This window comes from Lithobates pipiens, unplaced genomic scaffold, assembly GCF_037356315.1.
Source record: "Lithobates pipiens isolate NorthernLeopardFrog02 unplaced genomic scaffold, aLitPip1_a1.2 Scaffold_111, whole genome shotgun sequence".
NCBI lineage: Eukaryota > Metazoa > Chordata > Amphibia > Anura > Ranidae > Lithobates > Lithobates pipiens.
This window is the reverse complement of record NW_027507698.1, coordinates 129,667-201,755: the sequence shown is the minus strand read 5'-3', so window position 1 is coordinate 201,755 and position 72,089 is coordinate 129,667. Positions and strand designations below refer to the sequence as shown.

The 72,089-nt window shown below is 47.3% G+C and overlaps 1 protein-coding gene across 1 annotated transcript; it reads left to right on the top strand.

Annotated features, from left to right (window-relative positions):
• Positions 1-42,289: 42,289 nt before the first annotated feature.
• On the top strand, positions 42,290-59,220 carry LOC143961331 (uncharacterized). The gene is made up of 5 exons (XM_077470592.1): positions 42,290-42,560; positions 45,023-45,250; positions 53,674-53,937; positions 57,178-57,441; positions 58,929-59,220. Exons 2-5 carry the CDS (start codon positions 45,037-45,039, stop codon positions 58,952-58,954), a joined length of 768 nt encoding a protein of 255 aa, XP_077326718.1. The 5' UTR covers positions 42,290-42,560; positions 45,023-45,036; the 3' UTR covers positions 58,955-59,220.
• Positions 59,221-72,089: the final 12,869 nt, after the last annotated feature.

Genomic DNA, 72,089 nt, shown 5'->3' with positions numbered 1-72,089 from the left:
AGTATTGCCGGGGATTGCAGAGTATTGGCAGGGTATTGCAGAGTATTGGCAGGTTATTGCAGAGTATTGGCAGGGTATGGCAGAGTATTGCAGAGTATTGGCAGGGTATGGCAGAGTATTGGCAGGGTATGGCAGTGTATTGGCAGGGTATTGGGTATTTCAGAGTATTGGCAGGGTATTGCAGAATATTGGCGGGTAATGCAGAGTATTGGCGGGGATTGCAGAGTATTGGCAGGGTATTGGGTATTGCAGAGTATTGGCAGGTTATTTCAAAGTATTGGCAGGGTATGGCAGAGTATTGCAGAGTATTGGCAGGGTATTGCAGAGTATTGGCAGGGTATGACAGGGTATTTCAGAGTATTGGCAGGGCATGGCAGAGTATTGGCAGGGTATTGGATATTTCAGAGTATTGGCAGGGTATTGCAGAATATTGGCGGGTAATGCAGAGTATTGGCGGGGATTGTAGAGTATTGGCGGGGATTGCAGAGTATTGGCAGGGTATTGCAGAGTATTGGCAGGTTATTGCAGAGTATTGGCAGGGTATGGCAGAGTATTGGCAGGGTATTGCAGAGTATTGGCAGGGTATTGGGTAATGCAGAGTATTGGCAGGGTATGGCAGAGTAATGCAGAGTATTGACAGGGTATGGCAGAATATTGTCAGGGTATTGGGCATTGCAGAGTATTGGCAGGGTATTGCAGAGTATTGGCGGGGATTGCAGAGTATTGGCAGGGTAGAGGGTATTGCAGAGTATTGGCAGGGTATTGGCGGGGTATAGCAGAGTATTGTCAGGGTATTGCAGAGTATTGGCAGGGTATGACAGATTATTGCAGAGTATTGGCAGGGTATGTCAGAGTAATGCAGAGTATTGACAGGGTATGGCAGAATAATGTCAGGGTATTGGGCATTGCAGAGTATTGGCAGTGTATTGCAGAGTATTGTCAGGGTATTGTAGAGTATTGGCTGGGTATTGCAGAGTATTGGCGGGGATTGCAGAGTATTGGCAGGGTATTGGGTATTGCAGAGTTTTGGCAGGGTATGGCAGAGTATTGCAGAGTGTTGGCACGGTATTGCAGAGTATTGGCAGGGTATGACAGGGTATTGCTGAGTATTGGCAGGGTATGGCAGAGTATTGGAAGGTTATTGGGTATTGCAGAGTAATGGCAGGGTATCGCAAAGTATTGGCAGGGTATTGGGTATTGTAGAGTATTGGCAGGGTATTGCAGAGTATTGGCAGGGTATGACAGAGTATTGCAGAGTATTGTAGAGTATTGCAGAGTATTGGCAGAGTATTGCCAGGGTAATGCAGAGGATTGGCTGGGTATTGCTGAGTATCGGCAGGGTATTGCAGAGTATTGTAGAGTATTGCAGAGTATTGGCAGAGTATTGCCAGGGTATTGCTGAGTATTGGCTGGGTATTGCTGAGTATCGGCAGGGTATTGCAGAGTATTGGCGGGTATTGCAGAGTATTTGCAGAGTATTGCAGAGTATTGGCAGGGTATTGCAGTGTATTGGCTGGGTATTACAGAGTATTGGCAGGATATTGGGTATTTTAGAGTATTGGCAGGTATTGCAGAGTATTGGCAGGGTATTGGTTATTGCAGAGTATTGGCAGGGTATTTAAGAGTATTGGCCGGGTATTGGGTAATGCAGAGTATTGGCAGTGTATGGCAGAGTATTGCAGAGTATTGGCAGGGTATGACAGAGTAATGCAGCGTATTGACAGGGTATGGCAGAATATTGTCAGGGTATTGGGCACTGCAGAGTATTGGCAGGGTATTGCAGAGTATTGGCTGGGTATTGCAGAGTATTGGCGGGGATTGCAGAGTATTGGCAGGGTATTGGGTATTGCAGAGTATTGGCAGGTTATTGCAGAGTATTGGCAGGGTATAGCAGAGTATTGGCGGGTAATGCAGAGTATTGGCGGGGATTGTAGAGTACTGGCGGGGATTGCAGCGTATTGGCAGGGTATTGCAGAGTATTGGCAGGTTATTGCAGAGTATTGGCTGGGTATGGCAGAGTATTGCAGAGTATTGGCAGGGTATTGCAGAGTATTGTCAGGGTATGGCAGAGTATTGCAGAGTATTGGCAGGGTATTGCAGAGTATTGTCAGGGTATGGCAGAGTATTGCAGAGTATTGGCAGGGTATGACAGGGTATTGCAGAGTATTGGCAGGGCATGGCAGAGTATTGGCAGGGTATTGGGTATTTCAGAGTATTGGCAGGGTATTGCAGAATATTGGCGGGTAATGCAGAGTATTGGCGGGGATTGCAGAGTATTGGCAGGGTATTGGGTATTGCAGAGTATTGGCAGGTTATTTCAGAGTATTGGCTGGGTATTGCAGAGTATTGCAGAGTATTGGCAGGGTATTGCAGAGTATTGGCAGGGTATGACAGGGTATTGCAGAGTATTGGAAGGGCATGGCAGAGTATTGGCAGGGTTTTGGATATTTCAGAGTATTGGCAGGGTATTGCAGAATATTGGCGGGTAATGCAGAGTATTGGCGGGGATTGTAGAGTATTGGCGGGGATTGCAGAGTATTGCCGGGGATTGCAGAGTATTGGCAGGGTATTGCAGAGTATTGGCAGGTTATTGCAGAGTATTGGCAGGGTATGGCAGAGTATTGCAGAGTATTGGCAGGGTATGGCAGAGTATTGGCAGGGTATGGCAGTGTATTGGCAGGGTATTGGGTATTTCAGAGTATTGGCAGGGTATTGCAGAATATTGGCGGGTAATGCAGAGTATTGGCGGGGATTGCAGAGTATTGGCAGGGTATTGGGTATTGCAGAGTATTGGCAGGTTGTTTCAAAGTATTGGCAGGGTATGGCAGAGTATTGCAGAGTATTGGCAGGGTATTGCAGAGTATTGGCAGGGTATGACAGGGTATTTCAGAGTATTGGCAGGGCATGGCAGAGTATTGGCAGGGTATTGGATATTTCAGAGTATTGGCAGGGTATTGCAGAATATTGGCGGGTAATGCAGAGTATTGGCGGGGATTGTAGAGTATTGGCGGGGATTGCAGAGTATTGGCAGGGTATTGCAGAGTATTGGCAGGTTATTGCAGAGTATTGGCAGGGTATGGCAGAGTATTGGCAGGGTATTGCAGAGTATTGGCAGGGTATTGGGTAATGCAGAGTATTGGCAGGGTATGGCAGAGTAATGCAGAGTATTGACAGGGTATGGCAGAATATTGTCAGGGTATTGGGCATTGCAGAGTATTGGCAGGGTATTGCAGAGTATTGGCGGGGATTGCAGAGTATTGGCAGGGTAGAGGGTATTGCAGAGTATTGGCAGGGTATTGGCGGGGTATAGCAGAGTATTGTCAGGGTATTGCAGAGTATTGGCAGGGTATGACAGATTATTGCAGAGTATTGGCAGGGTATGTCAGAGTAATGCAGAGTATTGACAGGGTATGGCAGAATAATGTCAGGGTATTGGGCATTGCAGAGTATTGGCAGTGTATTGCAGAGTATTGTCAGGGTATTGTAGAGTATTGGCTGGGTATTGCAGAGTATTGGCGGGGATTGCAGAGTATTGGCAGGGTATTGGGTATTGCAGAGTTTTGGCAGGGTATGGCAGAGTATTGCAGAGTGTTGGCACGGTATTGCAGAGTATTGGCAGGGTATGACAGGGTATTGCTGAGTATTGGCAGGGTATGGCAGAGTATTGGCAGGTTATTGGGTATTGCAGAGTAATGGCAGGGTATCGCAAAGTATTGGCAGGGTATTGGGTATTGTAGAGTATTGGCAGGGTATTGCAGAGTATTGGCAGGGTATGACAGAGTATTGCAGAGTATTGTAGAGTATTGCAGAGTATTGGCAGAGTATTGCCAGGGTAATGCAGAGGATTGGCTGGGTATTGCTGAGTATCGGCAGGGTATTGCAGAGTATTGTAGAGTATTGCAGAGTATTGGCAGAGTATTGCCAGGGTATTGCTGAGTATTGGCTGGGTATTGCTGAGTATCGGCAGGGTATTGCAGAGTATTGGCGGGTATTGCAGAGTATTTGCAGAGTATTGCAGAGTATTGGCAGGGTATTGCAGTGTATTGGCTGGGTATTACAGAGTATTGGCAGGATATTGGGTATTTTAGAGTATTGGCAGGTATTGCAGAGTATTGGCAGGGTATTGGTTATTGCAGAGTATTGGCAGGGTATTTCAGAGTATTGGCCGGGTATTGGGTAATGCAGAGTATTGGCAGTGTATGGCAGAGTATTGCAGAGTATTGGCAGGGTATGACAGAGTAATGCAGCGTATTGACAGGGTATGGCAGAATATTGTCAGGGTATTGGGCACTGCAGAGTATTGGCAGGGTATTGCAGAGTATTGGCTGGGTATTGCAGAGTATTGGCGGGATTGCAGAGTATTGGCAGGGTATTGGGTATTCTAGAGTATTGGCAGGGTATTGCAGAATATTGGTGGGTATTGCAGAGTATTGGTGAGTATTGTAGAGTATTGGCAGGGTATTCAGTATTGCAGAGTATTGGCAGGTATTGCAGAGTATTGGCTGGGTATTGCAGAGTATTGGCCGGGATTGCAGAGTATTGGCAGGGTATTGGGTATTGCAGAGTATTGGCAGGGTATTGCAGAGTGTTGGCAGAGTATTGGGTATTGCAGAATATTTACAGAGTATTGGCAGGGTATTGGGTATTGCATAGTATGGGCAGGGTTTTTGGTATTGCGGAGTATTGGCAGGGTATTGCAGAGTATTGGCAGGGTATGGCAGAGTATTGCAGAGTATTGGCAGGGTATTGTTGGGGTATTGCAGAGTATTGGCAGGGTATTGCAGAGTATTGGCAGGGTATGACAGAGTATTGCAGAGTATTGGCGGGGTATGGCAGAGGATTAGCAGGGTATTGGGTATTACAAAGTATTGGCAGGTTATTGCAGAGTATTGGCAGGGTATTGCAGGGTATTGACAGGGTATTGTGTATTGCAGAGTATTGGCATGGTATTGCAGAGTATTGGCAGGGTATTGCAGAGTATTGGCTGGGTATTGCAGTGTATTGGCAGGGTATTGGGTATTGCAGAGTATTGGCAGGATATGACTGAGTATTGGCAGGGTATTGCAGAGTATTGGCAGGGTATTGGGTATTGCAGAGTATTGGCAGAGTACTGCAGAGTATTGGCAGGGTATTGGGTATTGCAGAGTATTGGCAGTGTATTGCAGAGTATTGGCAGGGTATTGGGTATTGCAGAGTATTGGCAGGGTTTTGCAGACTATTGGCAGGGTATTGGTGGGTATTGCAGAGTATTGGCTATGTATTGCAGAGTATTTTCAGGATATTGGGTATTGCAGAGTATTGACGGGTATTGGCGGGTATTGCAAAGTATTGGCAGGGTATTGGGTATTGCAGAGTATTGGCGGGTATTGCAGAGTATTGGCAGGGTATTGCAGAGTATTGGCATGGTATTGGGTATTGCAGAGTATTGGCAGGGTATTGCAGAGTATTGGCAGGGTATTGGGTATTGCAGATTATTGACAGGGCATGGCAGAGTATGGCAGAGTATTGGCAGGGTATGACAGAGTATTGGCAGGGTTTGACAGAGTATTGCAGAGTATTGGCAGGGTATGGCAGAGTATTGGCAGGGTATTGGGTATTGCAAAGTATTGGCGGGTATTGCAGAGAATGGGCAGGGTATTGCAGAGTATTGGATGGGTATTGCAGAGTATTGGCGGGTATTGCAGAGTATTGGCAGGGTATTGGGTATTGAAGAGTATTGACAGGGTATGGCAGAGTATTGGCAGGGTATTGGGTATTGCAGAGTATTGGCAGGGTATTGCAAATTACTGGCAGTGTATTGGGTATTGTAGAGTATTGGCAGGGTATTGCACAGTATTGGCAGGGTATTGGATATTGTAGGGTATTGGCAGGGTATTACAGAGTATTGGAAGGGTATGACAGAGTATTGCAGAGTATTGTAGAGTATTGCAGAATATTGGCAGAGTATTGCCAGTGTATTGCAGAGGATTGGCTGGGTATTGCTGAGTGTTGGCTGGGTATTGCAGAGTATTGGCAGGGTATTGCAGAGTATTGGCGGGTATTGCAGAGTATATGCAGAGTATTGCAGAGTATTGGCAGGGTATTGCAGAGAATTGGCTGGGTATTGCAGAGTATTGGCAGGATATTGGGTATTGCAGAGTATTGGCAGGGTATTTTAGAGTAATGACAGGGTATTGGCAGGGTATTTCAGAGTATTGGCAGGGTATTGGGTAATGCAGAGTATTGGCAGGGTATGGCAGAGTAATGCAGAGTATTGACAGGGTATGGCAGAATATTGTCAGGGTATTGGGCATTGCAGAGTATTGGCAGGGTATTGCAGAGTATTGGCGGGGATTGCAGAGTATTGGCAGGGTAGAGGGTATTGCAGAGTATTGGCAGGGTATTGGCGGGGTATAGCAGAGTATTGTCAGGGTATTGCAGAGTATTGGCAGGGTATGACAGATTATTGCAGAGTATTGGCAGGGTATGTCAGAGTAATGCAGAGTATTGACAGGGTATGGCAGAATAATGTCAGGGTATTGGGCATTGCAGAGTATTGGCAGTGTATTGCAGAGTATTGTCAGGGTATTGTAGAGTATTGGCTGGGTATTGCAGAGTATTGGCGGGGATTGCAGAGTATTGGCAGGATATTGGGTATTGCAGAGTTTTGGCAGGGTATGGCAGAGTATTGCAGAGTGTTGGCACGGTATTGCAGAGTATTGGCAGGGTATGACAGGGTATTGCTGAGTATTGGCAGGGTATGGCAGAGTATTGGCAGGTTATTGGGTATTGCAGAGTAATGGCAGGGTATCGCAAAGTATTGGCAGGGTATTGGGTATTGTAGAGTATTGGCAGGGTATTGCAGAGTATTGGCAGGGTATGACAGAGTATTGCAGAGTATTGTAGAGTATTGCAGAGTATTGGCAGAGTATTGCCAGGGTAATGCAGAGGATTGGCTGGGTATTGCTGAGTATCGGCAGGGTATTGCAGAGTATTGTAGAGTATTGCAGAGTATTGGCAGAGTATTGCCAGGGTATTGCTGAGTATTGGCTGGGTATTGCTGAGTATCGGCAGGGTATTGCAGAGTATTGGCGGGTATTGCAGAGTATTTGCAGAGTATTGCAGAGAATTGGCAGGGTATTGCAGTGTATTGGCTGGGTATTACAGAGTATTGGCAGGATATTGGGTATTTTAGAGTATTGGCAGGTATTGCAGAGTATTGGCAGGGTATTGGTTATTGCAGAGTATTGGCAGGGTATTTCAGAGTATTGGCCGGGTATTGGGTAATGCAGAGTATTGGCAGTGTATGGCAGAGTATTGCAGAGTATTGGCAGGGTATGACAGAGTAATGCAGCGTATTGACAGGGTATGGCAGAATATTGTCAGGGTATTGGGCACTGCAGAGTATTGGCAGGGTATTGCAGAGTATTGGCTGGGTATTGCAGAGTATTGGCGGGGATTGCAGAGTATTGGCAGGGTGTTGGGTATTGCAGAGTATTGGCAGGGTATTTCAGAGTATTGGCCGGGTATTGGGTAATTCAGAGTATTGGCAGGGTATGGCAGAGTATTGCAGAGTATTGGCAGGGTATGGCAGAGTAATGCAGAGTATTGACAGGGTATGGCAGAATATTGTCAGGGTATTGGGCACTGCAGAGTATTGGCAGGGTATTGCAGAGTATTGGCTGGGTATTGCAGAGTATTGGCGGGGATTGCAGAGTATTGGCAGGGTATTGGGTATTGCAGAGTATTGGCAGGTTATTGCAGAGTATTGGCAGGGTATAGCAGAGTATTGGCGGGTAATGCAGAGTATTGGCGGGGATTGTAGAGTACTGGCGGGGATTGCAGAGTATTGGCAGGGTATTGCAGAGTATTGGCAGGTTATTGCAGAGTATTGGCTGGGTATGGCAGAGTATTGCAGAGTATTGGCAGGGTATTGCAGAGTATTGGCGGGTATTGCAGAGTATATGCAGAGTATTGCAGAGTATTGGCAGGGTATTGCAGAGAATTGGCTGGGTATTGCAGAGTATTGGCAGGATATTGGGTATTGCAGAGTATTGGCAGGGTATTTTAGAGTAATGACAGGGTATTGGCAGGGTATTTCAGAGTATTGGCAGGGTATTGGGTAATGCAGAGTATTGGCAGGGTATGGCAGAGTAATGCAGAGTATTGACAGGGTATGGCAGAATATTGTCAGGGTATTGGGCATTGCAGAGTATTGGCAGGGTATTGCAGAGTATTGGCGGGGATTGCAGAGTATTGGCAGGGTAGAGGGTATTGCAGAGTATTGGCAGGGTATTGGCGGGGTATAGCAGAGTATTGTCAGGGTATTGCAGAGTATTGGCAGGGTATGACAGATTATTGCAGAGTATTGGCAGGGTATGTCAGAGTAATGCAGAGTATTGACAGGGTATGGCAGAATAATGTCAGGGTATTGGGCATTGCAGAGTATTGGCAGTGTATTGCAGAGTATTGTCAGGGTATTGTAGAGTATTGGCTGGGTATTGCAGAGTATTGGCGGGGATTGCAGAGTATTGGCAGGATATTGGGTATTGCAGAGTTTTGGCAGGGTATGGCAGAGTATTGCAGAGTGTTGGCACGGTATTGCAGAGTATTGGCAGGGTATGACAGGGTATTGCTGAGTATTGGCAGGGTATGGCAGAGTATTGGCAGGTTATTGGGTATTGCAGAGTAATGGCAGGGTATCGCAAAGTATTGGCAGGGTATTGGGTATTGTAGAGTATTGGCAGGGTATTGCAGAGTATTGGCAGGGTATGACAGAGTATTGCAGAGTATTGTAGAGTATTGCAGAGTATTGGCAGAGTATTGCCAGGGTAATGCAGAGGATTGGCTGGGTATTGCTGAGTATCGGCAGGGTATTGCAGAGTATTGTAGAGTATTGCAGAGTATTGGCAGAGTATTGCCAGGGTATTGCTGAGTATTGGCTGGGTATTGCTGAGTATCGGCAGGGTATTGCAGAGTATTGGCTGGGTATTGCAGAGTATTGGCGGGGATTGCAGAGTATTGGCAGGGTATTGGGTATTCTAGAGTATTGGCAGGGTATTGCAGAATATTGGTGGGTATTGCAGAGTATTGGTGAGTATTGTAGAGTATTGGCAGGGTATTCAGTATTGCAGAGTATTGGCAGGTATTGCAGAGTATTGGCTGGGTATTGCAGAGTATTGGCCGGGATTGCAGAGTATTGGCAGGGTATTGGGTATTGCAGAGTATTGGCAGGGTATTGCAGAGTGTTGGCAGAGTATTGGGTATTGCAGAATATTTACAGAGTATTGGCAGGGTATTGGGTATTGCATAGTATGGGCAGGGTTTTTGGTATTGCGGAGTATTGGCAGGGTATTGCAGAGTATTGGCAGGGTATGGCAGAGTATTGCAGAGTATTGGCAGGGTATTGTTGGGGTATTGCAGAGTATTGGCAGGGTATTGCAGAGTATTGGCAGGGTATGACAGAGTATTGCAGAGTATTGGCGGGGTATGGCAGAGGATTAGCAGGGTATTGGGTATTACAAAGTATTGGCAGGTTATTGCAGAGTATTGGCAGGGTATTGCAGGGTATTGACAGGGTATTGTGTATTGCAGAGTATTGGCATGGTATTGCAGAGTATTGGCAGGGTATTGCAGAGTATTGGCAGGGTATTGCAGTGTATTGGCAGGGTATTGGGTATTGCAGAGTATTGGCAGGATATGACTGAGTATTGGCAGGGTATTGCAGAGTATTGGCAGGGTATTGGGTATTGCAGAGTATTGGCAGAGTACTGCAGAGTATTGGCAGGGTATTGGGTATTGCAGAGTATTGGCAGTGTATTGCAGAGTATTGGCAGGGTATTGGGTATTGCAGAGTATTGGCAGGGTTTTGCAGACTATTGGCAGGGTATTGGTGGGTATTGCAGAGTATTGGCTATGTATTGCAGAGTATTTTCAGGATATTGGGTATTGCAGAGTATTGACGGGTATTGGCGGGTATTGGCGGGTATTGCAAAGTATTGGCAGGGTATTGGGTATTGCAGAGTATTGGCGGGTATTGCAGAGTATTGGCAGGGTATTGCAGAGTATTGGCATGGTATTGGGTATTGCAGAGTATTGGCAGGGTATTGCAGAGTATTGGCAGGGTATTGGGTATTGCAGATTATTGACAGGGCATGGCAGAGTATGGCAGAGTATTGGCAGGGTATGACAGAGTATTGGCAGGGTTTGACAGAGTATTGCAGAGTATTGGCAGGGTATGGCAGAGTATTGGCAGGGTATTGGGTATTGCAAAGTATTGGCGGGTATTGCAGAGAATGGGCAGGGTATTGCAGAGTATTGGATGGGTATTGCAGAGTATTGGCGGGTATTGCAGAGTATTGGCAGGGTATTGGGTATTGAAGAGTATTGACAGGGTATGGCAGAGTATTGGCAGGGTATTGGGTATTGCAGAGTATTGGCAGGGTATTGCAAATTACTGGCAGTGTATTGGGTATTGTAGAGTATTGGCAGGGTATTGCACAGTATTGGCAGGGTATTGGATATTGTAGGGTATTGGCAGGGTATTACAGAGTATTGGAAGGGTATGACAGAGTATTGCAGAGTATTGTAGAGTATTGCAGAATATTGGCAGAGTATTGCCAGTGTATTGCAGAGGATTGGCTGGGTATTGCTGAGTGTTGGCTGGGTATTGCAGAGTATTGGCAGGGTATTGCAGAGTATTGGCGGGTATTGCAGAGTATATGCAGAGTATTGCAGAGTATTGGCAGGGTATTGCAGAGAATTGGCTGGGTATTGCAGAGTATTGGCAGGATATTGGGTATTGCAGAGTATTGGCAGGGTATTTTAGAGTAATGACAGGGTATTGGCAGGGTATTTCAGAGTATTGGCAGGGTATTGGGTAATGCAGAGTATTGGCAGGGTATGGCAGAGTAATGCAGAGTATTGACAGGGTATGGCAGAATATTGTCAGGGTATTGGGCATTGCAGAGTATTGGCAGGGTATTGCAGAGTATTGGCGGGGATTGCAGAGTATTGGCAGGGTAGAGGGTATTGCAGAGTATTGGCAGGGTATTGGCGGGGTATAGCAGAGTATTGTCAGGGTATTGCAGAGTATTGGCAGGGTATGACAGATTATTGCAGAGTATTGGCAGGGTATGTCAGAGTAATGCAGAGTATTGACAGGGTATGGCAGAATAATGTCAGGGTATTGGGCATTGCAGAGTATTGGCAGTGTATTGCAGAGTATTGTCAGGGTATTGTAGAGTATTGGCTGGGTATTGCAGAGTATTGGCGGGGATTGCAGAGTATTGGCAGGATATTGGGTATTGCAGAGTTTTGGCAGGGTATGGCAGAGTATTGCAGAGTGTTGGCACGGTATTGCAGAGTATTGGCAGGGTATGACAGGGTATTGCTGAGTATTGGCAGGGTATGGCAGAGTATTGGCAGGTTATTGGGTATTGCAGAGTAATGGCAGGGTATCGCAAAGTATTGGCAGGGTATTGGGTATTGTAGAGTATTGGCAGGGTATTGCAGAGTATTGGCAGGGTATGACAGAGTATTGCAGAGTATTGTAGAGTATTGCAGAGTATTGGCAGAGTATTGCCAGGGTAATGCAGAGGATTGGCTGGGTATTGCTGAGTATCGGCAGGGTATTGCAGAGTATTGTAGAGTATTGCAGAGTATTGGCAGAGTATTGCCAGGGTATTGCTGAGTATTGGCTGGGTATTGCTGAGTATCGGCAGGGTATTGCAGAGTATTGGCGGGTATTGCAGAGTATTTGCAGAGTATTGCAGAGAATTGGCAGGGTATTGCAGTGTATTGGCTGGGTATTACAGAGTATTGGCAGGATATTGGGTATTTTAGAGTATTGGCAGGTATTGCAGAGTATTGGCAGGGTATTGGTTATTGCAGAGTATTGGCAGGGTATTTCAGAGTATTGGCCGGGTATTGGGTAATGCAGAGTATTGGCAGTGTATGGCAGAGTATTGCAGAGTATTGGCAGGGTATGACAGAGTAATGCAGCGTATTGACAGGGTATGGCAGAATATTGTCAGGGTATTGGGCACTGCAGAGTATTGGCAGGGTATTGCAGAGTATTGGCTGGGTATTGCAGAGTATTGGCGGGGATTGCAGAGTATTGGCAGGGTGTTGGGTATTGCAGAGTATTGGCAGGGTATTTCAGAGTATTGGCCGGGTATTGGGTAATTCAGAGTATTGGCAGGGTATGGCAGAGTATTGCAGAGTATTGGCAGGGTATGGCAGAGTAATGCAGAGTATTGACAGGGTATGGCAGAATATTGTCAGGGTATTGGGCACTGCAGAGTATTGGCAGGGTATTGCAGGGTATTGGCTGGGTATTGCAGAGTATTGGCGGGGATTGCAGAGTATTGGCAGGGTATTGGGTATTGCAGAGTATTGGCAGGTTATTGCAGAGTATTGGCAGGGTATAGCAGAGTATTGGCGGGTAATGCAGAGTATTGGCGGGGATTGTAGAGTACTGGCGGGGATTGCAGAGTATTGGCAGGGTATTGCAGAGTATTGGCAGGTTATTGCAGAGTATTGGCAGGGTATTGCAAATTACTGGCAGTGTATTGGGTATTGTAGAGTATTGGCAGGGTATTGCACAGTATTGGCAGGGTATTGGATATTGTAGGGTATTGGCAGGGTATTACAGAGTATTGGAAGGGTATGACAGAGTATTGCAGAGTATTGTAGAGTATTGCAGAATATTGGCAGAGTATTGCCAGTGTATTGCAGAGGATTGGCTGGGTATTGCTGAGTGTTGGCTGGGTATTGCAGAGTATTGGCAGGGTATTGCAGAGTATTGGCGGGTATTGCAGAGTATATGCAGAGTATTGCAGAGTATTGGCAGGGTATTGCAGAGAATTGGCTGGGTATTGCAGAGTATTGGCAGGATATTGGGTATTGCAGAGTAATGGCAGGGTATTTTAGAGTAATGACAGGGTATTGGCAGGGTATTTCAGAGTATTGGCAGGGTATTGGGTAATGCAGAGTATTGGCAGGGTATGGCAGAGTAATGCAGAGTATTGACAGGGTATGGCAGAATATTGTCAGGGTATTGGGCATTGCAGAGTATTGGCAGGGTATTGCAGAGTATTGGCGGGGATTGCAGAGTATTGGCAGGGTAGAGGGTATTGCAGAGTATTGGCAGGGTATTGGCGGGGTATAGCAGAGTATTGTCAGGGTATTGCAGAGTATTGGCAGGGTATGACAGATTATTGCAGAGTATTGGCAGGGTATGTCAGAGTAATGCAGAGTATTGACAGGGTATGGCAGAATAATGTCAGGGTATTGGGCATTGCAGAGTATTGGCAGTGTATTGCAGAGTATTGTCAGGGTATTGTAGAGTATTGGCTGGGTATTGCAGAGTATTGGCGGGGATTGCAGAGTATTGGCAGGATATTGGGTATTGCAGAGTTTTGGCAGGGTATGGCAGAGTATTGCAGAGTGTTGGCACGGTATTGCAGAGTATTGGCAGGGTATGACAGGGTATTGCTGAGTATTGGCAGGGTATGGCAGAGTATTGGCAGGTTATTGGGTATTGCAGAGTAATGGCAGGGTATCGCAAAGTATTGGCAGGGTATTGGGTATTGTAGAGTATTGGCAGGGTATTGCAGAGTATTGGCAGGGTATGACAGAGTATTGCAGAGTATTGTAGAGTATTGCAGAGTATTGGCAGAGTATTGCCAGGGTAATGCAGAGGATTGGCTGGGTATTGCTGAGTATCGGCAGGGTATTGCAGAGTATTGTAGAGTATTGCAGAGTATTGGCAGAGTATTGCCAGGGTATTGCTGAGTATTGGCTGGGTATTGCTGAGTATCGGCAGGGTATTGCAGAGTATTGGCGGGTATTGCAGAGTATTTGCAGAGTATTGCAGAGAATTGGCAGGGTATTGCAGTGTATTGGCTGGGTATTACAGAGTATTGGCAGGATATTGGGTATTTTAGAGTATTGGCAGGTATTGCAGAGTATTGGCAGGGTATTGGTTATTGCAGAGTATTGGCAGGGTATTTCAGAGTATTGGCCGGGTATTGGGTAATGCAGAGTATTGGCAGTGTATGGCAGAGTATTGCAGAGTATTGGCAGGGTATGACAGAGTAATGCAGCGTATTGACAGGGTATGGCAGAATATTGTCAGGGTATTGGGCACTGCAGAGTATTGGCAGGGTATTGCAGAGTATTGGCTGGGTATTGCAGAGTATTGGCGGGGATTGCAGAGTATTGGCAGGGTGTTGGGTATTGCAGAGTATTGGCAGGGTATTTCAGAGTATTGGCCGGGTATTGGGTAATGCAGAGTATTGGCAGTGTATGGCAGAGTATTGCAGAGTATTGGCAGGGTATGACAGAGTAATGCAGCGTATTGACAGGGTATGGCAGAATATTGTCAGGGTATTGGGCACTGCAGAGTATTGGCAGGGTATTGCAGAGTATTGGCTGGGTATTGCAGAGTATTGGCGGGGATTGCAGAGTATTGGCAGGGTATTGGGTATTGCAGAGTATTGGCAGGTTATTGCAGAGTATTGGCAGGGTATAGCAGAGTATTGGCGGGTAATGCAGAGTATTGGCGGGGATTGTAGAGTACTGGCGGGGATTGCAGAGTATTGGCAGGGTATTGCAGAGTATTGGCAGGTTATTGCAGAGTATTGGCTGGGTATGGCAGAGTATTGCAGAGTATTGGCAGGGTATTGCAGAGTATTGTCAGGGTATGGCAGAGTATTGCAGAGTATTAGCAGGGTATTGCAGAGTATTGGCATTGTATGACAGGGTATTGTAGAGTATTGGCAGGGCATGGCAGAGTATTGGCAGGGTATTGGATATTTCAGAGTATTGGCAGGGTATTGCAGAATATTGGCGGGTAATGCAGAGTATTGGCGGGGATTGTAGAGTATTGGTGGGGATTGCAGAGTATTGGCGGGGTATGACAGGGTATTGCAGAGTATTGGCAGGGCATGGCAGAGTATTGGCAGGGTATTGGGTATTTCAGAGTATTGGCAGGGTATTGCAGAATATTGGCGGGTAATGCAGAGTATTGGCGGGGATTGCAGAGTATTGGCAGGGTATTGGGTATTGCAGAGTATTGGCAGGTTATTTCAGAGTATTGGCTGGGTATGGCAGAGTATTGCAGAGTATTGGCAGGGTATTGCAGAGTATTGGCAGGGTATGACAGGGTATTGCAGAGTATTGGAAGGGCATGGCAGAGTATTGGCAGGGTTTTGGATATTTCAGAGTATTGGCAGGGTATTGCAGAATATTGGCGGGTAATGCAGAGTATTGGCGGGGATTGTAGAGTATTGGCGGGGATTGCAGAGTATTGCCGGGGATTGTAGAGTATTGGCAGGGTATTGCAGAGTATTGGCAGGTTATTGCAGAGTATTGCAGAGTATTGGCAGGGTATGGCAGAGTATTGGCAGGGTATGGCAGTGTATTGGCAGGGTATTGGGTATTTCAGAGTATTGGCAGGGTATTGCAGAATATTGGCGGGTAATGCAGAGTATTGGCGGGGATTGCAGAGTATTGGCAGGGTATTGGGTATTGCAGAGTATTGGCAGGTTATTTCAAAGTATTGGCAGGGTATGGCAGAGTATTGCAGAGTATTGGCAGGGTATTGCAGAGTATTGGCAGGGTATGACAGGGTATTTCAGAGTATTGGCAGGGCATGGCAGAGTATTGGCAGGGTATTGGATATTTCAGAGTATTGGCAGGGTATTGCAGAATATTGGCGGGTAATGCAGAGTATTGGCGGGGATTGTAGAGTATTGGCGGGGATTGCAGAGTATTGGCAGGGTATTGCAGAGTATTGGCAGGTTATTGCAGAGTATTGGCAGGGTATGGCAGAGTATTGGCAGGGTATTGCAGAGTATTGGCAGGGTATGGCAGAGTATTGCAGAGTATTGGCAGGGTATTGCAGAGTATTGGCAGGGTATGACAGGGTATTGCAGAGTATTGGCAGGGCATGGCAGAGTTTTGGCAGGGTATTGGGTATTTCAGAGTATTGGCAGGGTATTGCAGAATATTGGCGGGTAATGCAGAGTATTGGCGGGGATTGCAGAGTATTGGCAGGGTATTGGGTATTGCAGAGTATTGGCAGGTTATTTCAGAGTATTGGCAGGGTATGGCAGAGTATTGCAGAGTATTGGCAGGGTATTGCAGAGTATTGGCAGGGTATGACAGGGTATTGCAGAGTATTGGCAGGGTATTTCAGAGTATTGGCAGGGTATTGCAGAATATTGGCGGGTAATGCAGAGTATTGGCGGGGATTGTAGAGTATTGGCAGGATATTGAGTATTGCAGAGTATTGGCGGGTATTGCAGAGTATTGGCCGGAATTGCAGAGTATTGGCATGGTATTGGGTATTGGAGAGTATTGGCAGAGTATTTCAGAGTATTGGCAGGTTATTGGGTAATGCAGAGTATTGGCAGGGTATGGCAGAGTATTGCAGAGTATTGGCAGGGTATTGGCGGGGTATAGCAGAGAATTGGCAGGGTATTGCAGAGTATTGGCAGGGTATGACAGGGTATTGCAGAGTATTGGCAGGGCATGGCAGAGTATTGGCAGGGTATTGGGTATTTCAGAGTATTGGCAGGGTATTGCAGAATATTGGCGGGTAATGCAGAGTATTGGCGGGGATTGCAGAGTATTGGCAGGGTATTGGGTATTGCAGAGTATTGGCAGGTTATTTCAGAGTATTGGCTGGGTATGGCAGAGTATTGCAGAGTATTGGCAGGGTATTGCAGAGTATTGGCAGGGTATGACAGGGTATTGCAGAGTATTGGAAGGGCATGGCAGAGTATTGGCAGGGTTTTGGATATTTCAGAGTATTGGCAGGGTATTGCAGAATATTGGCGGGTAATGCAGAGTATTGGCGGGGATTGTAGAGTATTGGCGGGGATTGCAGAGTATTGCCGGGGATTGCAGAGTATTGGCAGGGTATTGCAGAGTATTGGCAGGTTATTGCAGAGTATTGGCAGGGTATGGCAGAGTATTGCAGAGTATTGGCAGGGTATGGCAGAGTATTGGCAGGGTATGGCAGTGTATTGGCAGGGTATTGGGTATTTCAGAGTATTGGCAGGGTATTGCAGAATATTGGCGGGTAATGCAGAGTATTGGCGGGGATTGCAGAGTATTGGCAGGGTATTGGGTATTGCAGAGTATTGGCAGGTTATTTCAAAGTATTGGCAGGGTATGGCAGAGTATTGCAGAGTATTGGCAGGGTATTGCAGAGTATTGGCAGGGTATGACAGGGTATTTCAGAGTATTGGCAGGGCATGGCAGAGTATTGGCAGGGTATTGGATATTTCAGAGTATTGGCAGGGTATTGCAGAATATTGGCGGGTAATGCAGAGTATTGGCGGGGATTGTAGAGTATTGGCGGGGATTGCAGAGTATTGGCAGGGTATTGCAGAGTATTGGCAGGTTATTGCAGAGTATTGGCAGGGTATGGCAGAGTATTGGCAGGGTATTGCAGAGTATTGGCAGGGTATGGCAGAGTATTGCAGAGTATTGGCAGGGTATTGCAGAGTATTGGCAGGGTATTGCAGAGTATTGGCAGGGTATGACAGGGTATTGCAGAGTATTGGCAGGGCATGGCAGAGTTTTGGCAGGGTATTGGGTATTTCAGAGTATTGGCAGGGTATTGCAGAATATTGGCGGGTAATGCAGAGTATTGGCGGGGATTGCAGAGTATTGGCAGGGTATTGGGTATTGCAGAGTATTGGCAGGTTATTTCAGAGTATTGGCAGGGTATGGCAGAGTATTGCAGAGTATTGGCAGGGTATTGCAGAGTATTGGCAGGGTATGACAGGGTATTGCAGAGTATTGGCAGGGTATTTCAGAGTATTGGCAGGGTATTGCAGAATATTGGCGGGTAATGCAGAGTATTGGCGGGGATTGTAGAGTATTGGCAGGATATTGAGTATTGCAGAGTATTGGCGGGTATTGCAGAGTATTGGCCGGAATTGCAGAGTATTGGCATGGTATTGGGTATTGGAGAGTATTGGCAGAGTATTTCAGAGTATTGGCAGGTTATTGGGTAATGCAGAGTATTGGCAGGGTATGGCAGAGTATTGCAGAGTATTGGCAGGGTATTGGCGGGGTATAGCAGAGAATTGGCAGGGTATTGCAGAGTATTGGCAGGGTATGGCAGAGTAATGCAGAGTATTGACAGGGTATGGCAGAATATTGTCAGGGTATTGGGCATTGCAGAGTATTGGCAGGGTATTGCAGAGTATTGGCAGGATATTGCAGAGTATTGGCTGGGTATTGCAGAGTATTGGCGGGGATTGCAAAGTATTGGCAGGGTATTGGGTATTGCAGAATATTGGCAGGGTATGACAGGGTATTGCAGAGTATTGGCAGGGTATGGCAGAGTATTGGCAGGGTATTGGGTATTTCAGTGTATTGGCAGGGTATTGCAGAATATTGGTGGGTATTGCAGAGTATTGGTGGGTATTGTAGAGTATTGGCAGGGTATTGAGTATTGCAGAGTATTGGCGGGTATTGCAGAGTATTGGCTGGTTATTGCAGAGTATTGCCCGGGATTGCAGAGTATTGGCAATGTATTGGGTATTGCAGAGTATTGGCAGGGTATTGCAGAGTGTTGGCAGGGTATTGGATATTGCAGAGTATTGGCAGAGTATTGCAGAGTATTGGCGGGGTATTGGGTAATGCAGAGAATTGACAGGGTATGGCAGAATATTGTCAGGGTATTGGGCACTGCAGAGTATTGGCAGGGTATTGCAGAGTATTGGCTGGGTATTGCAGAGTATTGGTGGGGATTGCAGAGTATTGGCAGGGTATTGGGTATTGCAGAGTATTGGCAGGTTATTGCAGAGTATTGGCAGGGTATAGCAGAGTATTGGCGGGTAATGCAGAGTATTGGCGGGGATTGTAGAGTACTGGCGGGGATTGCAGAGTATTGGCAGGGTATTGCAGAGTATTGGCAGGGTATGACAGGGTATTGCAGAGTATTGGCAGGGCATGGCAGAGTATTGGCAGGATATTGCAGAGTATTGGCAGGGTATGACAGGGTATTGCAGAGTATTGGCAGGGTATTTCAGAGTATTGGCAGGGTATTGCAGAATATTGGCGGGTAATGCAGAGCATTGGCGTGGATTGTAGAGTTTTGGCAGGAAATTGAGTATTGCAGAGTATTGGCGGGTATTGCAGAGTATTGGCCGGAATTGCAGTGTATTGGCAGGGTATTGGGTATTTCATAGTATTGGCATGGTATTGGGTATTGCAGAGTATTGGCAGAGTATTTCAGAGTATTGGCAGGGTATTGGGTAATGCAGAGTATTGGCAGGGTATGGCAGAGTATTGCAGAGTATTGGCAGGGTATTGGCGGGGTATAGCAGAGTATTGGCAGGGTATTGCAGAGTATTGGCAGGGTATGGCAGAGTAATGCAGAGTATTGACAGGGTATGGCAGAATATTGTTAGGGTATTGGGAATTGCAGAGTATTGGCAGTGTATTGCAGAGTATTGGCAGGATATTGCAGAGTATTGGCTGGGTATTGCAGAGTATTGGCGGGGATTGCAAAGTATTGGCAGGGTATTGGGTATTGCAGAGTATTTGCAGGGTATGGCAGAGTATTGCAGAGTATTGGCAGGGTATTGCAGAGTATTGGCAGGGTATGACAGGGTATTGCAGAGTATTGGCAGGGTATGGCAGAGTATTGGCAGGGTATTGGGTATTTAAGTGTATTGGCAGGGTATTGCAGAATATTGGTGGGTATTGCAGAGTATTGGTGGGTATTGTAGAGTATTGGCAGGGTATTGAGTATTGCAGAGTATTGGCGGTATTGCAGAGTATTGGCTGGTTATTGCAGAGTATTACCCGGGATTGCAGAGTATTGGCAGGGTATTGGGTATTGCAGAGTATTGGCAGGGTATTGCAATGTGTTGGCAGGGTATTGGGTATTGCAGAGTATTGGCAGAGTATTGCAGAGTGTTGGCAGGGTATTGGGTATTTCAGAGTATCGGCAGGGTACGGCAGAGTATTGCAGAGTATTGGCAGGGTATGGCAGAGTATTGGCAGGGTATGACAGGGTATTGCAGAGTATTGGCAGGGTATGGCAGAGTATTGGCAGGGTATTGGGTATTTAAGTGTATTGGCAGGGTATTGCAGAATATTGGTGGGTATTGCAGAGTATTGGTGGGTATTGTAGAGTATTGGCAGGGTATTGAGTATTGCAGAGTATTGGCGGGTATTGCAGAGTATTGGCTGGTTATTGCAGAGTATTACCCGGGATTGCAGAGTATTGGCAGGGTATTGGGTATTGCAGAGTATTGGCAGGGTATTGCAGAGTGTTGGCAGGGTATTGGGTATTTGCAGAGTATTGGCAGAGTATTGCAGAGTGTTGGCAGGGTATTGGGTATTTCAGAGTATTGGCAGGGTACGGCAGAGTATTGCAGAGTATTGGCAGGGTATGGCAGAGTATTGGCAGGGTATTGGGTATTGCAGAGTATTGGTGGGTATTGCAGAGTATTGGCGGGTATTACAGAGTATTGGCAGGGTATTGGGTATTGCAGAGTATTGGCAGGGATTTAAGGGGTTAAATTTCGGTGAGCAGTGATGTGGGCACTGCAGATGCAGCCCACAGCGCTGCTGACACCGATCTTATCCCCCTTCGCTGTACCAATCGGTACAGAGAGGGAGGAACCGGTGTCATAACATGGCGCCGGTTTGTTTACAAGTAGGGATGAGCCGAACACCCCCCAGTTCGGTTCGCTTCAGAACTTTCAAACGGACCCCAAATTCGTATGGACTTTAGAACCCCATTGAAGACTATGGGACTCGAACGGTCAAAATAAAAAAATTCTAATTTTAATGGCTAATTTGCAAGTTTCTGTCCTAAAAAGGGTTTGGGCACCCGGCTCCTGCCCCAGGGGACAATGTTTTTAAAAATGCCAGTTTTGGCGGGAGCACTGATTTTAATGACGATTAAAGTGAAAAAAAAGTGAAATATTCCTTTAAATATGGTGCCTGGGGGGTGTCTGTAGTATGCCTGTGAAGTGCCACGTGTTTCCCGTGTTTAGAACAGTCCCTGCACAAAATGACATTAAACGGAAATAACATCATTTAAAACTGCTTGCGGTTTTAATGTTATATCTGGTTCCTGCAATATGGATGAAAATCATTGAGAAAAATGGCATGGGTAGCCCTCCCTGCCCATTACCAGCCCCTTTGGGTCTTGTACGGATATTAAGGGGAACCCCGTACCCATATTAAAAAAGGAAAGGTGTGGGGCCCCCAGGCCCTATATACTCAGAACAGCAGTATACAGGCGGTGCAAACAAGACAGGGACTGTGTAGGTTTGTTGTGTTAAGTTGAATCTGTTTGTATTCTTCAACTGGTACATTTTTAAAGTGTAGCTCCAGTCAAAAAAACTATTTTTAAGCTTTTTGGAAAACATAGGGAAGGGTTATCACCCCTGTATAATTTATTTTGCCGTCCATCTTTTTTAATCTCACTTCCTGTTGTCTCCTTCCATTTGCAAGTAGGAGATGTTTGTAAGTTGGATGTTTGAAAGTAGGGGCCTGCCCTATATGCTCTGCAGAAATGGCGGAACAAGGTGTTGGTTTTGCCACAACATTGTAAGCCCTCAAAGTGACTCTTGGTGGGCGCTGGAGCGCCCTGCTGTGAACGATTATATCAAGAATTGTAATTACATGCCATTGTTGAACAGTGGTAGAAAAATTGGGCCTTTGGTGGTAGTAGTGCTGGTGCTGGTGGCACAACACTATAAGTCCTCACAGTTACTCTGGGTGGGCACAGGAATGGGCCCTGCTGTGAAATATTATAGCAAGAATTGTAATTACATGTCCCAGTTAAACAGGGGCAGAAAAATTGGGCCTTAGGCACTGGTGCCATCACACTGCAACCTCTGCCATATACTCTAGTTTTATTGCAGGAATTAGCCCTGCTGCAAAGCATTGCATCAAAAATTGTAATTAAACGCCCCTGTTAAACAGGGGCATAAAAATTGGGCTGGTGGCATCACCCAGAACCAAAAATGTTCTTACAACATATCAGCGGAGGAGGAAGAGGATAGACAATCAACATAACAGGACAGTCACTCAGCATCAGCATAGGCAGTCTTGAAGGGATGTGATATTTAAAAAAAAAATTGGTTACATCAGCTTCAGGTGCTTGGTAGCTGTGGGTGATCCAAGACTGATTCATCTTGATGAAGGTCAGATGATCAACTGAGTCGGTGGACAGGCACACCCTGTGATCGGTAACAAAGCCACCAGCAGCACTGAAGGTACGTTCCGAAAGAACAGGCCAGTAGCTCAATTGCATACTGTGCAAGCTCTGGCCAGTGATCCATCCTCAAGATCCAGTAAGCCAGAGGATTTTCGGTGGGAAAGGTGTCCAAGTCTCACCTTGACCCTAGGTATTCCTGCGCCATGTAAATTAGACGCTGGCGATGGGTGCTGGAACCGATCATACCTTGGGGCTGCGGACTAAAAACTTGTCTGACCGCATCGGTCAGATGGCCACCTTCTCCACTGCTCCTTCTGACCGATGCCTCAGCAACACGTTGTCCAGGACCAGGAGTTTGTAACCTCCCAGTCTCTGGGAACGCGTTGCACAGAGCTTTCTGCAAGGCCTCCCGGAGATGTCTCATCCTTTGCTCCCTCTGTGATGGCAAGATAAGGTCGGCAACCTTACCCTTGTACCGTGGATCAAGGAGAGTGGCCAGCCAGTAATGGTCCCTCTCCCACATCCGAAGAATACGAGGATCCTTCCGCAGGCTTTGCAGGATCAGGGAGGCCATGCAGCATAGGCATGAGGCATTCGGTCCGGAGTCCTCTGGGTCACTAAGGACAACATGATCCGCAGCTACCTCCTCCCAGCCACGTAAAAGTCCATGGGTTTCTTGGGACTGTAAATCATCCCTACAAGACTGCTGCTGCTGCTGATGCTGAGTGCTGGCTTCCACCTCCATGCTGACACAATCATCCTCCTCCTCTTCCTGTGTGATGGGTGGGAAAGCAGGAACACTGTCTGGATAAAGGGGGCCTTGAGAGGCAAGGAAGTCCTCCTCTTCCTGCCTCTGTTCTGCCTCAAGTGCCCTGTCCATTATTTCACACAGTGTATGCTCCAAGAGGTGGACAAGAGGTACAGTGTCACTGATGCATGCACTGTCACTGCTCACCATCTTTGTGGCCTCCTCAAACGGTGACAGGACAGTGCATGCATCCCTGATCATGCCCCACTGGTGAGGTGAGAAAAAACCAAGCTCCCCTGACCCTGTCCTGGTGCCGTAGTCGCACAGGTACTCATTGATGGCCCTCTGCTGCGTGTGCAGCCGCTGCAGCATGGCCAACGTTGAGTTTCACCTGGTGGGCATGTCACATATAAGGCGGTTCTTGGGCAGGTTCAACTCCTTTTGGAGCTCAGCCAGCCGAGCACAGGCATTAAATGATCAGCGAAAATGCACACAGAGTTTCCTGGCCTGCTTCAGGACATCCTGTAAGCCCGAGTACCTGTCCAAGAACCGCTGCACCACCAGGTTAAGGAAGTGAGCCACACAGGGCACATGGGTCAGTTGTCCCTGTCGGAGGGCGGAGAAGAGGTTGGTGCCATTGTCGCAAACCACCATTCCTGGCTTAAGCTGGTGTGGTGTCAACCACCTCTCGGCCTGTCCCTGCAGAGCTGACAAAATATCTGCCCCAGTGTGGCTCCTGTCCCCCAAACAAACCAGCGCAAGCACGCCATGGCATTGTTTTGCCTGCGTATTTGCGTAGCCCCTGGAACGCCTACGGAGCACCACTGGTTCTGAGGACAGAGCACTGGAAGAGGCCATGGAGGAAGAAGAGGAGGGGGTGGAGGAGAGAGGTGTGTTACAACCAGTAATAGCATTTTGGAGGCATGGTGGCGGAACAACCTCCAACACTACTGCACCTTGTCCTGCATCCTTCCCAGCTGCCAGAAGAGTGACCCAATGGGCCGTGAAAGACAGGTAACGTCCCTGTCCATGCCTGCTGGACCATGAGTCAGTGTTAATATGCACCTTACTGCAGCAAAGCAAGGACATTGCCTTCCACATGCCGGTAGAGAGCCGGAATCGCCTACTGTGAGAAAAAGTGGCGTTTGGGGACCTGCCACTGAGGAACTTCACATTGTACAAACTCACGGAAGGGGGCCGAGTCTACCAACTGAAAAGGCAGCAGTAGAAGTGCTAGCAATTTAGCCAAGCTAGCATTCAACCGCTGGGCATGTGGATGGCTGAGAGTGAACTTCTTTCTACGGTCCAGCAGCTGGGGCAGGGAAATTTGCCTGCTATAATCGGACGTGGGTGTACTGCTAGCAGAGAGCCCGGAAGCATTTGGCTGTGACACACCTTCACACCTTTAATTCTACACCTTCATTCCTCTCAGAGCAGGTTTCAGAGAGGACTGAAGGTCTAGTGGGGTTGGAGATCTCAGCTGATGAGGAGCAAGGAGAGGTCCGCTTTGTTCTTTGGTGTGGGTCTTTGAGGTACGCTTGCCAAGGAGCTGCATGGCAGGTCAACATATGTCTGGTTAAGCATGTGGTGCTCAAGCGGCTGATGTTTTGGCCATGCAAGATACGCTTGAGACATATGTTGCAAATAGCAGTGGTGCGATCTGATGCACTCGTCTCAAAAAAGGCCCACACCAAAGAACTTTTAGAATAACGCACAGAGGCAGCGCCCTGCACAGGCGGAGCTCTGCGGTGTGATTCAGTTGGTGTGCTGCCCCTAAGCTGGCCCCCGGAGGGCATCCTGCCTCGTTGGACATGTGCCTCCTCCTCCTCTCTCCTACCAGGCACCCATGTGGAGTCAGTGCCCTCATCATCCCCTCTCTCTTCATCGCTGGAGCAAACCTGGCAGTATGCTGCAGCTTGTGGAACATGACTGTCAGATTGCTGTCCTTCTTCAGCATCCCCTCTCTCTGTGCTCACGCTACTGCCTTCCTTTAGCTGAGTATCATCATCAGAGCCTACAAAACACTGAGCATTCTCCTGGAGCATGTACCCAACACTGTGCTCAAAGAGTTCAGGAGACTCCTCAGGAGGACGTGGTGGGTCTAGGGAAGGAGTCATTGATGATGACATTGAGACGAGGGAAGACGATGCGTTGGCAGCTACTTTGCTAGTACCCTGAGCCTGGGTGAGAGAGGATGAGGAGGATGAAGAGGGCTTGGTCATCCACTCTACACGTCCAGCTGCCAAAAAGAAGGACAAGCGTGTCCCATGGCCACGTGCTGATGATGACGATGCACCGCGTCCACGACCAGCACTGTTGTCTCTAGACACAGAGCCTGCTTGCCCTCTTTTATTGGCTCGTGCCTGTCTGCCTCTCCTTGTTGGCCTTCCAGACATGGTAATGGCCTGAAGGAAGATGGGAAAACCAGCAATTGGGTAGTGTATATTGTGCTGGAGGCACACACAACACCCACTAACTCCTGCAGATGGCATATAGGTGGATATAATGGTGTATTGTGTGGTCAGGGCACGCAGACAACAGGCACAATCTCCTACAACTGACTGCAAGCTCTATTACAGAAGAGCAATATAGCTAGCTATATAGGTGGATATAATGGTGTATACTGCGGTCAGGGCATGCAGACAACACCCACAAACTTCTGCAGATTGCTAAAAGCTCAATTACAGAAGAGCAAGAACGCTAAATTGGCTGATAACGAACGGTGTATACTGTGTTGAAGGTACACAGAGAACACCCACTAACTCCTACAGATGCCAACACACTACACAAGGCCGTCGCGCTGGCGGCTTTTTATAGTATGGGGCGTGTACTACACAGCCTGAGCTATGATTGGCCATAGGCATCCTGCCTGTGGCCAATCATGGCTCTCCTCACTGCTGGCGCTGCGATTGGCCAAGCATGCGGGGTCACAGTGCATGCTTGGCCAATCATGAGCCAGCAATGCACTGCGATGGCGCAGTGCATTGTGGGCCGTGAGTGCCACACGAATCTGGCGCAAACGGCCCATAATGTTCAGTATTCGCTGAACATGCGAACAGCCGATGTTTGAGACGAACGTATGTTTGACTCGAACACGAAGCTCATCCCTAATTACAAGTGATTGCTCCGTCATTTGACAGAGTGATCATGCGGTAAAGGGCCGCGATGAGCGGTCATTTACCGTGATCCGTGATGCACAAGTCCCGGCGGTCACGGATGCTCTCGAGTGCGCGCCCCAGGGGGGCGTGCAAGAGCGGAATTCTAGGAGGATGTTAATTAACGGCCTCTCAGAGTTAAACAACTGTCCTGTAGCCGTTAATCGGCTATGGACTGGTTGTTAAGTGGTTAAAAAATAGTTCCGTAATGTAAATCCATCTCACGCTGCCCGACAGACTGAAAAAAAGGGCAACAGCTCCGCCTCCATGGGATTCTCCTGCTGGGTGACACAAAAGATTGAAAGCAGGTTCTCAATTTTTTCGGTTGGAAAAAGTTCCAATCGGAAATTCCGATAGTCTTTAGCAATTCTGACAGCAAACTTCCTACGCATGCTTGGAAATAATTTGACGCACGCTCGGAAGCATTGAACTTAATTTTCTCGGCTCGTCGTAGTGTTGGACGTCACCGTGTTCTTGACGGTGGAAAGTTCAGTGAACTTTTGTGTGATGTGTGTATGCAAGCCAAGCTGGAGCGGAATTCCGTGGGAAAAACCATCCGAGATTTTTCAGACGGAAAATGCGCTCCTATGTACGGGGCATTAGGGGCTGGTGGTGTTTGTGGGGTGATTGGTCCATGGGGCCCAAAGTTCCTGTAGTTTAGGTCCTGAAAGATGTGCTTTTGTATACACATGTTCCAGGTGGAAGTGCTGATTGGGCATGGAGGGTAGTTGTTGACTGGAAGGAGGGAAGTTGCCGTTCCAGTTAAGTGCTATCAAGAGCCTCGCTGCAATGAAAATATGTGTGAGGATGAAATGGTAGGGACAGGGCCTCGTGTCCCAATAACCCTTGTTGAGGGGTAAGTGTTTGCGGGTTCCAGTCATTTTCCCAATGAGGGATTCTACCTTATTCCAATAAGGGATGATTATTGGACAAGCATAGCAGATGTGGGGGGTAGATCCGTCTCTCTACATCCTCTCCAGCAGGCGGTATTACTGGGAGGAAGAGAATCGGGAAGGTTTGCAGTGTCTGATACTAGTGGTGTCTGATACTAGTGGTGTCCGATACTAGTGGTGTCCGATACTAGTGGTGTCCGATACTAGTGGTGTCCGATACTAGTGGTGTCCGATACTAGTGGTGTCCGATACTAGTGGTGTCTGATACTAGTGGTGTCTGATACTAGTGGTGTCCGATACTAGTGGTGTCCGATACTAGTGGTGTCCGATACTAGTGGTGTCCGATACTAGTGGTGTCTGATACTAGTGGTGTCCGATACTAGTGGTGTCCGATACTAGTGGTGTCCGATACTAGTGGTGTCCGATACTAGTGGTGTCTGATACTAGTGGTGTCTGATACTAGTGGTGTCCGATACTAGTGGTGTCCGATACTAGTGGTGTCCGATACTAGTGGTGTCCGATACTAGTGGTGTCTGATACTAGTGGTGTCCGATACTAGTGGTGTCTGATACTAGTGGTGTATGATACTAGCGGTGTCTGATACTAGCAGTGTCTGATACTAGTGGTGTCTGATACTAGTGGTGTATGATACTAGCGGTGTCTGATACTAGTGGTGTCTGATACTAGTGGTGTCTGATATTAGTGGTGTCTGATACTAGTGGTGTATGATACTAGTGGTGTCTGCTACTAGTGGTGTCTGATACTAGTGGTGTCTGATACTAGTGGTGTATGATACTAGCGGTGTCTGCTACTAGTGGTGTCTGATACTAGTCATGTATGATACTAGTGGTGTATGATACTAGTGGTGTATGATACTAGTGGTGTCTGATATTAGTGGTGTCTGATACTAGTGGTGTCTGATACTAGTGGTGTCTGATACTAGTGGTGTCTGATACTAGTGGTGTCTGATACTAGTGGTGTATGATACTAGTGGTGTATGATACTAGTGGTGTCTGATATTAGTGGTGTCTGATACTAGTGGTGTATGATACTAGTGGTGTCTGATACTAGTGGTGTATGATACTAGTGGTGTCTGATACTAGTGGTGTATGATACTAGTGGTGTCTGCTACTAGTGGTGTCTGATACTAGTGGTGTATGATACTAGTGGTGTATGATACTAGTGGTGTATGATATTAGTGGTGTCTGATAATAGTGGTGTCTGATACTAGTGGTGTCTGATACTAGTGGTGTATGATACTAGTGGTGTCTGATACTAGTGGTGTATGATACTAGTGGTGTATGATATTAGTGGTGTCTGATAATAGTGGTGTCTGATACTAGTGGTGTCTGATACTAGTGGTGTATGATACTAGTGGTGTCTGATACTAGTGGTGTCTGATACTAGTGGTGTCTGATACTAGCTGTGTCTGATACTAGTGGTGTATGATATTAGTGGTGTCTGATACTAGTGGTGTATGATACTAGTGGTGTCTGCTACTAGTGGTGTCTGATACTAGGGGTGTATGATACTAGTGGTGTATGATACTAGTGGTGTATGATATTAGTGGTGTCTGATAATAGTGGTGTCTGATACTAGTGGTGTCTGATACTAGTGGTGTATGATACTAGTGGTGTCTGATACTAGTGGTGTCTGATACTAGTGGTGTATGATACTAGTGGTGTATGATACTAGTGGTGTCTGATACTAGTGGTGTATGATACTAGTGGTGTATGATATTAGTGGTGTCTGATACTAGTGGTGTATGATACTAGTGGTGTATGAAACTAGTGGTGTATGATACTAGTGGTGTCTGATACTAGAGTAGCGCCATGTTGAAACATCTGCTGAGAAGTTGAGTATTTTCCCCCTTTGGTCATTGAGGGAAGTTTAGTTGGTTTTGTGCAGCTTGTAAATGTGTGAATCCCTTTATCTTGGTGCGAATATTAAACAAGGTGATTGTTTGTAGGGCGCGGCGTATCCAGAGGAATTTGTAGAAGTAGAGAAATAAAAAAGCTGCGCTAAACCATAATTATATCACAAGGTTAAAAAGTTAAAGCCTGCCGTGCATATGCTTCACAATTAGTGTGATAATATCATACAGGCCTATTTCACCCTATCCCATGGGTAATATAGGAAATTCAAAAATGAATCTCCCCCTCTCTCCCTCCCTCTCTCTGCCCCTCCCCCTCTCCCCCTCTCTCCCTTCCCCCTCTCTCTGCCCCTCCCCCTCTCCCTTCCCCCTCCCCCCCTCTCTCTTTGCTGGGATCCCCCACTCTCCTTCCTCTGTGAATGTGGAATGATTCAGTGACACCCCCTCCCCATTCTCCCAAGGCACAGAGGTAAATCCTAGAGGGGTTGTCACCTTGCTGGGCCCCAGATGTTGTATTGGCTGCCTATGTCTGATGGGTGAGGAGGGCGCCCTGGAAGTGGTGCTGATCACCTGTGTGCTCCATCCACACAAAGCCTAGAGCCGCCTCTGCCCTGTACCACCCCAACCTGCCCTGTACCAACCCAAACCTACCCTGTACCACCCCAAACCTGCCCTGTACCACTCCAAACCTGCCCTGTACCACCCCAACCTGCCCTGTACCACCCCAAACCTGCCCTGTACCACCCCAACCTGCCCTGTACCACCCCCAACCTGCCCTGTACCATGCCAAACTGCCCAGTACCACCCAATTTGCCCTGTACCACCCTCAACCTGCCCTGTACCACCCCAAACTGCCCTGTACCACCCTCAACCTGCCCTGTACCACCCCAAACTGCCATGTAGCATCCCAAACCTGCCTTGTACCATCCCAATTGGCCTTGTACCACCCCAAACCTGCCCTGTACCACTCAAACTGCCCTGTACCACCCCCAAGCTGCCCTGTGCCACCCCAGCCTGCCCTGTACCACCCTCAATCTGCCCTGTACCACCCCAAACTGCCCTGTAGCACCACAAACCTGCCCTGTACCACCCCAAGCCTGCCCTTTACTACCCCCATCTTACCCTGTACCACCCCAAACTGCCCTGTACTACCCCAACCTGCCCTGTACCACCCCAGACCTGCCCTGTACCCCCAACTTGCCCTGTACCACTCCAAACCTGACCTGTACCACCCCCAATCTGCCCTGTATCACCCCAACCTGCTCTGTACCACGCCAAACTGCCTTGTACCACCCCAACATGTCCTGTGCCACCCTCAACCTGCCCTGTACCACCCCAAACCTGCCCTGTACCACCCCAAACTGCCCTGTACCACCCCTAACCTGCCCTGTACCACCCCAAACTGCTCTGTACCACCCTCAACCTGCCCTGTACCACCCCAAACTGCCCTGTACCACCCTCAACCTGCCCTGTACCACCCCAAACTGCCATGTAGCACCCCAAACCTGCCCTGTACCATCCCAACTGACCTTGTACCACCCCAAACCTGCCCTGTACCACTCAAACTGCCCTGTACCACCCCCAAGCTGCCCTGTTCCACCCCAGCCTGCCCTGTACCACCCTCAACCTGCCCTGTACCGCCCCAAACTGCCCTGTAGCACCCCAAACCTGCCCTGCACCACCCCAATATGCTTTGTACCACCCCAAGCAAGCCCTGTACCACCCCCAATCTGCCCTGTATCACCCCAACCTGCTCTGTACCACCCCAAACTGCCTTGTACCACCCCAATATGTCCTGTACCACCCTCAACCTGCCCTGTACCACCCCAAACCTGCCCTGTACCACCCCAAACTGCCCTGTACCACCCCTAACCTGCCCTGTACCACCCCAAACTGCTCTGTACCACCCTCAACCTGCCCTGTACCACCCCAAACTGCCCTGCACCACCCTCAACCTGCCCTGTACCACCCCAAACTGCCATGTAGCACCCCAAACCTGCCCTGTACCATCCCAACTGACCTTGTACCACCCCAAACCTGCCCTGTACCACTCAAACTGCCCTGTACCACCCCCAAGCTGCCCTGTGCCACCCCAGCCTGCCCTGTACCACCCTCAACCTGCCCTGTACCACCCCAAACTGCCCTGTACCACCCCAAACCTGCCCTGTACCACCCCAATCTGCCTTGTACCACCCCAAGCCTGCCCTGTACTACCCCCAACTTGCCCTGTACCACCCTAACCTGCCCTGTACCACCCCAACCCTACACTGTACCACAACAAACTGCCCTGTACTACCCCAACCTGCTCTGTACCACCCCAAACCTGCCATGTACCCCCAAACCTGCCCTGTACCATCCCAACTGACCTTGTACCACCCCAAACCTGCCCTGTACCACTCAAACTGCCCTGTACCACCCCCAAGCTGCCCTGTGCCACCCCAGCCTGCCCTGTACCACCCTCAACCTGCCCTGTACCACCACAAACTGCCCTGTACCACCCCAAACCTGCCCTGTACCACTCCAATCTGCCTTGTACCACCCCAAGCCTGCCCTGTACTACCCCCAACTTGCCCTGTACCACCCTAACCTGCCCTGTACCACCCCAACCCTACACTGTACCACAACAAACTGCCCTGTACTACCCCAACCTGCTCTGTACCACCCCAAACCTGCCATGTACCCCCAAACTTGCCCTGTACCACCCCAAACCTGCCCTGTACCACCCCCAATCTGCCCTGTATCACTCCAACCTGCTCTGTACCACCCCAACCTGCTCTGTACCACCCCAACCTGTCCTGTACCACCCTCAACCTGCCCTGTACCACCCCAAACCTGCCCTGTACCACCCTCAACCTGCCCTGTACCACCCCAAACCTGCCCTGTACCACCCCAATCTGCTCTGTACCACCCCAACCTGCCCTGTACCATCCTCAACCTGCCCTGCACCACCCCAAACCTTCCCTGTACCACCCCAACCTGCCCTGTACCACCCCAACCTGCGCTATACAACCCCAAACCTGCCCTGTACCATCCAATCTGCCTTGTACCAAGCCAAACCTGCCCTGTACCACCCCCAAACTGTCCTGTACCAGCCCAACCTGCCAATATACCAATCCAACCTACCCCATACCACCCCAACTTGCCACTATACTACTCTATACTACCCTAACCTGTCACTATACCACCCTATTCTATCATTTACAGGGGCTGGTTTGGCTTGGTACAAGGCAGATTGTGCCATGACTGTGCACTGCCTGCAGGGTGCTGGCAGCCTACGCAGGAGGGATGACACCATGTTTTACCGCATCAGGTGACACGAACCCTAGTGACGCTACTGGTGATGAGATCTCTGACCATACTTGGGTGCCTGAGAGAAGAGAGGAGGAAACTGAGGAGGAGAACGCACAACTCTAACAATACAGGATGTCTTCCAGGGGTCAGGTTATGGGCAGCCTCCCTATTGTATCACACCACCAAGCTCCACAGATGCAGGGCACGATTGACTTCCCGCTGACTTGCAAAAGTTCCTTGGTGTGGGCTTTTTTCAACACATGTGCAGCAGATCGCACCATTGCTGTTTGCAAACTTTGTCTGAAGCAGATCAAGTGTGGCCAGAACAGCAGCCGCTTGGGCACCACATGCTTGACCAGACTTATGTCAACCTGCCATGCAGTTCATTGGCAGCAGTACCTGAAAGACCCACATCATAGAAAAAGGTAGACTTCTCCTTGATCCTCATATGGGATCTCAGCCACCCTACTATACCTCCAGCCCACTCAACAACCTGCACCAAGAGGAATGAAGGTATAGCAATAGGTTCCACAAATACTTGCAGCCAATCTGCTAGCAGTACACCACCAGTAGGGATAAGCTTCTTGTTCAAGTCGAACATTGCCTGTTCGCCTGTTCAGCGAACAGTGAACAATTTGTGGTGTTCGCGGCAAATTCGAAAAGCCGTGTAACACCCTGTACAAGTCTATGGGAGAAATCTAAAGTGCTAATTTTAAAGGCTGATATGCAGTTGCGTTGCTAGGTGGGTGCAGGGGGTACGGGCCGCACCTGGGTGACACCCGCCAGAGGAGTGACACCCGTGGGTAGTGCCACCGCTAATACAGCCCGCTGCCCTTTCCAATGCCGTGGCTGTGTCCCTCAGTGGAGCGGAACAAAACCACCTCCTCCTCCTCTCTGTTTACATCCACAGAGGAGGAGGAGCTGAGCTCGAGTGACACACAATGCCGTGTGTGTATGATTGTCTGCTGTTCTGAGGTATGTAAGGGGGTGTCTGCATTGGGGGGATCTGCACTGGGGGGGTGTCTGTACTGGGAGGTCTGCACTGGTGGTGTCTGCATGGGGGTCTGCACGGGCAGGGGTGTCTGTACTGGGGGGTGTCTGTACTTCTGGGGGTCTGTACTGGGGGGGGGGTGTTTACTGCTGGGGAGTCTGCACTGAGGGGGGTCTGTAACTGAGGGGGGTCTGCAATGAGGGGGGTGTCTGTACTGTTGGGGGGTCTACACTGGGGGGTCTGCACTGGGGGGTATGCACTGAGAGGGGTCTGTAACTGAGGAGGGTCTGCACTGAGGGGGTGTCTGTACTGTTGGGGGGTCTACACTGGGGGTCTGCACTGGGAGGATGTCTGTACTGTTGGATCTGCACTGGGGAGTCTACACTGAGGCGAGGGTGTCTGCACTGAGGGGGGGCTGCACCAAGAGGGGTGTCTGTACTTTTTGGGGGTCTGCACTGAGGGGGGGTGTCTGTAATGCTAGAGGGGTCTGCACTGAGGTGGGGGTGTCTGTACTGATGGAGGGGTCTGCACTGAAGGGGTGTCTGTACTGAGGGGGAGGTTTATACTAAGGGGGGGGGGTCTGTATTGATGGAGGGTGGTCTGTATTGAGGGAGGGGGATCTATACTGCGAGAGGAGGGTCTGTAGTTAGTGGAGGGGGTCTGCACTGAGGGGGGAACTATAGTTGGTGGGGGGGACACCATTTTTTTCCCCACCGGGTGACACCAACCCTAGTGGTGCCACTGCCCGGGTCCTGCCCCAGGGGACATGTATCAATGCAAAAAAAAGTTTTAAAAACTGCCGTTTTTTCGGGAGCAGTGATTTTAATAATGCTTAAAGTGAAACAATAAAAGTGTAATATTCCTTTAAATGTCATACCTGGGGGGTGTCTATAGTTTGCCTGTGAAGAGGCCCATGTTTTCCATGCTTAGAACTGTCCCTGCACAAAGTGTCATTTCTGCAGGAAAAAAAAGTCATTTAAAATCACTCGCGGTTATAATGAATTGTTGGCTCCCATAATACAGAGAACAGTCATTGAAAGTCATTGATTAAAAAAAGCGTGGGGTTCCACATCAAATTTAAAAAAAAATGACGTGGGGTTCCTCTAAATATCCATACCAGACCCTTTATCTGAGCATGCAACCTGACAGGCCGCAGGAAAAGAGGGGGGAACAAGAGACCCCTCCTGAACCGTACCAGGCCACATGCCCTCAACATTGGGAGGATGCTTTGGGGGTCTGTGACCCCTAAAAGCACCATGTCCCCATGTTGATGAGGACAAGGGCTTCATCCCCACAACCCTGGCCGGTGGTTGTGGGGGTCTGAGAGCGGGGGGCTTATCAGAATCTGGAAGCCCCCTTTAATACACACCCCCAGGAACAAAATTTAAAGGAATATTATACTCTTATTGTTTCACTTTAATCATTATTAAAATCACTTCTCCCGAAAAAACAGCCGTTTTTAAAACTTTTTTTACATTGATCCATGTCCCCTGGGGCAGGACCCGGGTCCCCAAACACTTTTTAGGACAGTAACTTGCATATTAGCCTTAAAATGAGCACTTTATATTTTGAACGTTCGAGTTCCATAGACTTTAATAGGGTTCTAAAGTTCACAGGAAGTTTAGGTCTGTTCGCAGGTTCTGGTGCGAAGCGAATCGGGGGGGTGTTCGGATCATCCTTATTGAGCACAGTGATGAACAGAGGTTCTGCAGTTTGCTGAGTAGGGCTTCATAGTTTAGTTGATGTTGCTGGAAGGGATGTTTTTTTGTGTTCCTAAGTAGGAAAAGGTGGAGGATGGGGCCCGGGGAAAAGGTGACGCGTGTGAGAGACAGTTTTTGTGGGTTGGTCTAATCCTGTTCCAATCATGGAGGCCTTGGTGCAGTTGACTTTATAAAGAGATATATGCAGGGCTGCTGGAAGGGTTTTTGACACCCTAGGCAAAACCTAATTTTGCCGCCCTTTGGCTCCACCCCTGACTCCACCCCCTTTGTCCTGCCCATGTATATCCTACCTTTTTAATGAAGCGCCCGTCAAATGCAGCCCCACCAGTGCCCATCAAATGCTTCCATTCATTTGGGAATCAGGACAGACACAGTCCTCTGCCGCCGCTGTGCCTCTGACACATGGCTGCCTGCTGATGCTTGCTGAAGAGAGTAGGAACACCAGTGTCTGGGCGCCCTAGGCAGTAGTGCACCCTAGGCAGCTGCCTAGTTTGCCTAGTGGTAGCACCGGCCCTGGATATATGACAGAATAGCATTAGGAGGTCATATAGTGCTGTGAGGATTTGGAGGGGATTTGTCATGGCTACAATAATATCGTCTGCATACAGTCCAGACTTTAGCTGTGGGGGAGGAGTATAATGCTAGGAGGGCTGGATATATATTCCCAGAGAATCCACATTTTTGGAGTACTGTTCTGAGGTAGGACCAATGTACTCTGTCAAACACCTTCTCTGTGTCCAGTGATAGGAGCAGAGAAGGTGTTTTATGGTGTTCTGCCCACTGTATGAGATTTATGATTCTTCTGGTGCCATTAGAGGCTTGCTGGCATGGAGAAAAGCCTACCTGATCTCTGTGTACTAGCTTGGGAATAAACGAGAATATGGGTGTGGCTAGAATTTTTGGATACATTTTGAGATCCAAATTCAGGAGGGGAATGGGCCATAGTTGGCAGGGTCATCATGAGGTTTAGCAGGCTTTGGTATGGTGAGGATAAGGGCCTCAAATCCTTAGGGATGGCACCAGTGCACATTATGAGATTAAAAGAGTTGGTTAGATGGGGTGCCAGGAGGTGTGCCTATGTTATAATATTCATTATAATATCCATCTGCTCCGGGGCCTTGTGGAGCGGCAGGGAGTGGATTGCTTTTAAGACTTCAGCCTCAGAGAACAGCTAGTTGGTCTGAGGTGAGGGGGGTAAATGTAAGGAATTGTGATATTTGCACGGGGTCAGGGTCAGGATCTGTGGGGGAGACTCTAAGGTTCTATAAGGAGGATCCATAGGAGTGACTAAAGCAGATCGCTATGTCTTTAGGGTTGTCAACTTTAGGGCCAGACTGCTGATTGGAAGCCAAACAGTGGAGACCTTGAGTGGAGAGTGAACAAGTCTTGCTTTTTGACTCATCCACCCCCTCCCTCACCTCCTGATATCCCCCCCCCCATGACAGTGTGCATCCACAAGGCTGGGCCATTTATTTATAGATTTCTTAGAAAAATATTTGCATATTTTTTTACCTGCAAAAAAATGGGCATTTTATTATTTTTTTTCCAAAAGTTGAACTTAACCTTTAATAATCCTTCCCATATATACATAAACCTAAAAATAATTAACAAATTATTCTATATATATATTGTATATATTCGTAAAATTACATACTCTCAGATATGTACATACATATATATATATATATATATATATATATATATATATATATATATATATATATACACATACTGTAAAGAAACACTAAGATACTCTATATATATATATATATATATATATATATATATATATATACTAATGTAGCGCACTACTCCCTTGGGAGCTGCAAAGTTGTTTGTTTTCCCACTGGCCATCCCAGACATTCGGGGCTACCCTTACCTCTGACACTTCGGGTTCCATGCTTACATGACCAGGGTAGTTAAGATGTACACTTCCCTTTTTCATGACTGCCGCCATTCAGTATACTCCAACCTTACCCCGCTTTAATCTTACTTCTAAACAACGAGACCACACTTTTGTTGGAATATAACTGGCCACAGCAGCCTTTTATTCTCAAATATAAAAAATATATAACGATTTAACCATAACAAACTCAAAAATATCAGTTATTTCCCCCGGTGGTCTTTGACGGCACTTCCCCAAATAACTCTGTTCTACCTGTGGGCCTTCTACCGTATTAGTATAAAATCAGCCCGGAGACAACTCATTACTAGTGATGGACGAACTTCCGACGGGACGTTTCGCGAATGCGGCCGATAGTTTGCGAACCGGAACGTTCGCGGCGGGCCCCATTGACTTCAATGGGAGGCGAACTTTGCAAACCTACAGGTCAAATTTGCAGCCACAAAATAATTAATAGCTGTGCAAACATAGTCCCACCACATGGTCAATGACATAACACATGTATGAGGTGAATCTGGGATCGACAACTACAAGCATTCTTTTTTTATATGGGAAATTGTTGTGACAATTCAGGACTGTGGAGCGCATGAAGGCAATGGAGGAGAGGGAAGGTCAGGGACCAGGGTAGGCAAAGAAGAGGGTGTAGGAGATGATCACCAGCAGCGTGACATACAGCAATGACACCTGCACCGTGATAGAGTCATCTGACACCAGCACCGTGATATACAGCACTGACAGCAGCACCGTGATAGAGAGCACTGACATCAGCAGCGTGACATAAAGCACTCACACCAGCACCGTGATATACAGCACTGACAGCAGCACCATAATAGAGAGCACTGACATCAGCACCGTGACATAAAGCACTCACACCAGCACCGTGATATACAGCACTGACAGCAGCACCATGACAGTGAGCACTGACATCAGCACCGTGATATACAGCACTGACACCTGCACCGTAAGCAGCCCCAAGAGGAAGTCAGCATAGCACAGGGATGGTGGGAGCCCCTCATAATGAGCATAGCACAGGGATGGTGGGAGCCCCTCATAATATGCTCAGCAGAGGTACAGCCCCAGGGGGAAGAAAGCACAGCACAGGGATGGTGGGAGCCCCTCATAATAAGCAGCCCCAGGAGTAAGTCAGCACAGCACAGGGATGGTGGGAGCCCCTCATAATGAGCATAGCACAGGGATGGTGGGAGCACCTTAAAATATGCACAGCAGAGGAACAGCCCCAGGAGGAAGTCAGCACAGCACAGGGATGGTGGGAGCCCCTCATAATGAGCATAGCACAGGGATGGTGGGAGCACCTCAAAATATGCACAGCAGAGGTACAGCCCCAGGAGGAAGTCAGCACAGCACAGGGATGGTGGGAGCCCCTCATAATATGCACAGCAGAGGTACAGCCCCAGGAGGATGTCAGCACAGCACAGGGATGGTGGGAGCCCCTCATAATAAGCAGCCCCAGGAGGATGTCAGCATAGCACAGGGATGGTGTGAGCCCCTCATAATAAGCAGCCCCAGGAGGATGTCAGCATAGCACAGGGATGGTGTGAGCCCCTCATAATAAGCAGCCCCAGTAGAAATATGACCCACCCCTGTATACTACCCCTGCGGAAGGGCCTGCCTCTTCCTCTGCCTGTCATTTTTTAAATGACCCTGTGACAAAACTGTCAGTCCCTATACCGATGAAGGACTGCTGCAGTATAGGGCAGTGGTCAGCAGTAGTGCACCTCAACCCTATGTATTGTGGACCGATACCAGTCCTTATAGAATAGCAGACTGTACCTCACTCAACTCTATGTACTGTAACACCCTAGACCAAGTTACCAGTCCTTATAAGGACTTTTGTGGACCAAGTAGGTTGTGTGTGAGTGATTAGCAGACTGTACGTCAGTCCCTATACCAATGAAGGACTGCTGCAGTATAGGGCAGCGGTCAGCAGTAGTGCACCTCAACCCTATCTATTGTGGACCGATAGCGGTCCTTACAGAACAGCAGACTGTACCGCACTCAACCCTATGTACTATAGCACCCTAGACAGACCAAGTTACCAGTCCTGATAAAGCGCTTTGTGGAACAAGTGAGTTGTGAATAATGAGCAGACTGCAGCAGAAGGGCAGCAGTCAAGTATAATATTCTTTCTATATTTGGAAGAAATAATATTATACGTGTACAAGCCTATTACCATACCACTGATACCAGTCCTGAAAAGAACCTTTGTGGAACTAATAGTAACAGCTACTGTTTAAACTGACCCTCACTGCCTGACACACTGCTTCCTGCCTGTCCCTATATAAACTGGCAAAACAGAGGCTGCTGGAACAATAACTGGTTACTGGAATAGCACTTTTGTGGACCTGATAGTAACAGCTAATGATGATGATGACTAATCTGGCTGTCCCTACAGCAGCACACAGCGTCCTGTCCCTTTCTCTAAACTGACAAAAGACACTCAGGCTGCTGCAACAATCAGTAGCACAGCAAACCTATATACACCTAACACCTATACCAGTCCTGAAAAGAACTTTTGTGTACAAAATAGCTAGCGATTTGGGTCACTGCCATCTCTCCCTGCTCCACACAGCAACCTCTCCCTATAGTGACAGAAGAAAGAATGTAAAATGGCCGCCGGATCGGGTGTATTTATAAGTTAGGGGGAATGTCCAAGTGTCCATGTGCTGTAATGTCTCAATTGGCTGTCCTGTACCCCATGATGGATGTGTCATCAGGTCAAAGTTCTTTTACACAGTAAAAACACGGAAGTCCGCCGGGCGAACGGCGCCAATAGTCCGCCGAACGGGCGGACCGCGAACAGCCGAAATTCGCAGCGAAACGACCGCCAGGCGAACTGTTCGGCCATCACTAGCGGTGGAGGAGTGGTAAACACACCGCTCCTTCACCGCTCCAAAGAAGCTGCTGGCAGGACTTTTCTCTGACATCCTGCCAGCGCACCGCTCCAGTGTGAAAGCCCTCGGGGGATCACACTACAGACAATGGTGCAGCTTTTTTTTGGGCGGATTGCAGGCGCTATTTCTAACGCTATAGTGCCTGCAAAACACCCTGGTGTGAAAGGGGTCTACAGGTCAGAAGTTCCAAAGTACCTGAGCTATACTTCATCCTTATACCCTTTATTCCCAACTGAGAGACTGGGTTTTGTTCAACTGTTTTATGCAAATAAAAACCCTAAAAAGGAAGTCAAGTGTCGGTCTCTGTAGTTGCTGGGCCATCAACCTCGGCAACCACTAGACAAGAATGACAAGTTACGAGCTGGAGGAGGTAATCGGTAAGCCTTCAGGGGTCAGTGCTACATATACATACACACACACACACACACATTGAGATACATACATGCACTCAGATACACACAAACAGGCATACATACATTAGACAACATACTATGAAATGAATACTTCCATATGTATTCTGGTAATGGGCAGCTTTTCTCCTCCCCTCTCTGTCCTGCTGTCCCCGCCTCACACTCCCTGCAGCTCCTCCCTCTGCCCACCCACACACTCACAGCTCCTTCCTCTGCCCGCCCACACACTCACAGCTCCTCCCTCTGCCCACCCACACACTCACAGCTCCTCTCTTTGCCCACCCACACACTCACAGCTCCTTCCTCTGCCCACCCACACACTCACAGCTCCTCTCTTTGCCCACCCACACACTCACAGCTCCTTCCTCTGCCCACCCACACACACACAACTCCTTTCTCTGCCCACCCACACACTCACAGCTCCTCCCTCTGCCCGCCCACACACTCACAGCTCCTTCCTCTACCAGCCCACACACTCACAGCTCCTCCCTCTGCCCCCCACACACTCACAGCTCCTCCCCCTGTCCACCCACACACTCACAGCTCCTCCCTCTGCCCACCCACACACTCACAGCTCCTCCCCCTGTCCACCCACACACTCACAGCTCCTCCCCCTGTCCACCCACACACTCACAGCTCCTTCCTCTGCCCGCCCACACTCACAGCTCTCTCCACTAGATCAGTCTGTGAACAGTGAACAGTCTGGGCAGGGCCCCAGTAGCCGGGACTAGAAGCAGAGCATCGGGAAATGTGGTCAGGAGGTTCTGTATCCCTCCACAGAGAGAAAAAAGTCCCTTGTAATTAGGACTGTTTCCATCTAGACAGTTACATATATGTGAAGATATGTGACATTCTAATACATGTTATGGATCCTAAATTATGATTAAGATTTTATGGGGGTGTTATAAGTATTTTTGAGGATGCCCTGGTGGCTGCTGTCTGGGTGACAGGTAGTCAGAAACCCGGGCAAAGGATGTAAAAACCGGAATGTCTGGGTGAATCCCAGACAGGTGGCAACCCTAGCTGGGGCGACATTTGGTAAGGGATACCTCATGATTCCAGTCCTGATCAGGTGAGAATAAAAAGGAGAATGCTGTGAGGCGGGTCTGTCTTTGATTTATAGTTAACCAGACCTATCAGGTTGTGGGGGCGAAGTCACAACCCATATGTATGTTGTCATGATGCACCAGGAAAGTACATTTTATATACAGCTCTATAGATCAGACCAAAATGAGGAGGAAAGAGGGACAGAGGGACATTGCTCCAAATCCGGGTTAATCCCCCGAATTGCGGGACAGTTGGGATCGACGAGAAAAGAGAAAAAAAATCCTCCAATCCCATCTACACAATCCTATACCTACAGAGGATCCAGAGGAAGGCCAAATAAAGGACGCTTCAATTTACTCCAGCAGGGGAAATGGGGGGAGGAATGATTGTCTATTCATTGATGATTTATTGGTAGAATAATGGAGAGTATAGGGGTGTCAGAGGAAATTCCTCAATGATCTGAGATGGGAAGAAAACAGAGGAATCCCAGGAAGACCCGGAGGACTCTGATAGATGGAATCTGAATATTTCTGGGATCCTCATAGAGGGATATATGTTATATGAGGGGGAGGGGAGTACACTGTGATCTGACTGGGATTTGTATTCTGTCTGTACAGGAAAAGTCCCGGAGGAAATATTCACCCGGCCGGGATCTGACCTTCTCCTCCCCATCAGACGTCATCTCACCCTCAACCCTACAGATAGACGGGGATGTGACTGGATTATCTGGTACTATGAGAAATCTCCTGGAGACTGGGAGGAAATAGCTCAACACTGGAATTGTGATCCGTCTGATCTCAGATATTTCCCCAATACAAGGATATCAGAGAATGGAAGTCTGATCATATCCAATGTGACTCCGGAGAATGATGGGAGATACAATGTGGATATATACAACTCTGCAGGACTCCCCATACAGGAAGATGATTACACCGTCCATGTAGAAGGTAAATCCAGATGAGATTGTACAGCGCTGTGTATGGGGGTCACATGACTGAAGAAAATGGGTGTCATGTTAGTGGGGGATTTAGTGTTGGGGGAGGGGTGCACACAGACACAATCTATCTCCTCCAGTCTCCAGGAAGATGTCTGCACACCTGATTATAGGTAAGGATGGGGGAGGGGCATGCTGTGTATATATTGGACTGATCAATGGAAATGATTGTCTCTCTCAGTTCCAGTATCGGTTCCGCTCCTCCATGTCTCATGTCTCCGGAATGGCAGCGCTGAGATCTCCTGCAGGGTGGAGGAGGGGACTAAGCCGAATATCCGTCTATCTGTGATTGGAGGATCCCAGGAGAGATATTCCACATTCGCCAATAACATTACAGCCATTGTGGGGTCCCCGGGGCCCTGGAACATCACCTGTACTGTGGAGAATGGGGTCAGCCGGTCGGAGGAGAGCAGAGCCGGGGTCACCTGTCCAGGTGAGGAGAGATCGGGGGATGGGCACAGAGCAGGTGGGAGGGGCCGGAAGCAGATAAACACAGAGCTCTGCCTACTGACTGAATAGAGAATATGAAATATATACAGTAATTATAGATTGATCTTACATGTTTTATTTTTAGTCCTGACCATAATAAAAATACATTATAACATTATTTACAATCATAGCGGCACATCAAATTCCTCTCCCTACAGTCCAAAGTTTTACATTTTTGTATGAATTTCCATTCCCATTCCAGTCTTTTGGAATGATTAGGGATCAGCTTCAGGTTCGGGTCAAACATGAGACTCCCCCAAATCCAGTCTATGGGATGTTCAGTGAAGGACAGGAGAACAAAGTGGGCAGATTTCTCCACTTCTCCCCCCAATCCTCCGCCCGGCATTTAGCGGTGATATCACTAATGTCAGTAAATGACAGATCCCTGCCGGCTTCATTCTGTGTGTAACAATCCACCGAGGACTCCGAGTGACATCACTGACATGATGAGGTCATCACCCCTACATGGTCTATGACATCACTGACACAAGGAGGTCATGACTCCTACATGGTCTATGACATCACTGACACAATGAGGTCATCACCCCTACATGGTCTATGACATCACTGACACAATGAGGTCATCACCCCTACATGGTCTATGACATCACTGACACAAGGAGGTCATGACCCCTACATGGTCTATGACATCACTGACACAATGAGGTCATGACCCCTACATGGTCTATGACATCACTGACACAATGAGGTCATGACCCCTACATGGTCTATGACATCACTGACACAATGAGGTCATCACCCCTATGTGGTCTATGACATCACTGACACAATGAGGTCATGATCGCTATATGGTCCATGACATCACCCAGGTTCCCTGATGCCGTTGTTTACATTTAGCACCACACTAGAATAATAAATGGGAAGGAGACAAAGCAGTCTCTATTGTTCTCACGGTTTTACAGGTACCCCATCCCTTCATGTATGACACTGAAATATAATGAATTCCTAACAAAATGCAAACTAATGGCACTTTCAAGGCACCACACCACAGATTACAATTCACATTTTTTTTTACTACAAACATATTAAAAAATTTTAAAGACAAAAAATATCCTTGACACATAAATATAAATGATATAGACACGTGCACTGCTGAAAAATTATTATTATTATTTTTTTTTTTTAACGGGTCATTTTGTTATGAACGCAGTTCATAAATTGGAAAATTCATAAATTTGAAAATCTGAAAATAAGAAAGAAAATCCAAAAATTTGAAAGAATAACTAACTAATAATAACTAACTATTAAATTCTAGGTATTGGAATTTCCTTTCACATTTAGCAGTGAACATAACGAATACGAATTTATCGGATTATCCGAAATAACGAATGACGTATCTAAATAAATGGAACAGAACAAATTAATAATAAATAATAACAATAATAATAAAAAATTCTAATTATTAGTATTATTAATCCATTACATTCCATTCGTTTAGATATGACATTCATTATTTTGAATAATTTTGTATTCGTTACGTTCACTAACAGCCACATTTGATAGGAAATTCCAATACCTATAATTTATTAGTTAGTAATAGTTAAGTTATTATTAGTTATTATTTCATATTTTCTAATTTTCAAATTTACGAATATTTGTAAAAATTTGTGTAGCACTGACCCCCAAAGGAGCTGCTGGTTTTATTGGGCTTACCGTTACCTTCTTGACCTCATGTGTGTCTAGGGGTTTCCCGAGGTAGATGGCCCAAAGAATAGTAGAAACTGACACTGGATCCTCTTTTTCAGGATATTTATTTGAAAAGACAAGTAACAGCTTCTCAATGAAGGGTAGAGGGTTAGGAAGGGAGTTCAGGTACTTTTTGAAATTGCAAAGAATAGGAAGTCTTTCACAATAGAAATCCAGAGAATTGTTTCACAACTGGATTGTCACAGCCACCGGATAGATCTCCTCTCACCAGGCCTAGCAGCCAATAGTGTTTAAGTAAAGCAAAAGTATCTGCCACAGACTTGAATGTAACTGAGGGACGTAGGTAAATTTAGAGAACTATCATACGGTACCAGTATCTTGCAGCCGGTCCGGCAATACCGTATGAGTGTAGATCCACTTAGTGTCCTTCAACTGAGCCTCCAGGCTCCTTCTGAGAAGCCAGCCTTATGCATGGCCTTCTCCCAAAGAGTCCTCCCCTGGGTGCTTCTCCAGTTGCTGGGCCTCTCCACAGATGAGACGGCACCGGACCACCTTTGAATACTCACCAGGTCAGTGATTCTTGTAGTCAGAGGACCAGTATGACACCCAGGTAACTGGTACTTTAAGAAGGAGAGGGTCACCTTGGCAGCCTCCATATTCCTATAGGACCATTGTGATAAGTCTCACTTTCCATGTCATTACTCTGACCAATCATATCCTGGAATTCTGTTCCTCCAGTCCCCCTCTCTGACATGGCTGTGACCTCCTCCTGTCTCCCGGATGGGAGCGCAGAGGCCGAATGTTCGGTGAAAGGATCAGATCCACGTTATTCCTGGAGTTTGGATGGAAGATCCGTCTCCTCACACCGCCGGGTAACTCTTCCTCCTCCAGTCTCCGAAACCCTCCACTGTGATGTCACCAATCAGATCAATAATCTAAGAAGATCCATCAACATCTCCTGTCCAGGTGAGTGGGAGACCGAGACCTCTCTGGAGTTTATATATCATCCTAACACTGACACAATACCGGCTCATTCACACCAGCAGACCAGATTATAACACCGCCAATGGTGTGTGATGGGAACAAAACCGGGCATTGCTCTGATTACAACACATTGTACTCTTTCATTTTCTTGTTACTTGACTGGTGTAGTGCTGAGATGTTCGGTGCCCAGCTATATAACCAAAACAAAACCACCCCATTAAAATAATAATTTAACCTATTAAATTTACTTAAACACATGACACCTTCTGGATTAAATGACAAACAAAGACCCCTTTATTAAATCCCAACCAGAACTGTATCAAAAATAACTTTTATTAACTTATATATATATACAAATGTAGCGCTGGTATTTTTAATAGCAGTGCTATTATTTTTGTAAATTTAAGTTTGTCTGAAGCTGCAGTTTGCAAAAAATAAACAGATAGGGATATCAAAAACACTTAGTGGTAAAAGTGGATATCCTGGGGTAAATCTTGATAAAGGGTGCCAGCGTCCATAATGAATGTATACAAGACGTAAAGATATAGGGGACTTATGGACTTTACAGGCACCAGTAGAAAACAAAATAATTCATTAATAAATTTTATTTATACAAATGACATACAAAAATGCATTAAAAACCAGGAATAGAAAAGTACATTTGTCAATGTGACCACTTTCAGCAAAAGATGTAATAAGTGAATATCATATAATACAACCACTTGGCTCAATACCCATCAGTATTATATTACAGACTGTTGGTGATATGCTGTTGTGGGTCACATGCCCGACATGTTTCGTGTCGGATCGGCGCTTCTTCTGGGGCTCAGTAGATTTGATTCGTAAAAGCAGAGAAAAACATAACATGAATTAAAAAGAACACACAAAAATATATGGGTTGTAAACTGGTAATGTCAATTTGAGTATTGCCAGGGAGAAAGCTCGAGCGTGCACCATATAGATAGTCAGACATGAGCCCAGTGGGGACACACAACCATATAGTGTCAAGATATAGATGAAGATCAAATTACCCTTTAAATTGAAGGATCGCGGCCAATTATATAGAATGTACAGATCTCGAAGCAGATTAATGAATATAACCGCCAACAGCTGGAAAAAATATATACTGTAAGTATGGAAAGGATTTTATATATATAAATATATGTCAACCTATGTAGTCTATTTCCTTTTTAGAATAATAAGCCAGTATCAATACTATCAAATACGGTAGGGAGGTTCACCAGAATATAGTTTTCCATTGCAATAGATAGGGTAAAAGGTAAAATGAAGCGCATAAGAGGGATAATATATATCAAAATCTATATATGCACAGCTCCACGGAGAAACACAAAGGAAAGGCAGACAAATATGTCCATGTTAGAGAATCCAAGCTGAATTAGCCCAGCTATATAACCATAACAAAACCACAACATTAAAATAATAACTTAAAGAGGAAGTTATCCCTGATGGGTTTACTTCCTCTTTGTCTCCCTGCAAAGGTAAAGCATAATGTGCTACTATGCATGCCGCTAACGGCGATAGTGCGCCTGCACATCACTGTCTACTGCGCATGCGCCGTAGATAGCTGTCACTGTCTTTTAGTAAATATCTCCTAAACCGTATAGGTTTAGGAGATATTTCTTGGACCTACAGGTAAGCCTTAATCTAGGCTCACCTGTAGGTAAAAGTGGTTTGTAAGGGTTTACAACCACTTTATCTTACTAAATCTAATTAAACACATGACACCTTCTGGATTAAATGGCCAACAAAGACCCCTTTATTAAATCCCAACCAGAACTGTATCAAAAATAACTTTTATTAATATATATATATATATATATATATATATATATATATATATATATATATCAAATATTTCAAACAACATACCTCCTTCTTGAACCTTCAGCTTGATGACCGATAGTCCAATTACCAATTAGGGAAAGGTACCCATCCCGAGATAGGTCCCAACCCATACCACACCAGAAACGTAATTTATTTAGTTACTCCCGAAATTCGTTTTTATTTATTTCGTTTTTCGTTCAAAAATTGCATTCGTCCGAAAATCCACATGAATTACGGTCAAATCTGTCTTTGAAGGCTTATGGTGTCTGTCGAATGTATAAAGAAGATTGGACGGAGCTAGTATATAGCATACTTTAGAACCCCTGTTAAAGTCTATGGGACTCCAACATTAAAAATCTAAAGTGCTAATTTTAAAGACTAATTTGCAAGTTAATGTCCTAAAAAGTGTTTGGGGACCTGGGTCCTGCCCCAGGGGACATGTATCAATGCAAAAAAAAGTTTTAAAAACGGCCGTTTTTTCAGGAGCAGTGATTTTAATAATGATTAAAGTGAAACAATAAAAGTGTAATATTCCTTTAAATTTCGTAGTGGGGGGTTGTCTATAGTATGCCTGTGAAGGGGCGCATGTTTCTGGTGCTTAGAACTGTCCCTGCACAAAGTGTCATTTATGCAGGAAAAAAAGTCCTTTAAAATCACTCGCAGCTATTATGAATTGTCGGCTCCGTAATACAGAGAACACTCATTGAAGGTCATTGATAAAAAAAATAAATAAATAAATAAATAAAAAAAGCGTGGGGGTCCCCCAAATTCAATTACCAGGCCCTTCAGGTCTGGTATGGATATTAAGGGGAACCCCGCGTCAAATTAAAAAAAAAAATTGACGTGGGGGTCCCCCTAAAAATCCTTACCAGACCCTTTATCCGAGCACGCAACCTGGCAGGCTGCAGGAAAAGAGGGGGGATGAGAGAGCGGCCCCCCCTCCCTCCTGAACCGTACCAGGCCACATGCCCTCAACATTGGGAGGATGCTTTGGGGGTCTGTGACCCCTCAAAGCACCTTGTTCCTATGTTGATGAGGACAAGGGCCTCATCCCCACAACCGTGGCCGGTGGTTGTGGAGGTCTGCGGGCGGGGGGCTTATCTGAATCTGGAAGCCCCCTTTAACAAGGGGACCCCCAGATCCCACCCCCCCCGTTTGAAATGGTAAGGGGGTACAAAAGTACCTCTACCATTTCACAAAGAAAGTGTAAAAAATAGTTAAATAAAACAAACACACTTTTGAAAAATTCCTTTATTAAAAATAAAAAAAATAAAAAAAAGATTCCAGCGGCGGTAATCCACTCTTGCTATCCAGTGACGGACGGTCATCTCTCCAGCAATGGCTCATCTCATCCAGCGCAGCGAATACATCCTTCTTCTGTCTCCGCAGAGGAGACACTGCAGGGATTGCGGCGGCCTGACATTTCTTATATACGGAGGGCGGGGCCACCCGTCACCTGACCCCGCCCCCCTCTGACGCAAGGGGAAACCCGGGGTTCCCTGTGACGTATGGGTGACCCCACCCCCCTCTGATGTAACGGAAACCTGCCTGTGTTACATCAGAGGGGTGCGGGGTCACCCATACGTCACAGGGAACCCTGGGTTTCCCATTGCGTCAGAGGGGGGCGGGGTCAGGTGACAGGTGGCCCCGCCCTCCGTATATAAGAAACGTCAGGCCGCCGGAATCCTTGCAGTGTCTCCTCTGCGGAGACGGAAGAAGGATGTATTCGCTGCGCTGGATGAGATGAGCCATCGCTGGAGAGATGACCGTCCGTCTCTGGATAGCAAGAGTGGATTACCGCCGCTGGAATATTTCTTTTATTTTTTTTATTTTTAATAAAGGAATTTTTCAAAAGTGTGTTTGTTTTATTTAACTATTTTTTACACTTTCTTTGTGAAATGGTAGGGGTACTTTTGTACCCCCTTACCATTTCAAACGGGGGGGGGGGGCGGGATCTGGGGGTCCCCTTGTTAAAGGGGGCTTCCAGATTCTGATAAGCCCCCCGCCCGCAGACCTCCACAACCACCGGCCATGGTTGTGGGGATGAGGCCCTTGTCCTCATCAACATGGTGCTTTGAGGGGTCACAGACCCCCAAAGCATCCTCCCAATGTTGAGGGCATGTGGCCTGGTACGGTTCAGGAGGGAGGGGGGCCGCTCTCTCGTCCCCCCCTCTTTTCCTGCGGCCTGCCAGGTTGCGTGCTCGGATAAAGGGTCTGGTATGGATTTTTAGGGGGAACCCCACGTCAAAATTTTTCTTAAATTTGAGGCAGGGTTCCCCTTAATATCCATACCAGACCTGAAGGGCCTGGTAATTGAATTTGGGGGACCCCCACGCTTTATTTATTTATTTATTTATTTTTTAATCAATGACTTTCAATGAGTGTTCTCTGTATTACGGAGCCGACAATTCATAATAGCTGCGAGTGATTGTAAAGGACTTTTTTTTCCTGCATAAATGACACTTTGTGCAGGGACAGTTCTAAGCACCAGAAACATGCGCCCCTTCACAGGCATACTATAGACACCCCCCCCCCCCTACGAAATTTAAAGGAATATTACACTTTTATTGTTTCACTTTAATCATTATTAAAATCACTGCTCCCAAAAAAACGGCCGTTTTTAAAACTTTTTTTGCATTGATCCATGTCCCCTGGGGCAGGACCCGGGTCCCCAAACACTTTTTAGGACATTAACTTGCAGAATCTTTTCTCTCTGTCGAATATTTTCTCTATATAATCTTGGACTAATAGAGGTAAGGTTAGGCACATTCGACCACAGGTTCTATAGACAGATTGTTATTGTCAGAGTCATGTTGAATCTCCTATTCTATATCGAACTGTTGTAACAATGAAAACGAAAATAAAGCATTTATTTATGTCGGATCTTTCGTTTTTCGGATTTTGTGCTTTCGTTATCGTTTGTCAAAACGAAAACGAAAATTGCTGAAATTCGGACGAAAACGAATGCATATGTCTAATATCTACCACCACCATTCTGACCTTCAGGAACCAGAGACCCCTGCCACAGATGCCCACCAGTGATCCCTTACACATGGGTGACCCGCCACAGTCGCAAAGCTTGCTGGAGACCTTCCTGGAGCCCCAGGAACCACATATCTATTCCCACCTCTGACAGGTGAACCCCATCTCCCCTCAAATAAATGCCATTGTTCCCCTCTAATTCCAGATGCCAGGCCACCATCCCTCCGTTCCTGACCACAAACTTCGCCACAGCCTTGTTGACCTTTATCCTTGTTTTATTGATGCGGCCCACTGACAGGGCCCCCCGCCATGTTGCCTTCCTGATGATATCCGACCAAACTATGGCCGTATCAGGAAAGGCCAATCAGAGTCGAAGGATATACAACTTGACGTCACTAATCTGCTCCCTTGAAGTCCGAAGGCAAAGGTCGTTGCCCCCCAACATGTAATAATAACACATCCGGTGGCCTGTCCAAGTGAGCGTACCATTGTATTTCCAGGATAACTATGGACCATAGCATACCCGGAATGACAATCCACCTCACCCTGGCCTCTTCCCTGGAGAAACCCAACTGACGGCCCTCTGGTCTGACCAATGCACTCCTTTCCCCCCAATGTACATAGGAATGGCCCAGGATCCACATCAGACAGGTAGGGGCTGAAAAGAAAGAAAAACACAGAAACATAGACCCAGAGGACAATCACCATCACACACCCGTCATGCAAGTACCCAGAAAAGAAAGCCCTTGGCACACAAAACATACACATGACAAACACCATATAGGACTTGTGACGGATCCGATCCCACACTCCGATTGAGTGCTTCCGTCAGTACATCCCGCTTCCTCCAATCTGACTATCAGAGAGATATATTATCATAGCTGCACTGTATACAAGTCTAGCTGAAAATAGCTTGTAGAATCTTGAATGCCTTTATTGGACAGAACCCAGTGCCTTTTATACACATTTTACACAAGGGGTAGATAACAAGGTAGGGCTGCTCATGGATACTCCCCCCTCCCCTATAGCAACAACTTAAAAAACAATTACACAATTAACATGTTAATTAAGACAGCACTTAAGACAGCCTAGGTGACCAGATAGTCCGTATCCGGAGGTCAGTGTGATTAGCTCTTTTAAGGATTGTGTATTGTTCAAAATTAACATTCAAGAGAACAGTCTCACAAAAATGTAACAAAAGAAAGATTAATATATCAATACCAAAAAAACAGGGGGAATTTGGACAGAAAAGGGTCCTTGCAGCCAGTGTCCGCGACAGGACTCTCCCTACCCTTTCTCCCCCTACAGGAAATGGGGTGGACATACATACAAACTGAAATGATGAGACTCCCATCGCCCAATCCGCTGTAGTATTTTATCACTCAAACCCCAGCATGATGCCTCCGTTGCTGCCCCAATTCTGAAAGAATGGGACGCATAGTCACCAACTGATAACCCCCCATTTCCAAGCACTTCTTGAAGATCACCACAAACTGATATTGTGACAACGGCAAACCAGTTTCATGAATCAACAAAGGACCACTACCAGGAGGCCGTAAAACCGACCACTCCCGTATAACCTTGACTGGGCATACTGCCAGGCCAGGCACACTCCCCAAAATTACCTTGATCCCTTTTCCCAACTGATCCATCTTGGACTTGCGTACCAGCATACATTGCATACATGCAGTTGAGGGGTGGGCAATGCCTCCAACACCTATGATTTGTTGTCAGCTTTGATAGCTTTCAGGCAGGATAGCTTGAGTGGTTTTGGACTTGCATCACCCCTACCTAGGGAGGAACCCTGAACACTGGCAACCAACCCTTCACCACTGACCACACCATAGAATAAGTCCTAATATAAAATACAGTTTTTATGCAGAGGGACAGAGATAAAAAACCTAGAGACCCAACATTCAGTAGAAGAGGTCATACAAGTACATAATGTGAGGAGGACACCAGAATGAGCTGCTTCATAATCTCACAATTTATAATTGTGAGACCTTATATTTTCCCCCCAATAAATCTACCAGGACATTAGTAGATGAAGATGTAGATAAAGCCCAATTCCAGCTAAGACTTTTTATAAACTATTATAACAGAGATAAGAAGAGTTAGAACTTCTGGCAGTTTTTTATTGCTGTCTTACTCCATATTGGGAGGATTTCTATTCACTTCCTGTGTGGTCACCATGATAGGAAATGAGGGGAAATCTCCCCAATGGATAATAAGGAGGACACCAACAAAGGAGAATTTTATTATGAAGATATATTTTTACAGTATTGCCAAAACCAATATTGTTCAAGGTAAAGACAAACAAACTACAAGTATAATATACTCTCATATAAAGTTCCGTGGTGGGGACAGGGAGCCAGTGGTAGAAACTATAAGGGTTGCTGCAGTCGCACTTGTGACTTGGCCCTGGTGTTCTGCCGCTGTGGGGGGTCCAAGACCCAGAATCTCTAACTGCACCCCTGGCTGTCTGTTTAACATGCGGAGGGAGCGAAGAGCAGGAGGAATAGCTGATGTAGTTAAATAATTAGTTCTGGTTTAACAGTTTCTGGTATGCCCTTAAATGTGATATTATTCCTCTGGAGCGATCCTCTAAATCAGCCACTATCACTTGGAAGAAACGGATTTCTTCAGTGTGATGGTCATAGGCATCCGCCATTTTGTTATAAACTGAGCTATGTTCTGTCACCACTCTTTCCAGGTCGGTCGTGCATTCCTCTACCCGATCATTTCTTTTTCTAAGGTAGATATAGAGGAGCGCAGTTCATTATGAAAGTCTCTTTGCAGAGAAAGCAGAATGAACTTTAGTGTGTGCTCAGATGCTGGCTGGTCACTGGCAGGGAGGGCTGCTAGGCAGTCTGAGGGATTTCCTCAGGGTTTGTGCATATCTGGACATCCCAGTGCTGCTTCTTAAGCAGTGGTTCCTTAGCAGGGGGCAGTGCAGCCAGCTTAACTCTATCTGAAGGTGATTGCTGGGGAGAGGTTGGCTCTGATGTGAGATTTTCCATGGGTTCTGAATTGTCTGCAGGTCCCTGCATGATGCCTGTGTCCTATGAGGGATCACAAGGCGCCGCACCGTCGCCATCTTTGGATGATTGCATGGCCGGCTGTGGGAAATATTCGGTGAGGTGGCGCAGCTTGTGGAGGCTGAGGCATTTCCTCTTGGACATACCATCCAGTCGCTGAGGATGAGGGCTCCCCTCCGGTGCATCAGGGAGAGGGAGCTGCTGCTGGTAAGTCCTGGGAGCAGCTGTTTGTCCCAGAGCTCAGCAGAGCTGGGTGGTTAAGCAGCCATCTTGCTCCATGGCTGGCCACGCCCCCCAGGAAGGAGTAGATTTTTATTGGCTGCTGGTCCCCTCCTGTAGAGATCAATTAAAGTCTAGGAACCCCAATTACACAATTGGCCCCTTTAGTATCTTGCAATAAAAGTTTCTGCAGCAAAGATATTTCAGGAATTCTGTGACTTTTTATGACTGTAATGGATTGGGGTGGACGGGGTATTACAGGGGAAATCATATTTCATTATAGTACAATGTTACAGATCTCCCCATCTCTGTGTCTCTCAGTTCCGGTATCAGATCCAGTTCTGGATGTGAGGTGTCTCCAGAATGGCAGCGCTGAGATCTCCTGCTGGGTGGAGAACGGGACTGACCCCTCCATCTACCTGACTGTGAGTGGAGGATTGGAGGTATATAATGTCACCAGCTCAGAGCGGACAGTCCGTGTCACTGTGCCTCCTGTGTCACCACCCCATTCCTGGAATATCAGATGTTCAGCAAAGAACAACATAAGTGAGAGATCCACCAATCAGACACAAGACGCTTGTCCAGGTGAGTGACGTGTGACCTTTCCCTTCCCTTTAGAAAGGCCCGGAGTGAAAAGAAAGAATGCACTAGACGTAGGGCCTGCATGATAGGGGTTAAAAGGGACTTGTTAGGACCTAGTTAAGGGCACAGGATAGGTCAGTAGTTGTAGGGGGCAGGCTTTGAGCGGGGAGGAGTTATATTTTTACAGGAAAGGGAGGGCTTTGGTTAGCAAAAGAAAGTGAAGGAGCAACTTCCCACCCTCCCGCCCTGTATAAGGTGTTTTGGAACCGATTATGGACTCTGGGGGTCTTTCTAAGTAAGATGGGTTGATGGCGGGGTGCAAGGTCCTTTTTAGGTTATCTGGGCACCAAAAGGTATGGTGTAGGGACCCGTCTGAGGCACGGCTTCCAGGTGGTGGATGTGTACCTGCTAGTTGTCTCTGAGTTGGTTTTTGCGGCTGGAGGCCGGTGAAGTGACTGGTGGGTACTGTCCTGGTTTTTTATGCCTATTAGGACCTTGCATCCTTTGCTCTTTAAATAGTCTGGTCTGATTTGTTATGTAATTAATGTTAATTATTGTTTATTTATATTTGTTAATAAAAAGGCTGCTATGGTCAATTTACTCCAATTGGTGTAGTGTTGTCATTAAGGGAAAAGGTGTTTTTTTTTTTTTTGTTTTGTTTTTTTAGTATAGCAGTAACAAGACATATTTAATACCATAGTCATGGATTTGAGTCATAGTTCCTGGGAAAATGGCCCAATACATTGATTGCTATTTATAAATATACACAGTACATATATACCAGGGATATTCAATTAGCGGACCTCCAGCTGTTGCAAAACTACAAGTCCCATGAGGCATAGTAAGACTCTGACAGCCACAAGCATGACACCCAGAGGCAGAGGCATGATGGGAGTTGTAGTTTTGCAACAGCTGGAGGTCCGCTAATTGCATATCCCTGATATATACTAATACCTCCCAACTTTTTGAGATGGGAATATTACCCAGCAAAAGTATGTGGCCTTAGGATACACCCCCTGTCACACCCCCTTAAAGTAGAAGTCTACAAAAAAAATTATTAGTTAAACCCACAAGTGTTTTTTTTTACCACTACTATTCCTTTATATTGGCTTTTAGAATTTACAAATGCAGCAATTTAGAATTTGGATGAAAGGTTTATCTCTGGGAAACACTTTTTTAAATAATACATTTTATATACAATGATACAGATTAGACCAAAATGAGGGACAAATGAGGGGGACAGAGGGACACTCCCTCCAAATCAGGGACACTGATATTGGCTGACAGCCAATAATGGGCAGTGGAGGTATCCCCCTGCCCCACAGCATGCCCATTGCATACATGCAGTTGTGGGGTGGGCAATGCCTCCAACACCTATGATTTGTTGTCAGCTTTGATAGCTTTCAGGCAGGATAGCTTGGATGGTTTTGGACTTGTGTCACCCCTACCTAGGAGGGAACCCTGGACACTGGCAACCAACCCTTCACCACTGACCACACCACAGAACAAGTCCTAATACAAAATACAGTTTTTATGCAAAGGGACAAAGATAAAAAACCTAAACAGAGACCCAACATTCAGTAGAAGAGGTCATACAAGTACATAATGTGAGGAGGACACCAGAATGAGCTGCTTCATAATCTCACAATTTATAATTGTGAGACCTTCTAATTTTCCCCCAATAAATCTACCAGGACATTTGTAGATGAAGCCCAATTCTATCTAAGACTTTTTATAAACTATTATAACAGAGATAAGAAGAGTTAGAACTTATGGCAGTTTTTTAGCTGTCTTGTTCCATATTGGGAGGATTTCTATTCACTTCTTGTGTGGTCACCATGATAGGAAATGAGTGGAAATCTCCCCAATGGGTAATAAGGAGGACACCAGCAAAGGAGAATTTTATTATGAAGATATATTTTTACAGTATTGCGAAAACCAAATATTGATCAAGGTAAAGACAAACAAACTATAAGTATACTATACTCTCCTATCAAGTTCCATGGTGGGGACAGGGAGCCAGTGGTAGAAACGATAAGGGTCGCTGCAGTCACACTTGTGACTGGGCCCTGACGTTCTGATGCTGTGGAGGGGGTCCAAGACCCGGCATCTCTCCCTGCACCCCTGGCTGTCTGTTTAACATGTGGGGGAGCGAAGAGCAGGAGGAATAGCTGATGTAGGCAAGTAATTCGTTCTGGAGGTTTAACAGTTTCTGGTATGCTCTTAAATGTAATATTATTCCTCGTGGAGCGATCCTCTAAATCAGCCACTATCACTTGGAGGAATCAGATTTCTTCAGTGTGATGGTCATAGGCATCCGCCATTTTGTTATAAACTGAGCTATGTTCTGTCACCACTTTTTCCAGGTCGGTCGTGCATTCCTCTACTCGATCATTTATTTTTTGTAAGGTAGATATAGAGGAGCGTAGTTCATTATGAAAGTCTCTTTGCAGAGAAAGCAGAATGAGCTTTAGTGTGTGCTCAGACGCTGGCTGGTCACTGGCAGGGAGGGCTGCTAGGCAGTCTGAGGGATTTCCTCAGGGTTTGTGCGTGTCTGGACATCCCAGTGCTGCTTCTTAATCAGAGGTTCCTTAGCAGGGGAAAGTGCTGGGACAGTGCAGCCTGCTCACCTCTATCTGAAGGTGATTGCTGGGGAGAGGTAGGCTCTGATGTGAGATTTTCCATGGGCTATGAGTTGTCTGCAGGTCCCTGCATGACGCCTGTGTCCTATGAGGGATCACAAGGTGCCACACCGGCGCCATCTTTGGATGATTGCATGGCCGGCTGTGGGAAATAGTCAGTGAGGTGGCGCAGCTTGTGGAGGCTGAGGTATTTCTTCTTGGACATACCATCCAGTCTCTGAGGATGAGGGCTCCCCTCCGGTGCATCAGAGAGAGGGAGCTGCTGCTGGTAAGTCCTGGGAGCAGCTGTTTGTCCCGGGGCTGAGCAGAGCTGGGTGGTTAAGCAGCCATCTTGCTCCATGGCTGGCCACGTCCCCCAGGAAGGAGTAGATTTTTATTGGCTGCTGGTCTCCTCCTTTAGAGATCAACCAAAGCCTAGGAATCCCAATTACACAATTGGCCCCTTTAGGATCTTGCAATAAAAGTTTCTGCAGCAAAGATATTTCAGGAATTCTGTGACTTTTTATGACTGTAATGGATTGGGGTGGACGGGGTATTACAGGGGAAATCCTATTTCATTATAGTACAATGTTACAGATCTCCCCATCTCTGTGTCTCTTAGTTCCGGTATCAGATCCAGTCCTGGATGTGAGGTGTCTCCAGAATGGCAGCGCTGAGATCTCCTGCTGGGTGGAGAACGGGACTGACCCCTCCATCTACCTGACTGTGAGTGGAGGATTGGAGGTATATAATGTCACCAGCTCAGAGCGGACAGTCCGTGTCACTGTGCCTCCTGTGTCACCACCCGATTTCTGGAATATCAGATGTTCAGCAAAGAACAACATAAGTGAGAGATCCACCAATCAGACACAAGACGCTTGTCCAGGTGAGTGATGTGTGTCATTTCCCTTCCCTTTAGAAAGGCCCGGAGTGAAAAGAAAGAATGCACTAGACGTAGGGCCTGCATGACAGGGGTTAAAAGGGGCTTGTTAGGACCTAGTTAAGGGCACATGATAGGCCAGTAGTTGTAGGGGGCAGGCTTTGAGCGGGGAGGAGAATAAGTTATATTTTTACAGGAAGGGGAGGGCTTTGATTAGCAAAAGAAAGTGAAGGAGCAACTTCCCAACTTCCCGCATCCTTAATCATGTGGTTTATATTTTTACATTCTTAGCTGTGCTTCATATAAAGTCCCAACTTTTCTTTTAGATATTGTATATACATTAGGGATGGAGGCAGATGAGCGTATCCATTCATTGCCTCATACAAAGTCCCAAATCCCTCTTTCCCCCCTTTTCTGATGACATGATTCAGGGATGGAAGCACATTAGCTAAGGTAGCATACAGTCTATTAATTGTATTAACTATATTGAGGTTTCACTATTGCAGGGAGACTTTTGCTGGACATTTTGGATTTTTTGCTATTAGTTTTGTGTTTTGTTTTGTGGACTCCTGGGTTCTGCCTCCTCAGGAGCTGCGATGTTTGGTATGGCCCCTCCCTCTGCCTCCCCCCCTTGGTTGAGGTGGTGGGCGGTGCCACCCACACATCAACGCCACGCCCCTGGCGTCACATGATGCTGGGCATCCACGTGCGGCATTGTCACGGCACCGCGCGCTGTTGTGCTTGTTTGTCTATCAGGTTTTGACATGAGGGAGGACTTTGAGCGCCAACTGTTGAGTGACACTGTGCGCCCGGGTAGTGGCTCCGCCTTCCGTCCCTCTGTTTCATAACGCAGCGTGGCGTTGGCGGCACACTGCGGTTATCCTTAGCCATTGGGACTGCATGCTGGTGGAGCACACACCTCGCTTTGATTTTGAGATACACACACACACACCGCCTCCCATGATCTCCTTTCGAGATCTAAGGTAAATATACATTCTTATTTTTTCATTAATTTTTTATTTCTCCTCACATTCGTTTGGGCTGTCACACTATAGCCCTCACTTGGCTTGGGCAGGTTCTGCCCAAGAACGGCCCGTTTTTTGCACTTAAACATAATCACACTTTTACATTTCATTTTTATTGATTTTTTTTACTTTTTATTATTTCTTACAGTACATCTTATGGTACTTGTACACATAGAGCATCATTTATTCTCTTATCTTATTACCAACTGTGAATCACAACGTCACTATCACTCCACATGCTGCATCCCCGGGCCTTGATGTGGCCGTGTTTATGTTGCCTCAGCTCCCGTGGGAGGTATGACTTCCCCATGGCGTCCGCAACCTCTAATACTATTACCTTATTACTAGCCTGTATTCTCTGGTAAGAGTGGTATACGTTATGTATACACTTGTACTTTTACTTTTGTTTTCCTCGGTGTCCAGTGATTGTTCACCCTGTTAACCCTTTATATTATTTTATTATTATAGATGATTATGTATGCGACTGCTCCTGATGAATGGGACTCCCCCACGAAACGCGTAGAGCCCTAGCCTTATGCTACATCTATTAATCACGTAATCTTGAGATGCCGCAATAAGTGATATCAATGTATTTTTTGCTAATGTTTATCAATTGATTATTATTGCTATGGTTGTGTTTATGAATCAGCATAATCGCCTTACCGTGCTACCAGGATTTTACTATTTATAGACTGGTTTTGAATTATGTTATTAACCTAATCATGCTGTTCATGAACTAGTATAAACTAATATAATTGTACTATCATGTATCAAAATTATTTTACTTATAGATTGGTTATCAATTGTTATTATCATGTATAACAAATTATTAAAAAATTATGAATTTTATTATTTTATTTATTATTGATTTTTTTTTTATTTATTGTATATGCATTTTGGCATCCTTAATCATGTGGTTTCTATTTTTACATTCTTAGCTGAGCTTCATATAAAGTCCCAACGTTTCTTTTAGATATTGTATTAGCAAAAGTATGTGGCCATAGGACACACCCCCTGTCACACCCCCTTAAAGGAGAATTATACAAAAAAAATGATTAGTTAAACCCACAAGTGCTTTTTTTTTACCACAACTATTCCTTTATATTGGCTTTTGGAATTTACAAATGCAGCAATTCAGAATTTGGATGAAAGGTTTAGCTCTGGGAAACATGTTTTTAAATAATACATTTTATATACCATTATACAGATTAGACCAAAATGAGGGACAAATAAGGGGGACAGAGGGACACTCCCTCCAAATCAGGGACAGTTGGGAGCTATGTATACTTCATTCATTTCTGCTTTTGTTTTTTCTACTTTTCTAATCTTCCCATAATGTGATTTCCTGGACCTCCCCATGTCAACCTATTATGGGTCAGCACTGCCCCCTCTGACCCCCACCTTTTTCCTATCCCATAAAGGGCGGCTGTCTGCCCACACCAGTGTTCTTTTTTCGTCCTCACTCCGTACACCTTTTAAAGTTTATTTATTTATTTTGTATTTATTTTTTCACCATCCATCCTGTTCGGGTTCAGCCTCTCCCGTATCAGAAGACCCCCCCCCCAGAGAGGCAGTAAATCTCCTGAGGAGTGTGGGTTCCCTTGGTGCTGGGATAAAAAGGTGCAGTATAAATGACTGTGTATAACTGGCAAAGGTCACTGGCAGTATAAATGACTGTATATACCTTCGTTAGGCAGGTGTTGGCACTCTCTCCTTCCATGTTTTGTGTGTTCAGGCAGTGATTTGGCTCGCTGGGTCTTGTAATTCACCACCTCAACATGTATTCCTTTCAGGAAGCTCAGTTGAGCAGGTGAGGTCAGAGGTGGCTTCCTCTTGGATTACTTAGCAAACACCAGAATGCTCACTTCTGATTAGGGATGAGCTTGATGTTCGCACGTTCGGCGAATACCAAATGTTATGGGCCATTCACACCAAATTCATGTGGCGCTCACAGCCCACAGTGCACTGCGTCATCGCAGCGCATTGCTGGCTCATGATTGGCCAAGCATGCACTGTGACCCGCAATGCTTGGCCAATCACAGCGGTGGCAGCGAGTAGAGCCATGATTGGCCACAGGCAGGATGCCTGTGGCCAATCATAGCTCAGGCTGTGTAGTACACGCCCCACACTATATAAGGCCGCCAGCGCGGTGGCCTTGTGTAGTGTGTTGGCATCTGTAGGAGTTAGTGGGTGTTCTCTAAGTACATTCAACACAGTATACACCGTTCGTTATTGGCCGATTTAGCGTTCTTGCTCTTCTATAATTGAGCTTTTAGCAATCTGCAGGAGTTTTTGGGTGTTGTCTGCGTGCCCTGACCTCAGTATACACCATTATATCCACCTATATAGCTAGCTATATTGCTCTTCTGTAATAGAGCTTTCAGTCAGCTGTAGGAGATTGTGGGTTTTGTCTGCGTGCCCTGACCGCAGTATACATCATTCTCCACCTATATAGCTCTTCTCTAATTGAGCCATCTGCCATCTGCAGGAGTTAGTGGGTGTTGTGTGTCTCCAGCACAATATACACTACCCAATTGCTGGTTTTCCCATCTCCCTTCAGGCCATTACCATGTCTGGAAGGCTAACAAGGAGAGGCAGACAGGCACGAGCCGATAAAAGGGGGCAATCAGGCTCTGTGTCTAGAGACAACAGTGCTGTTCGTGGACGCGGTGCATCGTCATCATCAGCACGTGGCCATGGGACAAGCTTGTCCTTATTTTCGGCAGCTGGACGTGTTGAGCCGCATTATGCCGAAGACTTGGTAGAGTGGATGACCAGGCCCCCTTCATCCTCCTCATCCTTTCTCACCCAGGCTCAGTGTACTAGCAAAGCAGCTGCCAACGCATTGTCTTCCCTCCTCTCAATGTCATCATCAGTGACTCCTTCCCTAGACCCACCACATCCTCCTGAGGAGTCTCCTGGACTCTTTGAGCACAGTGTTGGGTACATGCTCCAGGAGGATGCCCAGTGTTTTGTAGGCTCTGATGATGATACTCAGCTAGAGGAAGGCAGTAGCGTTAGCACAGAGAGAGGGGATGCTCCAGAAGGACAGCAATCTGGCAGTCATGTTCCACAAACTGCAGCATACAGCCAGGTTTGCTCCAGCGATGAAGAGGGAAGGGGATGATGAGGGCACTGACTCCACATGGGTGCCTGGTAGGAGGGAGGAGGAGGAGGCACATGTCCAACGAGGCAGGATTCCCTCCGGGGGCCAGCTTAGGGGGCAGCACACCGACTGAATCACACTGCATAGCTCCGCCTATGCAGGACGCTGCCTCTGCGTGTTATTCTAAAAATTCTTTGGTGTGGGCCTTTTTTGAGACGAGTGCATCAGATTGCACCGCTGCTATTTGCAACATATGTCTCAAGCGTTTCTCGCGTGGCCAAAACATCAGCCGCTTGGGCACCACATGCTTGACCAGACATATGTTGACCTGCCATGCAGCTCGTTGGCAAGCGTACCTCAAGGACCCACACCAAAGAACAAAGCAGACCTCTCCTTGCTCCTCATCAGCTGGGATCTCCAACCCCACTAGACCTTCAGTCCTCTCTGAAACCTGCTCTGAGAGGAATGAAGCTGTAGAATTAGGTGTGTCACAGCCAAGTGCTTCCGGGAACTCTGCTAGCGGTACACCCATGTCCGATTATAGCAGGCAAATGTCCCTGCCCCAGCTGCTGGACCGTCAAAAGAAGTTCACTCCCCGCCATCCACATGCCCAGCAGTTGAATGCTAGCTTGGCTAAATTGCTAGCACTTCAACTGCTGCCTTTTTCAGTTGGTAGACTCGGCCCCCTTCTGTGAGTTTGTACAATGTGCGGTTCCTCAGTGGCAGGTCCCCAAACGCCACTTTTTCTCACGGAAGGCTATTTCGGCTCTCTACCGGCATGTGGAAGGCAATGTCCTTGCCTCGCTGGACAGGGCGGTCAGCGGTAAGGTGCATATCACCGCTGACTCTTGGTCCAGCAGGCATGGACAAGGACGCTACCTGTCTTTCACGGCCCATTGGGTCACTCTTCTGGCAGCTGGGAAGGATGCAGGACAAGGTGCAGTAGTGTTGGAGGTTGTTCCGCCACCACGCCTCCAAAATGCTACTATTGGTTGTGACACACCTCTCTCCTCCACCCCCTCCTCTTCTTCTTCCTCCATGGCCTCTTCCAGTGCTCTGTCCTCAGAATCAGCGGTGCTCCGTAGGCGTTCCAGGGGCTATGCAAGTACGCAGGCAAAATGATGCCATGCCGTGCTTGTGCTGGTTTGTTTGGGGGACAGGAGCCACACTGGGGCGGATGTTTTGTCAGCTCTGCAGGGGCAGGCCGAGAGGTGCTTGACGCCACGCCAGCTTAAGCCAGGAATGGTGGTTTGCGACAATGGCACCAACCTCCTCTCCGCCCTCCGACAGGGACAACTGACCCATGTGCCCTGTGTAGCTCACATCCTTAACCTGGTGGTGCAGCGGTTCTTGGGCAGGTACCCGGGCTTACAGGATGTCCTGAAGCAGGCCAGGAAAGTCTGTGTGCATTTCCGCCGATCATTTAATGCCTGTGCTTGGCTGGCTGAGCTCCAAAAGGAGTTGAACCTGCCCAAGAACCGCCTTATATGTGACATGCCCACCAGATGGAACTCAACATTGGCCATGCTGCAGCGGCTGCACACGCAGCAGAGGGCCATCAATGAGTACCTGTGCGACTACAGCACCAGGACAGGGTCAGGGGAGCTCGGTTTTTTCTCACCACGCCAGTGGGGCATGATCAGGGATGCATGCACTGTCCTGTCACCGTTTGAGGAGGCCACAAGGATGGTGAGCAGTGACAGTGCATGCATCAGCGACACTGTACCTCTTGTCCACCTCTTGGAGCATACGCTGCGTGGAATAATGGACAGGGCACTTGAGGCAGAACAGAGGCAGGAAGAGGAGGACTTCCTTGCCTCTCAAGGCCCCCTTTATCCAGACAGTGTTCCTGCTGTGCCACCCATCACAGAGGAAGAGAATGAGGAGGAGGACGAGGAGGAGGAGGATGATTGTGCCAGCATGGAGGTAGAGGCTGGCACTCAGCATCAGCAGCAGCAGCAGCAGCAGCAGCAGCATCAGTCTTGTAGGGATGATTTACAGTCCCAAGAAACACGTGGACATGTACATGGCTGGGAGTAGGTAGCTGCGGATCATGTTGTCCTTAGTGACCCAGAGGACTCCGGACCGAATGCCTCAGCTAACCTACGCTGCATGGCCTCCCTGATCCTGCAAAGCCTGCGGAAGGATCCTCGTATTCTTCGGATCAAGGAGAGGGACCATTACTGGCGGGCCACTCTCCTTGATCCACGGTACAAGGGTAAGGTTGCCGACCTGATCTTGCCATCGCAGAGGGAGCAGAGGATGAGACATCTCTGGGAGGCCTTGCAGAAAGGTCTGTGCAACGCGTTCCCAGAGACTGGGAGGTTACAAACTCCTGGTCCTGGACAACGTGTTGCTGAGGCATCGGTCAGAAGGAGCAGTGGAGAAGGTGGCAGTCTGACTGATGCTTTCAGACAATTTTTTAGTCCGCAGCCCCAAGGTATGATCGGTTCCAGCAACCATCGCCAGCGTCTGATTTACATGGTGCAGGAATACCTAAGGGCAAGGTCAGACTTGGACACCTTTCCCACCGAAAATCCTCTGGCTTACTGGGTCTTGAGGATGGATCACTGGCCAGAGCTTGCACAGTATGCAATTGAGCTACTGGCCTGTCCTGCATCCAGAGTTCTTTCGGAACGCACCTTCAGTGCTGCTAGTGGCTTTGTTACCGATCACAGGGTGCGCCTGTCCACCGAATCAGTTGATCGACTGACCTTCATCAAGATGAATCAGTCTTGGATCACCCACAGCTACCAAGCACCTGAAGCTGATGTAACCGAATAATTTTTTTTGAAATATCACATCCCTTCAAGACTACCTATGCTGATGCTGAGTGACTGTCCTGTTATGTTGATTGTCTATCCTCTTCCTCCTCCGCTGATATGTTGGAAGAACATTTCTGGTTCTGGGTGATGCCATCAGCCCAATTTTTCTGCCCCTGTTTAACAGCGGCATTTAATTACAGTTTTTGATGCAATGCTTTGCAGCAGGGCTAATTCCTGCAATAAAACTAGAGTATATGGGAGAGGTTGCAGTGTAGTGGCACCAGCACCAGTGCCTAAGGCTCAATTTTTCTGCCCCTGTTTAACAGGGGCGTTTAATTACAATTTTTGATGCAATGCTTTGCAGCAAGGCTAACTCCTGCAATAAAACTAGAGTATATGGGAGAGGTTGCAGTGTGGTGGCACCAGCACCAGTGCCTAAGGCCCAATTTTTCTTCCCCTGTTTAACAGGGGCGTTTAATTACAATTTTTGATGCAATGCTTTGCAGCAGGGCTAATTCCTGTAATAAAACTAGAGTATATGGGAGAGGTTGCAGTGTGGTGGCACCAGCAGCAGTGCCTAAGGCCAAATTTTTCTGCCCCTGTTTAACAGGGACATGTAATTACAATTCTTGATATAATATTTCACAGGAGGGCCCCTTCCTGTGCCCACCCAGAGTAACGGTGAGGACTTATAGTGTTGTGGCACCAGCACCACAACCACCAAAGGTCAATTTTTCTACCACTGTTCAACAATGGCATGTAATTACAATTCTTGATATGATCGTTCACAGCAGGGCGCTCCAGCGCCCACCAAGAGTCACTTTGAGGGCTTACAATGTTGTGGCAAAACCAACACCTTGTTCCGCCATTTCTGCAGAGCATATAGGGCAGGCCCCTACTTTCAAACATCCAACTTACAAACATCTCCTACTTGCAAACGGAAGGAGACAACAGCAAGTGAGATGAAAAAAGATGGACGACAAAACAAATTATACAGGGGTGATAACCCTTCCCTATGTTCTAAACACGGGAAACACGTGGCACTTCACAGGCATACTACAGACACCCCCCAGGCACCATATTTAAAGGAATATTTCATTTTTTTTTTTCACTTTAATCGTCATTAAAATCAGTGTTCCCGCCAAAACGGCCATTTTTAAAAACATTTTAGGCATTGACCCATGTCCCCTGAGGCAGGAGGCAGGTCCCCAAACCCTTTTTAGGACAGTATCTTGCATATCAGCCGTTAAAATTAGCACTTTCCATTTCAAACGTTCGAGTCCCATAGACTTCAATGGGGTTCTAACGTTCGTTACGAACGCGGGGTCCGTTCGAAAGTTCTGGTGCGAACCGAACCGGGGGTGTTCGGCTCATCCCTAATCACAACCTTATCCTTTTCACACTCTCCTTGCCTCCTACATCCCATGCTGCCAACCTACAAACCGCGACCCGCAGAAACCTTCGCAACCTCAACCCTTCCCTTCTTCACTCTGCTACTGATGGCCTTTATGACAAAATTGCACCCCCTGTCCTGCCCAGACCTAACCACTTCCATCTACAACAACACGCTGTCATCCTCCCTAGACGTAATTCCTTCTCTTTCTACACATAGAACAAGGACCCATCTGCCACAACCCTGGCAAAGAGACGACACCAGAAGTCTTAAAAGACACAGCCGTGCTCTTGAGCGAGCATGGCGTAAATCTAAGTCCCTGCAAGATTTTACCCTCTACAAATCTGCTCTTCTCAAATACAACTCCTGCCTCCACACTGCTAAACAAACCGACTGCAACACTCTCATCAAAACCCTCTCATCCAAACCTCGTCAACTCTTTTATACCCTTAATTCCTTACTTCACCCACCACTGCACCCACCCACCAACTTGCTTACCGCTCAACAGATTGCCAACCATTTCAATAGCAAGATTGACACAATTCGCAAGGAGATATCCAGCATTCAACTTCCTCCCCTACTCAACAACAGGTCCAACACCACACTCAATACTTTCCTCCTTCTGCCCAGTTACCACCGATGAAGTTAATAAACTCCTCTCCACGGCCCACCTCACTACCTGCTCCCTGGACCCTGTCCCCTCACAATTACTGCAACCACCTTCTCACTCTATCCTCAAATCCCTAACCCACATCTTCACCCTCTCCCTCTCCTCCGGCACATTTCCTTCCCCGCTCAAACATGCACTGGTTACCTCCATACTCAAAAAACCTTCACTAGACCCCACCTGTTTGGACAACTTAAGACCCATCTCCCTGCTCCCGTTTGCCTCCAAGCTTATCGAACGCCTTGTCCATGACCAAATGAGTTGCTACCTCATGGACAACAACCTTCCGACCCCCTACAGTCCGACTACCGCCCACAACATTCCACTGAAACTGCACCACTAAAACTCACCAATGACCTACTAACTGCTAAAACTAACGGCCACTACTCCATACTCCATACTCATACTCCATCCTCCATCCTCCATCCTCCATACTCATCCTCCATCCTCCATACTCATCCTCCATCCTCCATACTTCATACTTATCCTCCATCCTCCATCCTCATACTCCATACTCCATCCTCCATCCTCCATACTCCATACTCCATACTCATACTTTTAGACCTCTCTGCTGCCTTTGACACAGTTGACCACCTGCTCCTCCTCAGCAAATTACACTCTTGGCCTCCGTGATTCTGCTTTATCCTGGTTCTCCTCCTACCTATCTCACCACACTTTCAGTGTCGCTTACAACTCCATCTCCTCCGCTCCCCTTCCTCTTTCTGTTGGGGTACCCCAAGGTTCTGTCCTTGAATCCCCCTATTCTCGCTCTATACCTCTTCCCTGGGCCAGTTGATAACCTCCCATGGTTTCCAATACCAGCTCTATGCCGACGACACCCAGATCTATCTCTCCACTCCTCAACTCACCCCCTCCGTCTCCTCACCGATCTCCAACTTACTGAATGACATCTCAGTATGGAGGTCACACCACTTCCTCCAACTCATTTGTTCTAATACTGAGCTTCTTATATTTCCTCCTTCACAATCCACCCCCCCCCTTATGACTTCACCATTAATATCAACAACACAATCATTGGTCCCTCCACACATGCCAGGGTCCTGGGTGTAATCCTTGACTCTGACCTCTCCTTCAGCCCCCATATCCAATCACTGGCTAAATCCTGCCGCCTTCCCCTCCGCAACATCTCCAGAATTCCACCTTCCCGAATAATGACATCACAAAGCAACTTCTTCACTCCTCGATTATTTCCCACTTTGACTACTGCAACTCTCTCCTCAATGGCCGACCCTTACACAGGCCCCGCCCCTTCAGTCTATTATGAATGCTGCTGCTAGACTAATACACCTCACTAACCGATTCGTGACTGCCGCCCCTCTCTGCCAATCCCTTCACTGGCTTCCCCTCCCCCACCGTGTAAAATTCAAAATGCTAACCATAACATACAAAGCCATTCACAACATCGCCCCCCCCCCCTCTACATCAACCAACCTCATCTGCAGATATCGCCCAAATCATCCCCCCCCATCTACATCACCAACCTCATCTGCAGATATCGCCCAAATCATCCCCTCCCCCCATCTACATCACCAACCTCATCTGCAGATATCACCCAAATCATCCCCTCCCCCCATCTACATCACAAACCTCATCTACAGATATCACCCAAATAATTGCCTCCCCCCCATCTACATCACCAACCTCATCTGCAGATATCGCCCAAATCGTCTCCTCCGCTCCTCCCAGGAGCTTCTGCTCTCTATCTCCCTTGTTACCTCCTCTCATGCTCGCCTTCAATACTTCTCCAGAGCCTCTCCCATCCTCTGGAACTCCCTGCCCCAGTCTGTCCGATCAGCCCCTACCCTGTCCACCTTTAGGAGTTCCCTGAAAACTCATTTATTCAGGGAAACCTATCCCACACCCACCTAACTGTCCCCGAGCCACCCCCATCAAATCATTCTCTGCAGCTATTACCTTTTGTACCACCACCCCTTCTTTTTAGAATGTAAGCTCTATGAGCCGGGGGCCCTCCTGTACCTTTTGTATTGTACTGTAATTGTGTTGCCCCCCCCCCCCCCCCATACATTGCAAAGCACTGGGTAAACTGTTGGCGCTATATAAATTGTGAATAATAATAATAATAACAATGTTCAGCAGCCAAAACGAGTACTGCCTAGTTATTGGTTGCCAGAGGTTGGAAGATCTGACATCTATATTCAGACGGGAAGGAAGCGGTATATGACGGAAGCACTCAGGCGGAGTGTGGGGACGTTTCCTTATACAGGATACATTGTAAAATGGAAAACAGACACAGTGTTGGACCATTAAAGTCCCACAATGTCCATCAACTGTCAATCACATTGTCCAATGATGTAGATCCATATCAACCGTGATGCCCCGATTCCTGCCGACCCACTGAAGGAAAAAAAAACCCGGATCACCGACACACATCTGTTCCCCTTCCTTCGCTCCCTCTGAATGACAGGTTCGGTGGATGACGGCTTTGATAAACAAAGGGGTGGGTCATCTGGATGATGTTATTGACCAGACTTAGTCCATAACGCCATGTTATCCCGGTGTGTTCCGAATGAACCTGAAGCTTATCCCTAGAGATCGATGACGGAGATTTTACTGCATGAGGAGCTACTCGTCCTCTATTCATTTTTGGGGACAATTCAGTCCGGTGAGTTGCTCTGATCACATGGTTTGGGGTTTTGGTTTGAAGGACCTCATTATATGATGTTGCTAAGTGAGACTACAAATCGTTGGTGGATAACAAATGACTATTTATGGAATATTCCGACAAAAATTCCCGAATCAGCATCTTAAGGATTCTCAGATCATTACTATAGAAAACAAACCAGACTACCCACCACACCAAATATCAAAAGCAAGTAAACAGTCCAATCTATGTATCTGCGGACAATACTAAGCTAAGCAGGGCAATAACTTCTCCGCAGGAGGTGGGAACCTTGCAAGAAGATCGGAACAAATGAATGGGGGGAGGGGCAACTACATGGCAAATGAGGTTCAATGTAGAAAAATGTAAAATAATGCATTTGGGTGGCAAAAATCTGAATGCAATCTATAGACTGGGGGGAGAATCTGGGGGGGATGTAGGATGGAGGAGGACCTGGGGGTCCTAGTAGATGATGGGCTCAGCAATGGCAAGCTGCTGATAACAAAGCAAACAGAGTATTGGCATTAAAAAGGGATCAACTCCAGAGATAAAACGATAATTCTCCCCTCTACAAGACTCTGGTCCAGCCGCACCTGGAGTATACTGACATATAATCACACAACATACATGATATACAATGTAATACTGACATATAATCACACAACATACATGATATACAATGTAATACTGACATATAATCACACACATAGGTTGAACTTGATGGACTTGTGTCTTTTTTCGACCTCACCTACTATGTAATTATTATTATACACAATTTATATAGCGCCAACGGTGTACGCAGCACTTTACAATGTCAATGGGACAGTACAATTACAGTACAGTTCAATACAGAAGAGACAGGAGGGCCCGGCTCATTGAGCTTACAATCTAAAGCGAGGGGGGAGGTGGTACAAAAGGTAATGGCTGTAGGGGATGATGTGTTGGGGGTGGCTCAGCTATGGTTCTTATGTGGGTGTGGGATAGGCTCCTCTGAATAAAAAAAAAGTTTTCAGGGATCGTCTAAAGGTGGACAGGTTAGGGGCTGAGCAGACATACCGGGGCAGAGAGTTCCAGAGGATGGGAGAGGCTCTGGAGAAGTTCTGGAGGTGGACAGGTTAGGGGTTGATCGGACATACCGGGGCAGGGAGTTCCAGAGGATGGGAGAGGCTCTGGAGAAGTCCTGGAGGTGGACAGGTTAGGGGTTGATCGGACATACCGGGGCAGAGAGTTCCAGAGGATGGGGGAGGCTCTGGAGAAGTCCTGGAGATGGACAGGTTAGGGGCTGAGCAGACATACTGGGGCAGAAAGTTCCAGAGGATGGGAGAGGCTCTGGAGAAGTCCTGGGGGTGGACAGGTTAGGGGTTGATCGGACATACCGGGGCAGAGAGTTCCAGAGGATGGGAGAGGCTCTGGAGAAGTCCTGGAGGTGGACAGGTTAGGGGTTGATCGGACATACCGGGGCAGAGAGTTCCAGAGGATGGGAGAGGCTCTGGAGAAGTCCTGGGGGTGGACAGGTTAGGGGTTGATCGGACATACCGGGGCAGAGAGTTCCAGAGGATGGGAGAGGCTCTGGAGAAGTCCTGGAGGTTGACAGGTTAGGGGTTGATCGGACATACCGGGGCAGAGAGTTCCAGAGGATGGGAGAGGCTCTGGAGAAGTCCTGGAGGTGGACAGGTTAGGGGTTGATCCGACATACGGGGGCAGAGAGTTCCAGAGGATGGGAGAGGCTCTGGAGAAGTCCTGAAGGCGAGGATGAGAGGAGGTAACACGGGAACTAGAGAGCAGGAGGTCCTGGGAGGAGCGGAGGGGATGATTTGGGCGATATCTGCAGATGGGGTTGGTATTGTAGATGGGGGCGATGTTGTAGGTGGCCTTGTATGTTGGGGTTAGCATTTTGAATTTTATACGGTGGGGGGAAGGGAAGCCAGTGAAGGGATTGGCTGAGAGGAGCAGCAGTCACAGATCGATTAGTGTAAGTAACAGACCGGCTAAACACTTCTCCGGGAAGTCTGAACCCGAAGCTCTCTCAGGCAAGATATCAGGAGGTTCTTCATTAAATTGTCATCAAAGTCTCCACACTTAGAGATGGGATTAAGTCTGAAATATCATCAGACCCCCCAAGATCCGGTAATACAGACCCCCCATCTACAAGCCTACAGAGAACATTTGATATCAGTGATGATTGGACCTTGGCCCAGATCCAAGAGCCCATCTACTGGTTATCACATCGGGAGCACCAGACAGCAGCTGATAGACAAATGACGTGTTTGTAGGGCGTGGCCTGGCTGAGCTTGATGGCGGTCGCTTGAGCTCTTAGCTCCGACATCCCGGGACGAAAGCTATTGTCTACCGCAGGTCTTCCCGCCGATGTTTCACATCTAACGATGGGTACAGCCTCCCGCACGTCCTCCGCATCTAGATCGCGCTCCCCAAGAGTAAATTCTGCCGGACAACCGCCTCAAATCATCCCAGAGATGTTCAGGGCACAACGAGGAAACATGGCGCCTTCCCGCCACAGCACACCTCAGGCCGTGGACTCTCTCCCCCCCTCACAGGGGTCGATCGTCTTGTCTGACAACCTTATAGTTGGGACCGCAGCAGCTCAGAGACCAATTGATCATCCCCCGCAGGCAGCTTCCTCGCCGCAATCGATCAGCATGAACGATCTCCGTTCCGTCGCCTCTGATATTAAGGACACACTATCGGCGGCCATAGCTGAACTCAGGGTTGACATCAGAGGCCTTTCAGATCGTATGCATACAGTGGAGCAGATTGCAGATCAACATGAAATATCGCTCCGCAAGACAACCAGGAAGCTGGATTCACATACTCTTCAAATGCGAGATATTCAACGACATTTAGAGGATTTGGACAACAGGGGAAGGCGTCACAACCTAAGGGTTAGAGGCCTCCCCGAATCGGTTGAAGCTGACCAAATCACCTCAGCAGTCTCCTCCATCTTTAATGATATTATGGGAAGACAGCCTCAATCTAACATTGAATTTGAACGTATCCACCGCGCTTTAAGGCCGAAGGGAAGAGACAATGATCCTCCAA

Excerpts from the sequence above, each read along its gene's own strand:
- LOC143961331 (XM_077470592.1), top strand. The coding sequence starts at position 45,037 with ATGGCTGTGACCTCCTCCTGTCTCCCGGATGGGAGCGCAGAGGCCGAA. Across the intron at positions 45,251-53,673 it reads CATCAACATCTCCTGTCCAG|TTCCGGTATCAGATCCAGTT; the intron begins GTGAGTGGGAGA and ends TGTGTCTCTCAG. Across the intron at positions 57,442-58,928 it reads GACACAAGACGCTTGTCCAG|ATGATTATGTATGCGACTGC; the intron begins GTGAGTGATGTG and ends TTATTATTATAG.